The following is a 71513-nucleotide window of genomic DNA, read 5'->3' on the forward strand; positions in this document are numbered from 1 at the left end:
ACCCCCCTTTCCCTTTAAAAAGGCTGTATAAAGGAGGTGGGGGGAGAAGCACCTTTGTCACTTTGCTCTCAGACATAGAGACAATCACACTCACTGGACACACAAACACTTTGGACACAGACATTCCTCAGGGACATACTTATTGTCCTGACAGAAGAGATCCTTCTGGGTACTGGACCCTCCCGTGGTGGGCCTTCTGGACTGAAACAGAGCAGGAGACAGAGTACCACATTGAGCATCATCAGTGCAGCTCAAAGCCAGAAGGACTCTCCAGACTTTTGGAAAATTATTAGTAACTTACCTCTTCAGAAGCTAACTGCTGCCCAGCCATGAGGGTTTTCAACCTGCTCTACCTGCTCCTGCTGCTCGTAGCCGTTGTAGCATCAGTCTCCTCCGCACCAGTCTCCTCCGGCAGACCAGGTAAGCGTCCCAAAACTTTTCCTATCTAGATGTCACGATTGGTTGGGCAGGTGTCCGTTAGAATCGTTCATAGTCACTTAAAACACAGTTTAAACACAGCCCGGCACTTCAACAGAGTTCTAAATCACTTCACAAGTTGAACTAGCTACCTAAGTTACAGGGAACGTTAACGTTGATCTAATGTTAGGTAACAGTAACGTTATTTGTGGTTTTTGCTAGCAAACGCTAAGTTACAAAAACTACCGTAGCTAACTATCACTGGTGAAAAAGACCTAACGTTAGCTTGAACATATTTTTAATTAAAACTGACAAACAAAAACAAAAAACACTAACAATGTATTAGCTTATTGTTTTTTTTGGCTGCGGTTATGATTTAAGCGCGATAATACACCATCAATCATCGTGGCGGGAAGGATGTTAGCGCTAACGCTACAGCCTGGTCTGTAGTTAGGGATCACTCACGTTATATGGCCCGTTCATGAGTTGGCGTACACTGCGTAAATACGATAACTCTAGAAATATACGGTCACCGTTTAAATAATAAGTTTTAGCAACCTATGGCAAAAGAGCTGTAAAGCCAACTTACCTGCCATTAACGTTACATGTAAATATAATAAGTAAGGCGATCGAATTAGCTAACTAAAATAGGCTCAAATCAGTGATATATATATATATATATATATATATATATATATATATATATATATATATATATATATATATATATATATATATATAATGCAGATGCTTGCTACTTAAACCACTACAAATATGTTACACGTTATCTAGGATCATTTACATTTATCTGGGGTGAAAACATGACTATAACGACATTAAGTAACATTTTTTTCCCACTCTTTCCAATTTCGCCAACATTGTCTGAATGCAGCACTAGCACAACGAGTGTCGTGTTTGTGTTTTAAATGATAAACGTCATATTCGTCTTTATAACTCCTTTTAAAACTTGGCTACAAACGAGCAACGTAAGATAAAAGTTTTGCCAAGTGGAAGAGCAGACATCATGCTGCTCTTGCCTCATGTAGGCTCAACGTTAAAAAAAAAAAAAACAGGTGCGCTTTTTTGCGCAAGTTGGTTTGCGGCGGAGACATACAGCCATTGAAACAGAGGCTTTGGGTCGTCATTAGGTAGCTACATGTGATGATGGAGAGGAGAGGATGAAGAGGGAGGGACGGGAGCAGAGCGCCGCCGGGGATCGCACAACGACCCCAGTGAGTCCCTTTGTCCCCGGCTGGAAGGCACTCCGGCGTGCTTTTGTTAATCAAGGTGTTAAAACGCCATGCAAATACCCGAGCTTTATTAACATGACATGGAGTAGCAGTGCCAAGTGTAAAGAAGCCTACCTTCAGGCGTGGGGAGCAGTTTCTTTCAGAGGAAAGGGGGGTGGGGAGAGGGAGGGAGTCATAAAGTCATCTGGCAGTTTATCTCTTCCTGGGCTTGGCTGGCAGTCTGTGAACCGCAGGAGTCAAAGTGGATTTATTAGGGACGTCTAAAAATAATCATGTGTTAGGTCTGTGTGTCCCAGTTTATTAGAATGAGCTCGCCCTGCTTTTGGTAAATGGGCCCTAACAATAAAACCCATGAAAGCGGGGATACATAGACTAGGGTCAACAGAGGATATTTTAGGACATAATTAGTCTTCGGTAGTTTAAAAGTTATACTTACTTAAAAAGTGTCGCTGTAGGAGACGTTTTGTCGTTTCTGGTGATAAAAAGCTCGGGCTGAGTTACACTCCTCCATCTGGGATTAATTAGGTCTGTCAGGTGATATGCAAGGGCCGCCTGTAGACATTAAATCTTGCTTAAAAGGACTTTTACATCTAAAATGACATTTGAAAAGCTGTTACTTAAAATATATTTATTGTATGCTACAAATATTATCTATGTTATAAAACAATCAGCTCATCCAGTAGCTTTATTCTGCATATTAAAATGAAACCTCTTTCTTTCAGATTTCCTCTACCTAAGGAGAAAATACCACAGACATCACTACTGCCCCCACAGAAGATGCATGCCTCTCCACTCCAGAGTACCCTTCCCCTAAGGTAAGACATTTGCACTCATACATGTGTTTCTGTGTAAAAAAAAAAAGGTTATGAGCCGAGCTTTGCGATACATGGAACAAAACAGGTTACAGAGCCAGCAGGTGGTAGTTAAGAAGGTGTGTGTGATTGGTGGCAGAGGTGTGTATTCACGCAGAACAGGAGTGCATGGGGAGAAAGGCTCAGGCATAAATCTCACTAACGATGAAGAGGAAGGCTTTACAGCCACGAGGAGTGTTTGGGTAAAGGGAGTTTCGGCTTTAATTTTTGGACTCCTGTACAAGCACAGTTACTTGTTGTTATCTTATTCTGAACTCCTTTTTAGCAGGATACTACATTATGTTTTTCCATTACAGGTTGAAGAACAAGAATGAGGGTGACCTAAGGAGAGAAATGCGAATATGAAGCAGCTGCAGTGTGTGGCCCAAACACCATGGATGGGTCCCAGTACAAAGACATAGATTGTGAAGTCGAGGAGACATCCTGCCAATGCCCTCCAAATACACAGAAAGAAACTGTCTTTATTCCCAACAAAATATAAACCAAGCATCATTTTGGCACCCTGGTGGACACAGATCTGGGTTTGTCCAGTTGCAAGCGCCTTCCCTCTTCGTCTTCAAAAGCCGATGCTTTTGTATTGAACAAGAACAAGGGAAAAGGAGCTACAACAACACCACCACTACAAGTATATTCGACACTCGACTTAAAAGCTACGGACCAAAGAGCTGGAAACATCTTAGTGACTGCAGCTACGATGGACAGCATCCACAGTATTCCTACAATGTGTTTATTATGCATGTATGCACTTGAAATGTTTATTGACTTACGTTTTAAACTTTTTAATAAAAATATATTGATGTAGTGTTTTGTTTTTACTTCGCAAGTTTGTGTATGTTAATATAACAATCGTCTAAAGAGTCCAAATAAATGTGGCAACTTTGAAGTATGTTGGTCATTGTGAAATCCAAATTTTAAGCCAGACTCCATTTCAATTTGGGATACTTTTGGCAAGGTCAGAAAAAAATTCTTTAAATAAATGTGTAACCCAAAAGCCTAAAATCAAACATGGCTCCTGATACCTGCCGTACTCTAGATGAATCGGGGATCTCAGAAGAAGCCACATGGGAAAGTCATAAATGCAGCGTTCCCTGTGGAGATACGAACGTCAGAGCATAAAAGAAATCACAATGGGGAGCAAACACCAAGGGCTCAAAATGACGACCTCGATATTTCGTTAACGCAGATTCCCGTGATTGTTGAAACTTAACAGAAAAGGTGAGGTGGTAAAAGACATTCACACCGGTTAATGTTGACGCTGCAGTGTCTCTATTGTTTGGGCTCTTCCTTTAGCTCTTACAGTATATCATACAAAATAAACACAGACCTGCAGTCACGTACATGGGTTTCACTGAAGTATTGTGTCAACTGTCACTCCTGAAAAGGCTTAAACAGAAATTAGATGAAGAAAAGCGTGTGTGTATTACATATTTATTGGGATGTGGTCACAAATACACAAGCTCGATGATAGAACAGATTCATTCAAACTACTCCCAAATAAAGCATTTACTCATTCAGACAGATAAAATAGCATGTACGGACGTTTACAGCATTACACAATCTCTTTTTTTAGTTTGACCCTGATAACCTCTGCCTCCTGTATCTCCTACCCTTTCAGCTCCTCCTTAGTGCCGATAATCTCTAAAAAAAAAAAGAAAGAATTCCGCCTCCTCTGTTTCTCTCACAGTAACACAAGCGGCAGTATAAATGGGTCACCGGGGCTCTTAACACTGATAAAAACCCCTCATCTCTGATCTGTGACCCATGACTCCCCACTTCCTCCTCCCACCTAGCTTCTTTTACTGTCCTCCACTTACAGCTCACCTCCTCCTGTGTTATCTGTCCATCTCAGGTGCCTTGTGGAGAAGCCCTCCCATCTTAAGTCTGTGCGCACAGGTGCTAGTGTGCACAGGGATTGCCTTAGTCTTTTTATCCCGTGTTTCTTCTAGCTCCAGTCTTCTCTTTCATACCAACCGATCCCCCTCTCCTTTGTGTTAAGAGAGCCGAGTGAATCATCAGGCTCTGGTTCACAGGGAGGAGGAGGAAGAGGCTGGACTGTGGTCAGTGCTGAGCAGTGAGGTTGATCAGCCTCTTGCTCAGTAAGGTGTTGTGCTGTTTCAGGTACTCTATCAGGTCAGCCTGCTTCTCGACCACCTCCTCCAGACTGGAGCCCTCTCTGTGAAACACATAATAGCACATACAGTAAGCCCCTTTTCACATGTGGAATCCGTAACATCGCTGGCTTCATTTGTTCTGTTTCGTCTGTTTATGGATAAGGCTGTCAATATTCTATATTGTTCCTATTGTCCACCAACCCATAAAAAAGACTAAAACCAAGTATGGCTTGTCCAAAGCCTGATATTGCTTTTTATTCTGTGCCATAGAGCTTCATTAAAAACTCTTTAAACTAAAAGAAATGAGCTGCTAGGGTTGTGTACCGAATTCAAATCTTTTTAGGCACCGACCGAATTGCCACTAAAGTATCGAGTATCGAAAAATGCTTTGTCATTCAATACCTAAGGAGCAAATCTCATCAGCGTCAATGAGCCAATAAGCACGCAGCATGTTTCTACCAAGATCTAATAATGTGTGTGATTGGCTGTCTAATGTTACACGTAGTACAGGCATGCAGGAAAAACTCAGACTGGGCTCACGTAGAAATAAATAAAAAGATTTGTGTCGTAATGTTTTTTTTTGTTTTATAAAATTGGTATCGAAAAAAGTAGCGTTTAGGTATCGAAGTCATAGTACTGGTGTCGGTATCGAATATTTTTTAACGATGTCCAGCCCGATGAACTACACTGTTGCACTGTATGGCCACTTTATTTGGAGTCAATCCCAAACACACCGTACAACTGTGGTAAATATTAAGAAGCGTAACAAATCAGTGGATGAATATAGTCCCCAACAGATACACAGTTTACTGTTAAATTAGTGACGTGTTTTAAGAAATCAGTAAGCTCTTCTTTAAAAACACATATACATCTTCAGTAGGAAAAAATGGGCTTGTGGCCACAGACAGGCTAGAGAAGTAAAAAACAAACAGAGTAAAGCATTGCTGTTGTGGTTTTTTTCAAGGGATTTGTTCAACAAAACCAAAAATATAGAACGTGGCCAGCCATGTACTGCATATATTTTCTGGTACATGAAAGGGAGTGATGGTAGAGGCTGAAGAATGCAGTGAGATGAAAAATAATGATATGAAGGAAGAAAAGTGGTCTCAGTTTTCTGAATAGGCTGCAACAGTAATGGATTTTAAAATGGATTTTATTTATCAGTTGAAGAACACCAGGGACTAAAAAAGAACAAAAATGCTACGTTTGGACTTACTCCTATTTGCTGATGTGCTGTATGAATAAAACATTTTGGCGTGGCTAAAGGCTGGGAATTTAAGGAGGAAGACTGATGGTCTAATGATTGCTGTAATTTCCCAAGGACTTTATGAATAACTGAACATACATTTTGTAGATGGATTCAACATGAAAAGAAAATCCTCATCAACTTAAAATTGGTCCCATTAAAAGTTTTTCAAAGTTTGTGAACTCAGACCAAAACCCACATTTGTTATGTCTTTGTGCTACTGAAAAGATTGCAGTTTGTAGAGGCAACTCGGAAGCTCAAGCATGAGAGCGACACATAAAACTTGCCAGCACTTTTACATAACATGTCATGAAAGTAAAGGATAATAGGCATCGTTTGTGGGACAAAATGTATGTACCTGAAGCCGGTCTCCGTCGGCAGGCTCGTGATACTGTAGGTGTGTGAATACTCTTCTTGGCTCACGTCTGGTGCAGCTCGCTCCCTGTTGAACCGCATCACCTGGACTAAAACCACAACCAAGACATATTCCATTACTTCAAACCAGTGTTTTACCTTGTCAGCTGCACATATAGACACACAGACATTATCGGCCAGTGAGAGCTGTCCTACAAACAATCACTTAGGTGAGAAACTGCACACATTTGTTTTTTGTTTTTTTTTACTATTTTCCATCCCTCTCCCTCTCCTAAACACACAGGCTGTTATATCCTGCACTTAGTCCTTATGGGCTGCCGTTTCCTGCACTCAAACCTCTAATTCTCACACCCTAAACATACACCTTTACACAAGAGGTGGGGTTAGCAGCAAGGTGTGGGTGTGGAGCACCCAGTAGCTGCAAGAGGAGCCAGAGACAAAAATATGGGCGATGTTGATGCTGTTTGAATTAAGATAAGGCCGTGGTGTGTGTTTGGTTGCAGGGCAAGTGTGTGAGGAAGGGCATAGGGAGGAGCTGCCTGAGTATTGATAAGACTTGAGTGTCATTAGCCGGAGGAAATTGTCAGGGAGGCTCTAAAGAGCGCTATCTTTACTTTGCTACAGTGCAGCATCTCAGCATCCACACTCACATACAATCTAAAGAAATACTGCACATTCCTGCATAATGAGGCCCTAAATCTCTCTCTCTGTGTGTGTGTGTGTGTGTGTGTGTGTGTGTGTGTGTGTGTGTGTGTGTGTGTGTGTGTGTGTGTATGTGTAAACACAGCAATAGTAAGCAGGTATATGTGAGAGAGACATTCCAGAAAGACAGAGAAATGAAGAGGTTTATTTCAGAAATGACAAAGCAGTAACACAAACTGCTGTCAAATAAATACCAACAGGGTCAAATGTTGCCCAGTCTTTAAAAACAAGCTTGACAAATGTTTGCATGTACAAACATTACTGAGAATAGCCAGGTTAAGGTAACACTTTGATTAAAGCATTTATATTCACAGTGTTTAATAGAAGCATCACAAAATCATGAACTTTCAATCACGCATTTACAACTGATGATAATAGATTTACTTTGATTATCGAACACTTTTGACTGCGGTGCTGTTCCTCCATTGCTTTGCATGCATTTCACCATTCTTATATACTGTCTATGATTTCACCTTGTGAACTTCGTAGCTTTTGAACAGAATAGAAAACAACCAAAATAGAAACAAGAACCCATAAATGAAGAAGTGGCAAGCATTTCTCTTTGTGGTACTGGTTGATATCACAGAAACAAAGTCATATCTTATTAATCTTGTTTTATTTGGGGGAAAGTTTTTAAAAGTTGCTGCGGGATATTCCTTAAATATCAATGCATTTTTAAGGTTTCTTAAGCATCCTAAACTTTATTTTAGAAAGATTCCTACCCTGAATAAGTGCACACACAGAAAAGGGTGAAGGGTTATTAGAATGATGTCAGTCAAGATATTCAGGCGGTCCCTCAGGTCTGTGGAATTCTGTGTAAAACAGCGGGCTAAAAGCAGATAGAGATACCAGCATGGATTGATGGATGGACAGATTGAGGGAGGGAGCAGTGTAAAGGAAGTGACACATTTCACACGTCCCTGTTAGAGACTCACACACTCACACGGCCGGACAGACAGTGCTCAGACTCAGTCTCTACTCAGATCAGTCGCCCATTAAGAAGTGCACATTTCCAGGTGATAACAGTGGAGCTGCAGAGGTGCTAACAGCTGATGGTACCAAATATAGTGCTCACAACTCTGCACTGTCCGAATCAAAAACAAAGAACTGGAAGGAAATGGATCCCAACAACCACGGCGCCTGACCAGAGTGACACAAGACGAAGGAGAAGAGCCGTGTGAACAACTTTAAGTTGCAACACGGCACATTAAAAAGGAGTTCAAAGAAGTATGCGAGCCTACAGTCTGTTGGAAAAGAAATCCTGCTCATGAATCGGTGTCACGTGCAGGAGCTGTCGATGTGGGAAAAGGTTCAAAGACTTCAAGGAGAGATCGGAGGAGAGGCTCAAGCTTTCTTTTGACTTATCAGCAATCTTCAACAATAAGCAACGCACATATACAAGTGTCCAAGCATCTCAGTATGGATACTGCACTGAGAAACTGACATATAACTAAGTTGTCCACAGTTACAGTTTTGCTAGTTTTAAAGGATGAACACAGCTTGTAAATGTACTGTAATGTTGGACTGGCACTTAAAACTTAAAAAATGTAAACTGCAGAAAATGACAAGGGGCACTGTTGTGACTGATGGTTAACATACAGGTCTGTCTGTTTATAACGTTAAAAGGATTGAGATGAGATAATACCTAAGAATAGAAGTAAAAATGAAAGGTTTTGTTGAGATGAACTCGAGTTTAACTTTTTACAACGTTTTTGTATACTTTAGTGAATATCATTAACATGACATAATGCTTTCATACTTATAGGGATATTGACTTTGCCCACTCTTTGTATGGACTTTCAGTAATGGAACAGGTGTGAACGATTAACAACCAGGTATTTATGAGCAAAAATATGTTTCAAATGTACGATGAACATCGTCATTAGGTACAGAGGGGTTTGTGTGTGATAGGGGTATACTGTCGGAGAGTGTGTGTGCTAACCCTGTGCCCTGCAGTGCTTGCACCAAGTTCTGGCGAGGCAGAGGAGAGAGAGATGTATTCTAAGTTAAGCCTTTGAAGGCCAAGACATGGCTTTGATGTATGCATGGGGGTCTATAGAGGAGAGTGTATTCATGTTAAAATGAGAGAGGCAGAAACATACAGCAAACCTCAAAGACAGACACAGACACACACACACAATGAGCACGCACTTCAAAGAGAAGTTGAACGAGGCCTTCCTGTATGGACTTCATAGCTGCAGGCATTACATCTCTCCTTCTGTGTCTCCTCTAAAAAGAGTTTTTCTTTCCTCCTCATGAACTCTCTGATGTCACCTTGACTGCATCAGTCTGCTGTGCTTGTTTTTGTGCTCTAAAAAGGTTTGCGCTGTGAGGCGTCGCTCTGTTTGCGTCGTGCCTGACTGCACTGATCTGAGCAGGAATGTGGTGGGCGAACACAGATACCCCCCTCACACACTGGATCAGCCTCACTGTAAACACAGGGACAATGTGTGTGTGAGTGTGTGTGTGTCTCTGTGTTTGGGTGGAGTGGGTCGAGGGCTACCCTTTGGCTAGGCTAAATCCTAATGCCTCTTATCTTCTCTCCTTGCCTCTCTGGTATCTCTTGCCTCTATCTGAGCCCTTCAGCTACCAAACACACCTTTAATATGGATTTCCTTTCATTACAGATTCTTCAATATCCTCGGATACAGCAGCTTTAATAGCAGTTTTCCTTTGGTGAGAGGAAGGCCAGTGTATTGGACACCAGGAAACATTCTGGGGGAATATCTAAATATATTATTGTCTATAATTGAAAAGATATAGAGATATATATATATATATATATATATATATATATATATATATATATATATATATATATATATATATATATAACAGATTACAAATAACAGATTTGTATAATTTAAATAACACACTTAAGCAGATTTATCCCAGACTGGAATACTAATACTAGTGTGGGGCTGGCTATAATTGAAAATGCTTTGATAGCAGGAACAATTATTGAACCCAAACTACATCAGGGTTTAACTTGGTGTTACCACAAAACAAAGTATCTACAAACTTTGCCTGAATAAAATACAGTCTAAATTATGACTTACTTTATATGACAGTTTTCAAAAGTAGGTGGTACAGACACATTTAGGTTTGATATCCAGCACTGTACTTGGGCCACGTCCACCCATACCAAAACAATCTTTTTCTTCCCCGTCTTCCCTGGCATCGTTTCAAGAATAGTTGCGTCCAAACGGAACCATTTGTAAATGACTCAACGCGCTACTTCATATTCCAGGCCTATAGGTGGCGCTGTTCCTGCTACAGAAATTCACCAAAAACGGAGAAGAAGAAGGTGGAGCATGCACATAAAGTTTGTGCTCGCGCACAGTAGAAGAAGAAACCAAACACAAGAAGAAGACGACGGAAATGGCTAGTGCAAGGAAACCAGAGTCGTTTGTGTGGACAGTTAGCGAATTGTTGTTGTTATTATGAGACGTCGTCGCGGGATAAGAGGTCGAAGGCTAGAGGTCGAGGGGTGAGGCGATGACATTATCGATACGCAAGTATGCGGCTTCGTTTGGACGCAAGGGCGGCGTTTTCAAATTTTTTCACCCTGGGACCAGGTTTCAAAAAAGTGTGTCTTAAGGATTCGTTTGGACGATCGGCTAAAACGATGTAAAACGCGTGCGTTTATACCAAAAAGCGTTTCCGTGTGGATGGCCCCTTGTTGTCTGTACTTTTATTGTATGTCTGTATTGTATTTCAATGTTGACAATGAAGACTAGAGGCACACACACCGTTGCTTGTAATCGGGATCTTTAAATAACCAATGAACTACGTGGGAACTTAATCTGAAGATTGAACCTATGCCTAGCCCAATGTGATGGACATCAAACAGACATCAATGAGATGTTCACATGGAATTCTTCATAAGAGTTTTCATACCTACAAACCATGCAAAGCTCAGGATTTGTATTTAACATTAAAAAACCTTATTACAGAAGTCCCATTGCATACATTCCAATAGCGACACCTCCAACAGAATAAGTCATTTGCCAATGACCAAAAACCATATATAATCGTTGGAGAGTACCAGCGACAGGCACACATTGTGCTGGACGCAGTTTAAGCCATGTGGTTAAAGTTATGAATTGAAAGAAAACAACTTGGTTAGATGTAGGAAAAGATTGTGGTTTGGAGTAAAATAAGTATGTTTGATTATACCTTATGTGACATAAGTTAAGTACGTGGTGTAAGTTAACTTATATACGTAAATTAAAATAAGTCAACGTTGACTTTTGATTTCGGACAAGGATGTTTACAGCAACTACACAAAATGTTCTATAGGTCACATTTCATAATAAGTAAACTAAATCATTATTAAGTTATTAGAGGGCCAATGCAGAATTCAAACATACAGTGGTGCTCATAAGTTTATGAACCCATGCTAAAGTTGACTAAAAACATCATCTTTTGGAAATTGATCTTAATGCCTTAATTAAAGAAAATGAGGAAAACCTAAGGACACCAATATTCTTTGTGAATGAATAATGTATCGTAAATAAATACATGATCTTCCTTAAAATACAGGGGGCATAAGTAAGTACACCCCTATGTTAAATTCCCATAGAGGCAGGCAGACTTTTATTTTTAAAGGCCAGTTATTTCATGGATCCAGGATACTATGCATCATGGGGTACTTTTCATAAAATCATCTCGGAATGCAAATCAAACCAGCTACTAGGCTAACTGAAATAAAACCATGGCAATCTCTAGGTATGGTGAAGGGTATGTGATGATGTGGGGAACTTTATCAGGATGCATAGTATCCTGGATCCATGAAATAACTGGCCTTTAAAAGTAAAAATGTAACATAGGGGTGTGTACTTATGCCCCCTGTATTTTAAGGAAGAACATTTATTTATTTATGATTTTTTTTTTTTATTCCTCTTTTTAAGTCAACTTTAGCATGGGTTCATAAAGTTATGAGCACATAGAACAGAAAATTAGAACAAAACATGAAATCAAGCAGAGTCAAATCAGGGGATGTTTCGTGAAACTTATAATTTAGCCGATCCTAATGATGATACCGTGTACAACGACAAGCTGACCAGCTTCTCAGCATATGAGCAAGTATGAGAAGAGAGCATGTTGGGATAATTATTAATGTCGCCACCAGTCAGCAGTTTAGTATGAACTACAGCATGTTGTGATACTTTCCAGTGTTTCTATGTTGTTGTTTTTTGTGGCAGTCTAAGTTCAGAATTCAGATATATGAGAGCCAGCTGCAAAACAGCACTTCATTCACAAGGTAAGTTTGGACTTGTTAAATCAGTTAGTCATACATTTGCCATTTTTACACATTAAATCAACATTATGGCAGTCATTTGTCATTTAATCCAATACTTCGGACTGCACAAAGGCAAGGAAATAATAATATAATAAATGCACAAAAAAAACTTAACAGCATTCAGCATATTCTCTCAAATGCTGTGACTTTTTCACAGCAAATGAAGTAATGTTTTACAGTATGGGCAGTATGTTCAGTTGTGTTGTAAGTTTTTGCAGCTTAAGGCCATTTCAAGTGAAAACACACACGGGAGTCAGGTGGAGTTAACCAATTTGTTCCTGACCTCAAGGGCACATAGGCATATAAAAAGACAATAGGTAGATAGATAGATAGGTACGCGCATCATCCAACACAGCAACACACACAACAGTTTGATTGGTGTTTGTATCAGAAGCAAAACATCAGCAGATCAGCAGAGAGAGGGAGGGAGGGAGAGAGAGAGGGAGGACAGAGAGCTGAATGGTTGATTGTCATGCTGTCGAGTCTGAAAAGGGCAGGGCAGGTATTGTGATGCGAATGTACTCAGATAGAGAGTGGGGGTTAGTGTGTGTGTGTGTGTGTGTGTGTGTGTGTGTGTGTGTAATGTAATCTACAGGGTGTGTCTCTCCATACACCACTCCTGATATTATATATATATATATATATATATATATATATATATATATATATGTATACTACCACCCTCCACAGGAAAATGATGCTGCGTTGCTCTCTGCAACCCTGGAATAAAAACCCACTCTGCACAAAAACTATTAAATGTGAACTCATCGGAGGAAAGTCTCATAATATCATAATTCAGTGAAATTAGTGAAGTCTGGGGATGTGATAGGAAAAAGGAAATTCCCAAAGAGACCTGGGAAAATTGTATCTTTTTTCATACCTCCTCCATTAGCCTACGTTAACTGCCAAGTTGCCTTTTAGAAAGTAGAATACTTAGGAAATGGACAAAAAGTGTCATTTGAGAAAGCTGTTAAGACATTTTGTGGCTATTCAGGGTATTTATACTGCTGCTGATTTTACATTTTCTACATTGCTATTTAGATATTGTACATTAGCTTACATTATTGTACATTATTGTACATGTTTTTTACTAGTCTATAATTTTCTTGTTCTTTCTTTCCATAGTGTTGTGTTTATAATGTTCCATTCTGGCCACTTACAAGTCACTTACTTGTACTTTTTTTTAGGTGTATTCATTTGAGTAAAATATACTTTGTTCTATCTTTTTTAAGGCATATATTAAGGCATAAATTTGAATGTTGTTAATCTCTGAAATCGTGTTCTTACTACTGGTATTTCAGTTTATATATTAAATTTAGTGGGAGTTGGGTGTGGCTTTGTAGTTTAAACACAAAAGTTTATTGTTAGCTGTACACTGTATATGTTTTTTTTGGGAGGGCGCGTGCGTGTGTGTGCGTGTGTGTGTGCGTGTGTGTGCGTGTGTGTGTGCGTGCGTGCGTGCGTGTGTGTGTGCGTGCATGCATGCATTGAAAGTGTGATATCCTAGTCAATCGCATATCTGCAATCCCAGAGTGAAATAATCTTACTCAATATTAGAATATCTTAACTGAGATCAGTTTACCTGTGTAATAGAGCAGGCAAGGCAATGCCACCAAGAACTCCAACCCCAGAACACTGAGCAGCATGTAGGTTTGGACAGTCGGTGATAATTGTACAGCCAGAACAACCAGAAGCAGAACATTTCCTGCACACAAACACACAGAAATACAAACACACACGCTCTTCGTTTAGCATTACTGCCATCTTGTGGAGAAAACTGACACGTGCAGTAAATAGATTCATAGTTCCTTGACAACATGTGTGCAGCCGTACCTGTAGAGTATACGATGAGCGGCAGGTGCTTCAGTCGCTGCGTCTGTCTGTAGAATCGCAGGTATCCTCTGCTCCTGGCCTGGCTGTGGTGGTGCTGCACACACCCAGTGAACAACAGCACCAGCAACCATAAACACACCTTCCCAAACACGATGACACTGTCGCCTCGCACGTTACCCAAAATACTCGCACACACCTCCTTTTGGCCTAATTCCAACACACACAGCACTGCCACACACATTGACAGCACCACGTACACGACCTGAAACAAAGAGGAGAGCACTGCAAGTGAGACAGATGTACAGAGCAGGAGACGTTAGCACAGACCAGCACCTACTTTGAATATTATTACACGTAGAAAACAAAAAGGTCACTTGGAGTATCCTGGTTAAGAGGGCAGATTAGATAAATGCCTTTACATGTGCTGCATTAGTCAGATTACTCTCGAAAGGTGATCTGTCATCGGCCAATTATTTTCTCAATTCATCGATACGTTGACATCTTCAAATGTCTCGTTTTGTCCAATAAACAGTCCAAAACCTATTCAGTTTACAATGATATAATCCAAAGAAAAGCAGCAAAACAGAGAAGCAAGCAAGCAAATGTTTACCATTTTTGCTTGGAAATGACTCAGATGATTAATCGATTATCAAAATAGTAGCACATTCATTTTCTGTTTGCCACTGTCGACTAATCAATTCATTGACTAATGCTTTCAGTTTTAAATATTTATAAAGTGGAAAAAATATCACAATAACAATAGTAGCATGATATCAAAACAAAAAAGTTTTTATTGTCAGGTTACTGCTGATAATAGGGACTAATCTCATCACTACAGTGAATGTAAACACAATGCCTGTGTAAATGTGTGCAGATCATACATGCAGCAGAGACAGCAGGCCAGCATGGCAGGGTGTCGGTACAGTCTGAAACTCTCTCCTGATGGCCGAGTGGAGGGCGTCAGCAGAAATCAGAGGTCCGTCCACCAAAGAGTCCTCCTCTGTGCTTCGTGATATGTCTACTGAGGAGCCTGCCGGCTAAAACACACACCATATTATTAAACAGTAGGCCTGTGATTTGACCATTTATATATAATTTCCTACGACTAAACTATATATACTGTATATTCCGTATATGCTATGTGCCGTTGACCACCATTGTATCGCCGTATCTTATTAATGCACACTGATCTAAGGTAACATGCTGTACATAACTTTCTAATGTTCCACCTGATTTATTTGTATTTTTCTTTTTAATTGCATCCCTTTTCCTACCTACTTGTCTGTTTCTAGTGTTGTTTTAATACCAAATTTGAGGAGCGAGGAGTGAAAAAAAAAAAATATTCACATTAAAGAAGCTGGAATCAAAGAATGTTTAACTTTCTTTCATAAAAAATAACTTAAAAGCGATGACTCGACTATCAAAATAGTTGGCGATTAATTTAACAGTTGACAACATAATTGTTGTAGCTCTATTATTAATAAATACACTATGATGTATTATTAAAGGTTAAGAAAAGTAGACCAATATATAAAGAAATTAAAATGAGCTCTACCTTTACCAGCCGCAATATTAAAGTGATGTACCCATTAACGCATTAATAACGATCATATACATTATTCTGAAATGAAAAACAAGTATTTTTACTTCTGATACTTATTTGAATGGTAATACTATCGTATTTTTGCCTAAGTAAAATGTTGAATACATGACTTTTACTTGTAACAGAGTATTTCTACACTGTGGTATTGCCACTTCCACCACTGCTCTTATATTATATTGTGTCTCAGTGCTTATTAAAGACCAAAGCATATTTGTTTGTACTCATGTGACGTTTACTTATCGTCCTACAGTAATGACTCATTCCCCATTAAATAAATATCATAAATTAACAACGAATTGACTAAAAAAAGATACGCACCACCGTTATTCAATTAATGGACTAAAGGGAGCAATAATAACAGCTGTTGAATTTAAATGAAATATCTGTGTTAGTCATGGTGTTGATGCCTGGAAGAAAAACTGAAACTAAAACGTTTGCTGTGAATAATCTAAAATCTGCACCACAACAATCTTATTTTCAACATTCGCACTGAAAACAGGAAAGAGCTGAGAAACCACGAGATAAAAGCTCACCAGTGTAAGCTTTACTGCGTGTTAGAGCTGTTTAGAGTTAACGTCTGGCTAATTTGATCATTTATAAAAGATAACTGTTGCTACACGACAGAAACACAGTCGTATAGCCTGCTGTTTTTAGCTCACAGGCCTGAGTTAGCTAGCTAGCTAGCTAGCTAACTCAGGCTAACTGCCACCAGTATTTACTGCTCTTTACCGAGCAAGCCAACCGTTGACATCGTAACCAGCTACCGTTAAACGGCATGTACATACTGCATAAAGAGAGGGTCCCTTTGAGTCCATTTTGTTTTGATGTTCGACGTTTAAAAAAAAGAAATGACAAATCAACAACAAACAACCAGTATAAAAAGGGGCGGCCAGGCACACTTCCGGTCCCCTTATTTTATGGTTCCGTTCTCTGTTAAACATTGGTTCCTAGCACAAATACAGATCACCATTTTGGGTCCTGCTTAATTAGCTGATCCTTAAGGCCCTTTGTCCAGACCCTCATTACCCCACATGTTACATATTCTTAAATTAATCAGGAGCCAGGTAGTATTCCAGCATAGAAAAACTGTAAATATTGTACAGAAAGTGGGAGGAACATTGGGGGCTCCAACGCTCCATGCCATGGTTAACCTGGCAGTTAGGGTTAGGGTTAGTTTAGCTGAGTTTAAAAAGCGTTTCTAAATATTTAAGGTCTTAAATGAAGCCTTTGATTTAGATCTACAACCTAGCCCTACAATGGCCGTGTTTGGGGTACAAGGGGGTGATTTTGTAATGCCCAATAGTAAGGAAAGTGTTGTTGCTTTTGCAACCTTAATAGCACTACGGAGAATACTTATGGGAATGGAAATCATCTACACCACCAAAAAGCCTCCACATGGCTTTCTGATATTATGATGTTTCTAAAAATAGAAAAAAATCAAATACTTTCATGGAGGATCAACCAGAACATTTTACAAAAATTGGGACCCTTTACTGGCGTACTTTGAAAGACTTACACTTCCCTCTTAATAACTGCTAAGAATTGTAAAGCCAATGATTACACTATTTGCTATCATGAGTAATAGAAGAAAGCTGTTGTTTTTGTTTGTTTTTTATTTTTATTTTTTCTTCTTTTGTTTTTATTTGTTTCTTTGTTTCTTTATCTGTCTTTTCCTCAGCACAAGGGTTTGTTGAGGGTGGGATGGGGTTAAAAGAAGGATTTCTTGTTATAATTGACATTGTAATGTTGCACTGTATAGTGTACCTTCTCTAAAACAATAAAAATACTTGTAAAAAAAAAAAAAAAAACGTTAAACAGGTTACAATAGCATCTAGAACAATTGCAAAACATAACTTTTCAAACTAATGCACAGAACGTCTAATGTCAGGTCTAGTGTTTTATAATTGGTGCAAAGTAACTACTCTACTCAAGTACTGTACTTAACAATTCTGAGGTATGTTTACTTACTATGCTATCAGTGGTGTAGTCTAAAGTATCTTATTGTAGTGGGTATACTGTACTGTATATATATTGGCCAGAATCTGCCTTTTTTTTGGGGGTGGGGGCATGTCATAGTGCAACATAGTGGGGGGTCTGGGTGTCCTCCACAGGGAAGTTTTGAGCATCAACGACTTCATTTCCTGTACTCAGATACACTTTTATGAACCAATTTACCTTTATTGTGTGTAGAAGAAAACCACAGATGACAATTCAAAATATATCAAAACTATAATGGAAAGTATGTTTTTGCGTGTCAATGGGCATTTTTAAGTGGGTATATGGAAATCCTGCAGCTTTCTTAGTGGGTATACTGCGTATACCTGCATATCACGTAGACTACACCACTGTATACTACTTAATATTTATATTCCACTACATTTCAGAGGTAAATGTACTTTTTACTCCACTACATTTATTGCAACAGCTTTATTATAACAGCTATAGTTCCTAGTTACTTTACAGATTAAAATGACATTAAAATGCAGTTTACACAGTAATGCATAGTAATGACAAGGACCACGCTGTTGCAAAATAAGTACTTTTACTTTGGATACTTTAAGTACATTTTGCTGATAAGACTTCTGTTTTTTTTTTTTTACATAATTTTATCACTACTTTTTCATAAGTAAAAGATCTTAAGACTTTTCCACCATTGTTGAGATGTTGATCTAAGCAAGGACCTTTTCTACACAGTCAGAGTGGATTTATTACTTTGCCTGCTTACTTAAAGTGTATTTTCATTAAAGAAAACTCAAGATGAAAAAAAACAGACAGCATCCCATTTAAAATATTTTATTGATAAACATACACTTGCTATAAAAGACAATGAACTGAGCACTCTATTTCTCTGACTGATGAAGACGCTGTCAGGTGTTCAGATAGAGGCAATGACACACAGAGGAGAAAGGCATTGAGCTCAGACTCTAGAGAGGCAACACTTGTGATAGAGGCAGACGAGGAGATTTTAGGACATTGTGAAACTGTCATTATACGGGGGAATAATTAACAGGGAAGCAGCAAATCACTTTGTGTCATTGGTTTATCTCACGGGAGGGGGTGGAAGGGAACAGCAGGTGATTTGGAGATCCATTTAAAATGTTTGTTGCTGGTATGGAACTGTGCTTCAAGTCAAATCACACATGTGAATGCACACACACACACACACACACACACGCACGCACGCACACACACACACACGCACGCGCGCACACACACACACACACATGCATGTGCCGAGACCCAGAGGTCTGTGTGAGTGTGACTTACTCCTACACTACACCCTCGCATTCATTACATAAGGCACTGTTTCAGATGCAGTCAGTCTATGAGAATTAACAATGGCAAAAACATTTTAAAGGGAAAATATTTAAAAATCCAAAAAACAACAAGTATATAATTAATAACATGCATTCTCATTCCTGTAAAATGAATTATAAAGAAAAAAGCTTGCGTAAGTTAGCCAGATTTTCATCAAAAATATCATGATGATGTACAACATACAAGAGGGAAGTTAAAGTTTAGGTGTTGAGACGATAACAACGAACGTCAAGCTCACACTACTCCATCTGAGCAATAACTTATATATGTTCTTCTTTCATGCAAAACTGTAAACACAAAACCCAAAAAGAATGAGAAGGTATGATGATGAGTAAGGCATTATAAAGGTCGAGCTACTCCAGGTTATCCAACCCAAACCATCATCAGTCATCAGTGCAGAAGCAGGGGTTAATGAATCAAGACTTTGAGACTGATGTGTAGTGGTTCAGCTTTTAGCGTAACATGTTAAGCTTGTGACAGAACAGATCCTTATTCTAGTATCTTAACTGTGCTAAGTATGGATGTGCAAAGGTCTAAACACACTGATTTTATTAATTACATCCATGCTACACAAATTTAAAATCTTAAAGTGTATAATAAGCACACACACTGCACTGTATGTGCATGTGATGTTTTGTCACTCAGTCCAGGTCAGTCCAGTTTTCGCTCAAAGTGGCATCCATAAAGCAGTTTGTGCATTTCGGGAAAAAGACAATGATTCCAAGAGTTTTCCAGAATGTGAGAATTCTTCTCCATCCAATCACTGACAAAGACAGAGCAGGTTCCAGTTCAAATGCAGGTCATCATAGTGTGGTGGGCTGACCTCTGCCTGCATACAAAGACATGGAAATGTGTTAAAGTCTGCTCTCATAACTTATAATGAGGTTGTTTAATAACAGTGTTTGTCTGTCAGTGTTTGTCTGATCTTATTCTTGCTGGTGACACTTTGTTAGACCCTTAAAATAAGGACTCATTTTATTAAGGGTCTAGTTTAAGGTTAGGACAGTTTAAACAATTAGTACTGTTTAAAAGGATTTTCAGATTAGAGAAGGGGTTAGGGTTAGGCATTTTATTTAATTAAGGTGGATGAATAATGTCTTTGTCATCATGTATTTTTGTTTTGTTTTGTCAATGTACAGTATATGTCACCATTATGTGTACCTTTTAATTTATAGTGAATGAGTGCTGTATGACTGCAGGCTGTCTCTATGTTAGTCCTATGTCACTTGCCTAGGGACTGCGAATGAAAAGTAGTTATTTTTACTAATTCTGTCATATTTACATGGTGTTTTTATACAACAATGTTCATAAATATGCATGGTCCCTATCAAATAAACCAATAAAATAAAAATAAAATAAATTGTGAGGACAAAGGCCAATATAAACTTCAGAAGAAAAGCCTTTAAGAAAGTCTGTAACACCATATATGCATGTGCTAGTGTGTGTCAGTCTGTGTGTGTGTGGGCATGTGTTCTCACCCCGAGATGCAATATAGCACTCATGACAGCTCAGCAGTCCATTACGAATCCGTACATCAGTCCCTGCAGAGGCGTCACCCAGCTGCCCATCACACACTCCACACTGAGGGATACAGAACACAGAATACAGTCAACTATTTACATCATACACACATTTTACATCTTGCTACCTTGGACATAATTGTGATGGAGTACACTTGTTTTAGTAAAATTTGTATATATTCAAAACCTTTACACAGAAGGCAAATGCTGCTTCTGTTTAAAGTAAAATAAAATATAAAGTTCCATTATTAGTGTGCATGTGTGTACTAGAATAACACTGTACCTTGAAGCACTGTACGTGGAAGAACAGTCCCAGTGTATCGATGATCATGGCAGCTCCTTTTCCCAGTGGTTGAGAACAACCAGAACATAGCCTCTTCCCACTAACACACCTACACACATGCAGACAGCAGGAGGAAAACCGACATTAAAGCACCTTCACTCCATTAAACAGCGCAGCCTTATTTCTTTTAGAAATTATTTTTGTGTATATGTGTGCTCGCATCATTACCTGCTGGGTGAGGGAGGCTGAGGTGATGAAGGGGAGGGCTGCTGTTTGCCTGTTACAGCATCATGGGACTCAGACCTGTGGTAAAAAAGAAAGAAAACCAGAAACATAAATACATGCACATCCAAAACATCTATAACATGTTTGTAACACATAAAGAGCGGTAAAGAGCATTTCAGATGATCATTGTTTATACATAAAAAAGTCTGTTAGGGTGAAACAACTAAATGTATATTTTTCAAGGTTAATATATATTTAACATATACAAATGTTGCTTAACACATGAACATTTTTCACCTTGAACAAGTGGTTTAGAAATTATGAGTGCATTGTTGGCATCTCTACAGTAGAATAATCCAAATGTTTCTATTACAATGCACGATACTGAGTCAGTTCACTGTCTTCTCCACTTGTGCTGCTGTTACATTAGCTTAGTATTTTAACTAAATGCAATTTAAAACTTTGCATTATCTCATAGTTATCACTTGTATCCACAGTGGCCGCTATGTAGAAAAAGTTACATAGTCTTGCTTTAACTCATAGTTTCTTCCAGTTACATAGAAAAGGGCACTTCAGACCCATGCATTTGATCTGAAAGCAGAACATTACTTAGTTCAAAGTGTTTCCACAATGTGAAATAAGAAAAATGACAGAAAGGCAAAAACAACAACTTTACATACATTCAGAACAAACATGCAGCACTATGGGACAACCCTAAAACACAAAGGTGCACAAAAGCATCCGGGCATACCTTTTAACAATATGTGGCTGGTTTAACTGAGGGTTGCGGTCCAGAGAGGCCGTCTTCCACAGTTCCTGTTTCTTTGAATGTTCACCATCACATGCATAATCTACAAAAACCATCATAAAATAATTAATAGTAATAATAAAAAAGAAAATGTTAAAGACATAACCTTTTATTACAGAAACTCTAAGGGACTATATGTTTGACCTGAGATTGAATGAGCTGTGCATACACACACACACGTGGACACCTCCTGCATATCGTGTGTATTTCTGCGTGCATCTCACCCTGGAAAAAATGCAGCTTGGATGCATGTTGATCCTCGTTCCCTTCCCTTCTTTGGCCGTTTTGCTGTAGAGGAACGTTTCCTTTTTCTGTCTCATTGTTTTCTGGAGCTGATGAAGTCGTCCCTGTCTGAACTGAATGCTGATTTAACAAGCCAGTGGGATTTAAGGGTGTTACAGTCTCCTCTAGGATTCTTCTCTCCTGGAAGATGTACACATAGAGAACATGTAAGACACACAAAAGCACTGAATGATTTCATGTGTTGGTCAGTCTGTGTGTAATAGTACCTCTTCATTGTGTTTTCTCTCCTCCTCCTGCACCTCTAGCTGTGCTTTCTCCCACTCATTCTTCAGCTTCTCCTGTTCTTTCTGGTATTGCTCCTGTAGAGAAACATTGTCCATGTTAAGTACTGTATGCACACAATAACCCACGTATAATGCACACATAAACACATATATACACACACATATATACATATATATATATATATACACACACATATCCAGTACATTCTGTGCCTTCTGTTTTCTGTTGAACATTCATGGTGCCATGCACATTCCACCAGTGTACCTGTAGGAGGCGCTCCTGCTCCTGTTGCCAACTTTCCAGGCGTTTACGTTCCTCATTGGGGTCCCAGACCCAGTGATTAACACGTTTAGCCAAGTTCAACATGGGGGTCTCAATCTACCCAGACCCGACGGACAATCATACACACACACACACACACACACACACACATGTATACGGACCAAAAGGACAGAAAGAGAGGAAAGGTGAGAGGACATGTTTGACTACAGCGACTACTGGAGACGAAGGGTCAGGACAGGGCCAAATTTAAGAATGAAGGAGAAACAGAAAAAAACAAAGCTGGAGCTGCTGAGAGATACTCACAGTCACACTGCTCTCCTGAAGTCCCTCTGTGGCAGAGAAAGACACAGACACACACAGATCAAAATAAGAATATACTAAGAATCAGCTCTATAGGCCAAGTATGTGTACACATACAGGGAATTTGACTCTTTGTTTTGGTTGCTCTCAATATACTTACACACAGAACAATTCATAGGAAGATAGAAACAGACATACAGCTAAAAACAATGACAACAAAGCTGATCAAAAATAGGTTAAAATAAACATAAAACTAGTATGTACATACAAGTACAAGTTACAGTTTTACCTGTGACAGTGGGAGAATATTCTTGCAGGCTGTTTGGTGATGTAGCTGGCTGAGTCTTCCCCCCCCCCACTGGACTCCCAGATAACCCAGAAGTACCATTAACCTGAAAGTCAAATATTCAACCAAATGAATAAAGCATTAACTGAAAAGTGGATCTATAATTCTTTTGTTTCTAGTTACTGTATGTGTATTTATAAAAAATGAATGGACCATTCAAGTCCAAAATATAACATAGTTGCTCTGTAGTTTTACTGTCTGTTCTTCAGGCAGTCGCTGGCTTCAGTTCATGTAAATACAATGTTAAAATCAACCTGAAGAGACTTGAAACTTGCTTTACATAGGACATCCATCCCCGTGAACAGCTGAAGAGTGTGTCAGGTCAGGCTCATGTCTCTCCACTGTGAGTTACAACTTCTGCCCTCTTTAAGACTATATAATGTTCCCTGACTTAGATTGAACCACAACATAACATTCTTTTGTACTTCACTTTTGTGTTTTAAACTAAGGAAGGCAAAAAATGCATGTTGCCTCAGTTTTGTGCAAGAGCCATGTACATGTACAGGAATTTCTATTCATTGTTTTTAATGTATTTTTCATGTTTTATGTCTGAACTGTATATCATATTTATTGTTCTTGTACTGCAGTATGGAGTCTCAGACAAATTTCCCCATGGGCACGTTAAAGTATATCGTATTCTCTTCGCCAGCCTTTCTGTTTGTGCTCTCACTTTGTGGTAATAAAGATGAAAGAATGATTTTTTGGGGGGAGAAACTCCTCTGTGTTGGTGCATACAATAACTCTGGAAATCCAGAGTTCTCGCGAGAGCACAATTTGAATTTGCTCAGCGAGTCACTCTGGCAATGAGTAATGATGCTCATTACCCATGCCCTTGGAGCCGAGCTGCACCAATCACATCGGTGTATTGGATATAGGCGGGCCAGAGGCGAGCTAAACAGATAACGACAGCGCTGCGACGTCAAAGTCCGGAATGAGTCAGTAAACATTGGTCGTAGTGTTATCCAATTGCGTGCAGTGCTCTTTTTAAATGCATGCTTGGTGCCGCCCCTCGAGTTGGGCCATTTTCATTACTCATAGCCAGACCCTTAATCTTTCGGATTTGGTTCTGGATTTCCAGGCTAGCACGCAAGTGCTTCCAATACCAGAGTCGAGTCGATACCAAAGCTGCTGAACTGCATCCTTTTAATGGAACAAGTAACTAAATTCTCGACATATTTTTTTAACTCCACCCATGTTTGCTTTCAGTTTATCCCTTGGGTTTCATTTTCCACCAACACAGCTCATGAATAGAAAGAAAAAGAGTGCTGACGACACTCATGTCTCAGGTGTCAAGGCTTTACACAAACACCTGAATGCACCAGGATGGAAAATTTTATGATAACAACTTAAATGTTTAGCAGTATTTAGTTGCAGCTATAACACAACTTGCAGAGACAACTGACAGTTGTTCCTCATAGTGTATTGTAAAGAACTGAAACCCATGGGTAATTTCCAAAAACATCATCTTAAAACCAACTGTCTTTTTGAAAATGGCCAGCAGTAATGTGAAGCATATTAAATGGATAAACACACAAAAAACACAGGTATTCTGTCCTTAAAAATGCCACTGTATTATATGTATATTACCTGTCCATTGCTTTGGATATCCGGGTGATGTGGCTCCACATGTGTGAGCTCTGTCACAATAGTTGTCGTGACGGTACAGTTTCGGCCTCCAATCAGGGAGCTGATGGCAGAGCCTAAAGACGTGGTCGATCTTTCTGTCTTTGGAGATGGTGTCTGCTCTACCATCTCCTGATTGGTCGCAATAGACATGGAGGGAACGTCCTTCTCTGTTTGTATGGAGGGAACATCTTTCTCCATCTGCTCGGAGGGAACGTCTATCTCCATCTGCTCGGAGGGAACATCTTTCTCCATCTGTTTGGAGGAAACATCTTTCTCCGTCGTTACGGAGGGAACGTCTTTCTCCATCTGTTTGAAGGAAATGTCTTTGACCTCCGGTGGCGAGTGTCGAGCAGATGTAGGTGGAGTAGAAACAAATAAATCTTCTGTCACCTCTCCATTTACCCGCACCAACCCGTCCATCTGAGTGGGACACATGCATAGAAGTCAGGATTACATGGATATTCTATTTTTCTTATTTAGCGAGAGTCATTAACTCAGTCAAGGCTTAAAGGTGCACTATGAGTGTTTGTTTGATATTTACAACCCCTGTGTTGTCTCCCGAGACCGGGCTTTTTCACAGTGTATTCAGGGGGCAGGCAGAGATCAACATTAATATCTAAATCACAAAACATCTTGTTCAGTAAGATGATGCTTCTTTTTTTTTTTTTTTTAAAGAGGTTGCTCGTTGCTAGCTTGACATATTATTAAACACACATTTAAACTGCATACAGAGAATAACAGGTGAAACAGTGAAGTATCAGGTGATGTTGACTGGTGTGACTTACTGATATGGAGCCCTTACCTTGACAGGTTTGTGTCCAGACATTATGTTCCTGGGCTGGCAGTAGGGCTTGGCTGCCAGCAGGGGGACGGGTCTGGGGGATACAGATGAAGGGGAGGGGAGTGTGTGTACAGGCTGTGTGGTATGAGGCTGCAACTGTGCAATATGAGGTGGCGTGTGTTTGGCTTGAGGCTTTGCATCTCCTGTAATCGGTTGTTTTTGTTGTTTGGTTGGAGACTCTGTCGGTTTGCATTGAGGTTCATTCAGTTCGAGTGACTGAGGTGGCACATGGTCTGAGTTTGTGAGCGGGCTGAGGGTGTTGCCAGGTGTTGGGGAGCTGGAGGAGACAGAAACTGATGTCTCTTGTTGAGCAGTTGTATTTGTCTCCGTCTCTTCAGGCTCTGTGTGCCACTGGTCTTTTATAACAGGTGGTTCTGGTTTGTGCAGAGGTTCTGATGTTTCATTTACAGGTGATGTCGTTTTGTGCTCCGTATCCACCTTATCAAGGTCCTGTTTGGGATTTGCAGTGGATCTGGGCAGTTTTAGGCTGTCCAGTGTTGCATCACTGATGGTGAAGCGAAGAGCGTAACGCTGTAAAACCATGGCGGCCTCCTCCGGAGTCGATGCATTCCTGTAGGCGTCACACAAATCCGCCTCTCTGCGCTCCCTAGAAAAGAGAAGTACGTAGAGAGACACTAAGCATTTGGTGTCTAGGTAGTGCTTCTTATATTGTCGGGGTTTTTTTTTGACAGAGACCAAGGTTTAAATTTGGCCTACTTTAAATAAGTTTGTCTCATAATAAGGGCCATGTGCAACAAAAATAAGGGCCTCAATATCATCCTTACTTCTCCTCCACAATCTCTCTGTAGGTCTTAATGCTTTTCCTCTTGTTGCAGTCACTTCCCTCCTCCTTCATCCTTTTCTCCATCCTCTTCCTCTCTTCCTCTTTCTTGATCAGTTCCTGGGACGTGCTGCGACGCCGATTCTTCCAGCGAGCCAATTCCTGTCATGGTTTCACAGTGTTCAAATAATGGCAGTGTTAATTCAGGACATTGCTGTTACTTGAATAAGATACAGATATTTACATTTTTATTTAAATGGGCCCAACATGCTAAATTTAAATGTCATTAGTCACTTACGTTTTGCCAGTGGTCGTCATCTTCCTGAAAGTTGTTGTACTGCTCGTGCATGCGCTCATATCGTGATTGGCTCAGTGGCGGTAAGTGTCCAACCTCTTCCTCATTAAGCATGTCACCCATGCTCACACTCCTAGAGAGGAAGAAAACAGTATAATCTTGTATAAATTACTGAATCACTTGACCTAACATATTCACTTAGTCCAATTTGGCTCTGGAAAACATTCAATATTTTCTATATAATTTATTTATTCATTGTTTACGTCGGTCACTTACAATTGCCCGGTAATGTAAAAAATGAAAACACATTCAATAATCGAAAAAGGAACAGAGAGGGGAAAGAAACTGCCTCCTTTTCAAAATGAACAGACGATGTAAACAAAGATGGTCTACAAGATATGGACACAAAGCAAGACATACTTAGACACAACCAATACCAGTCCAATAAACACAAATATTACAATGTAATTCTTATTGTTCTTTTCTGTATATTGTGGATTTATATTAGTTGCATATGTGCTGCACCACACCTCCACACAGTAACTGAAATATGTTACTGTTTCCATAAACTAAACACAAAGCAATTAAACAAGCAACTGAGCAAACATAACAGAACTTGGCAAGACAAACAGAACTTAAAAAAAAAGATGACAATAAAAAGCTGGATGTTAGCGTTCGTATATTAGTATATTTTTGGACTGTACTCTTGAAATTGAACGTGCACAGTGTGTATACAGTATATTGTTATCATTCATAAGCTCATCCAGATTCACGCCGAAAGACTTACTCAGTATCCTCAGACATAAAAGCAACTCGCCGGCTCATCCTAAAACAATAGTGAATAAGAGCAAACAGCAGATGAGGGAATGGACAACAGCATTATTGCTAATGTCACACTTTAGACTGGATGAATGGCAGAGCTACATCTGAGAAGGAAGTGATGAAGACACAAAAAGAGTTCAATGGGCATCTCACATGATGGGAGGTAGATCATCGTCATCCAGCCAGAAGGGTTTCTTTGGTGGTTGCTCGTTCACGTCTCTCTTTCTCTCCTCTACCTTTTTCTCAACTCTTTCTTCCACACACTGCTTTTCCAGCTCTGTCTCCACTTTACGAGTCTGAGCATCAGCAGGACTGGGTGGAGGGGTGAGTGATGGAGAGGAGAGGGGCTCAGACATATCAGTGACAGAGATTGTCATGTCTCCTTCCTTTCCATCCTTCTCCTGCCTCTCCCTCAGCCCTGCACACTGAGGGAGGGTTGGTGCTTTGGAGAGCGGGGCCTGAGGTTCTGCTGCCACGGTAACCATGCTGCTAAAATCCAGTGACAAGGCCAAGATTACAAGGAAATAGCTCAACGGGTAAATCAAGACCGCATCACAGATAACAGAAGACAGCGGTTTTCATTGGAACCACTTTTTCCTCAAGATATAGTCCCTATGAAAACTACTGACAGCAAGTTGTGTAGATCATAGGGTAGTGCAAGGGGCATTTTTTGTACATGTCTCTTGTAAGTCCCCCTTCTGCAAGTGAGGACAACACTAAATTGCTAAAGTATCCTTACTAACCAATTATCAAAATTATTTTCTAACAAACTTTAAAAGACGGACATTTTAAAACCTGGGAAATGACACCAAAACTATCGGTCTGGCTAGATAATACTACAGGTAAGCCAAACCAATATGTGTTTTTGGCAACACTTTATTTTATATCTGTGATTTCTTAATAATTCTCTTGGACATTGCTTGGAAAGAAAATATGTATTTTGGTACTAGTTATAGGAACATTAGGTACAATGTTCAGTTGGTAGGGTAACCTTGAATGTTTTATTTATTGGATTTGGAATTGGTCTGATTAGTATATTACATAGTTCTTTCCCAATAACCTAGAATTTCAAATACTACAGAGTGGAGCAGCCGTTGTTTCTGTTTCTATGTGATTCAGCATTGATTTACACTTTAAATAAAAACGACAGCCGACTGTTCTATACTCAACCAGAACCAAGCAAAGTCAAGGTTAAACCTCATCAGCAAAAAGAGAAAAAAGGCCAGAAAAGTCCAAAGCAAGCACAAACTTCGCCAAGCCATATCAGAACCAGAACTCCAATAATCCGACCACAACAGCAAATCAAAGTCGACCAGTCCTTTCATATTCAAATAATACAAATGAAACCACATCAGACATCCAGCTGCAGGCAATCAAACATGCTGGCATGGAACCAAAACAACACAGTCAAGTCAGGATCAACTATAAATCATCCACAGAGATGTGTTAGTGTTAGTACTGCAGGCCATTTAACTTGCAAACACAAACAAACTTTCATCTTTGCCAGTAAAACATGCTTTGTTAGTTGCAGTAGTGGCAGACACCTCAATGCCTTCATCATTCAAACACAGTAAATACCTTTCACTAGCTATCTTCTCTCTGAGTTTAGGCTTTCTGTGTAGTGCCTTCATTGCAGACACTGGGGAAATGTTATATTTAACCGATCCAGGTACTGGCAGGAACTGGTTGATGGCCTGGTTTGTTCTGACTGCACTCGGTTTTTGGAATGATCCGGTCCTTCGAGCCATCATATCATCCTTCTCCAGGTCAGGCACAGGCTCATTTTCATCATACTCATCCTCCTGCTCATCATATTCACGTTCGCTGTAAGACGTTGCTCGGATTACAGTCTTGTCAGGGTGCGGTTGAGGTGTTTCCATGGGAACTCTGGGTTGCTGTTGCTCCAATCTATGAGAGAAACTCCTACAGTTGAAATAACTAAACATCAAGCTGGAGAACCTCTTTGAGGACGCAAACCACACCAAGCTTGTTAGTGCCTTCTCACACTGTTAGACACACAAATCTCAGCCCACCTGACGTTCAGTTTCTTGCTCCTGTCTGCCTGCATTTTCCTTTTGTTCCGCGGAGCAGCATCAGTTGTGACCTCCTCTTGTGTGTAGCGCTTGGTGCTGGGCAGAGGCAGGAAACTGTTGTAAGCCACTGTAGAGGTGCTTTGTTTATGGAAAACTCCTGTCCTCCTCGCCATCATGTCATCTTTCTGGAGATCTGGGATCCTCTCCGCTTCCTCCTCATCCTCCTCCTCTGCTCTCTGTTCATACTGAGCCAGACAGGCATCCAGCTCTGCAGGAGTTAGAGGGGTTTCAGGGGTGCAGGGTGGTAGGTCAGCGGACGGAGCGGTGGATTGATTGAGGTCAGGTCCATTTACCTGGCTGTGAGAGCATCATATAAAGCTCAAACTGCAGCAACTGCGATGGATACTATAGTCTTACAATCCAGGTGTGAACATGCAGTAAAGCAAGCCACAGGTACTTAAGAGTACAGAATACAGATTGTAAAGAAGGAAACATTTCAAACTGAAAAAACATTCAAAAGTTTCCCAGCGACAAATAAATGAGGGTTAGAAAAAACATGCAAAACCAATGCAAATCTACAAACAAAAAAAAAGACCTGTGATGTCATTTTAAGCTCTTTGACCATCAGAGTCATGTGATAACATCCATCTAAGTGTTTTGATTTTATGGAAAATTTCTGAAACATATATCAAAAGTGAACAGATAATATCTCAGGAGAAAAAAAGGTTACACAAACATTACAGAAATGCTTGAATTATATATATTATATATAGGCCAATACTCTTTGATTTATCTAGCTCTACTTCTCATAGCAGCATATACATGCATATGTGTGCGCAAGTAAGTGTTTGCCTTTGTTCCCTATTACAACTACATTCATATCAGCCAGTGCAGACAGGTGCATCCAAACTACCTAATTTACCAATTCAAACATTTTCCAAAAGGACATTGACAAGCAATTCCATTAAACCATTTAAATAATATTCCAAAAGTAGGCTATTGAAAGAGAAAGGGACCTATTTGATTCTCAATAATGTCCACACTAATGCAAGAGACTTTGGATTCAAGCCAGTGTAGCTGTAGCACTGAAGTTGTCTTGTATTTGGCCTCGTCCATACCTGCGTTCCCGCTCTGAAAGCTGGGAGCCCAGGCCAATGGTAGGCATGGCTACAGTTGTCTTGGAAAGGAGTCGTCTTAGCAACTCTGTCTCCTCCCCTTCACTTGAAGTGAATGTGTCTACTGGCTGCTCGATCTCAGTCACGCCCCCAAAGGTCACAACTTTGCTGTGACCTCGTTCAGCCTTTGCTGATCTGCTGAAAGGACTTCCATAATTTTTCTCCAGACAAGCCTGACACACAGGGGACGGGCTAGCCTCACTGTAGATACAATCTCACAAATGAAGACAGGCACACACACACACACACACACACACACACAGCCAGCAAAAAAAGCAGGGGGAAATAAGGAGGGTGGAAAAGAAATCATGAGCAACCAGAGACAGAGGATCAGACTGTGAAGACAAAGGAAGGACAAGGTGGAAATGATGAATCAAACAGGAAGTGTGAATGGATCGAAGAGGACAAAGCATGGGACTGTGCACTTAAATCCTTTTAACGCATACGTACATTCACAACATACACACCAAGCTTTTTATCTACTCTAGGTAGTCACATTTTCCTGGTAACTGCTGCTTCTCTGGGAACACAAAAATCTCTTTATCCTATCTAATGACATCAGCGCAGAGAGAAAAACAAAGCCAAAGCAGTGCTCACAGCCAACAGTCGCCTTTTGGTCACACACATAGAGCCTCACACACATCGGCCAATTCCCTGCTCTTTTTCAATGCCTGTCAAAGAAGACTGAAGAGGCCTGAAGTGCACAATAGTGAGGAGAATAAACAAGCAGATGAGAACATGGGGAGCAACAGAGAAAAGAAGAGAGGGGAAACTAAATCTAAGGGATATAGCTGCTTACAAAAGGATACAAGAGACTAAAGACAGACCAGAGCTGAAACTGTAGTAGACGATCTTATGAGTTTTTTATATTTCTGATTGTTTCTAACAATAAAATATGAGAGGGGGGGATCCTTAAATCTATCCAAGTAAACTTTAGTTAGTTAGTAGTAGTTTCCCAGAGCCCAAGGAGACATCTTGAAATCTTAATAGTCAAAAACCAAGACATTCTATTAATTATGGGATAAAACAGAAAAAAAAGTGTCAAACTTTCAAACAGTCAAACATTTGAGAAGTTAGAACCAATAATCGGTATTTTTGCTCTAGATAAATAAATATTCACCCAAAATGAAATGATTAATATTGTTAAACCCTTTTGATAACATATATAATCCTGGTGTCTTCTGAAAGGTAACTCTTTGGAGCTTGTTGTAAAAAGTTAGAATTAGTTTAAATGGTACTGTAACAAATTAACAGCTGCAAAACGTAAAATAAAGTAAAAATGTAAGATGTTTTCTTCCAATTTTTAATATTATTTTACTGTTCTGTCTTATATGCACTCATTACACAATAAGCAACTGTTGGTGCAATTATATTAGGATTTTAAAATAGCTGACACAGAAAGAGTCATGACACGTGCTTTCAGATAACGCATGTTTTGTAGTAGTAGGTGAGGATACAACTTGGATGTCTTTCAAATTGAGGTAGTGAATCCCCATGTATTCAAGCCACGGTGTGGGTTTAAAAAATATATAGCGGGTTGTAAATTCATATGAAAGTCTCTGCAGATTAAAGATTCTCTCCTGCCTGCAATGATCTGCTTCGAACTGAAACTAGAAGCACACACACACACACACACACACACACACACACACACACACACACACACACACACACACACATTCTCTCAGTCATTATCAAAGCACACACTTGACATGCAGCAGCTTTTAAGTGCTTTGTACTGCATGTGTGCAGAAACAGAGTGTGTTGGGCACCTGGGTTCAGTCATCTTGAGTCTCTCCCACTTCTGCATATCGGCCTGGCTCATGGAGGCAGACACAAAGCTTATTGGTCCGTCCCTATGAGGGAGGGGTTTACTCTGAGCCCGTCTACGAGCCAGGTCATCCTTCTGCTTATTAGGCGTCGCCTTAACCTTTCCCTCTTCTCCCTCTTCCTCCCCATCCTCCTCTTCCTCGAAGCGAGAGGCGGAGCTTAGGAAGGGGTTGTCTCTGCGTGTAATGATGTCAGGAACCGCTTCCTTCTCACTGTCCAATCACAGAGCCAGCACAATGGCATCACACGACACACGTCACATTAAAGTGGAGCACGCACATGTCATACCACAAATGACCACAACACCCCAAAAAAAAGAAAAAGTAGGGAAATAGGACAGAATATTTAGCAGTGACTTAGAGAGAAAACAGAAGAAAAATGGCAACACACACAAACAAACACTGGCTAACCTGAGCTCCTTCTCCTGCAGTGTTTGCTGCGAGGCTCGTCTAATCCCTTCCCAGCGCTCTCTGTCTTTGTTGCTACATACAGGTGGAGGGACAAACTGATGCACCTTGGGAGCAACGGGGCCGCGATAAGCTCGTCTGGATGCCAGGTCGTCTCTACGAACATCCGGGACTTTCTGCACCTCTGCTTCCTCTTCCACATCAGAGGAGGAATCCCACACAGATTTGTGAGAGCTCAAAAAGTCGTTATCGCAGCGGAGGATAATGTTCGGCAACGGTGACCTCACTTCCTGGTCCTCCATTGTGGGAGGCCTTGGGTTGGAGACGGGATGGGGTGGCAAGGTCATTTCGGAGATAATCAAAAATCCATTGTTGCATGTTGTGAGCAGACGTAGTCACATGCAAAGTTTGGATTTGACATGCTTCCACAAATATTGAAATATGGCAAGGTTGTTAATTAGTCATAGTTCACAGGCAAACATATCACTGTGTGCGTCAAAAAATAAATAAATACCACAGCGATTAGGTAGCAATTCATGGCCATTAAAACTTATGTTACAATATTACTAACTGCCATTATTTAACTCAATCTCTCCCATGACGTGAACCACAGAAACGTAGCAAGCAGTTAGTCAGATATGTATGCCAACACACAAAACTCATCATTAATAAGCCAGTTTGCTGCAACCAGATACCTACAAAACCCCAAAAGTCAAACCTCATCACCAGTGTGAATGGATCACCAGGAAAAAAAAAACACAAACAAAATGACCATCATAACGATCCGTTAGTGAACACGACCAAAACTGTCAAACCATAGCAGCAGCAGCTGTCATGCATCTCCTCTCTGACCTGCTGTAGCGAACAACAGCAGGCAGAACTTTAATCCCTGCCTTCTCCAACATCAGCAGCCTCTTCTGATCCAACACTTCCTGGCTCACATTCTCCTCTTCCGGTTTTAGTTTTCCCCCGTTGTTCTCAGGTGCCCAAGTGACAGTTTTAGGAGTTTTGTGGTGCGGTCCAGTTCTTTTGGACTGCTCTGGAGTGGCTTGAGAGTGACTGGGGAATGGTGTGTAACAGCAGGGAAAGATTAGGAATGAGGAAGTTTGTGTGTCTTGTGTGATTTACCTTTCCTTCTGCTCAGTTTTTGTATTTTCCCATTGCACCACTTAGTAACATGTGTTGTGAAATCTATATCTATATATCATCTATATATGACTTATTTATTGCACTGATATGTTGGTCATTACCTCCGCTGCTCTCCCTCCTCTGTATGTGGTTTTCGCCGTGGTGTCGGCATGTAGGAGCTGGCGTTGGTTCGGTTGGGAAGAAACTGGTTAAAGGGAATCAAGTTTCTTGATTCACTGCTACTGCTGCCTGTCCGTCTGGCCAACATGTCATCCTTCCGCACATCTGGCCTCCTGCTGGGGGCATCGGCCTCCGAGTCGCTGCCTCGCCCTGGGCAACAACCAGTGATGGAGCATAAAAGAGAAAACAGTGAAGAAGGTTAGAAAGTATGTCACAAAACATTTTTAATTGGTTCTTGCATAATAGCCTCTGCAAACGCTATATGATTTTCAAGACATATTAGCTTCACGTTAAACCAAAAGTTCCATATCAGCAAGGGCAAAAAACATTGTCATGATATGGAACATGACATTTCTAGTCAGAAAGAGTTTCTAGACACTTTTAAGCATTTTTGACATTTACTGTAACACCACATCACAGTCAAATTCTGTATATGTTAATGGGGCTGCCCTTTTACCACCATATTAAATTTGAAAAGACTGAAAGGGTAGTCGTGTGCAGTAGATTTTTAACAGGGGGACGTTCACCCGCGACTTGCGAACCACCCAGTGAACTACTCTTTTTATCCTCCTCCCAGCTATATTTAGTAGAGAATATATTATATATATAATAATATAGTTTAGAGAATATTATAGATCTAAGACAAAACTGACAGAAGGGCCAGACTTAACGAAAAGTAATTACAAATCTGACTGCTACTTCAGCACCACAGACAGTGCCATTTGGATTTATGGATTGATACACTGTACTGTACACTGATATTCCAGAGCCATGGTCGGGGCCATAGATTCTAACTTGCACAAACCCGAGTCAGATAACGGATCAATGAGTCAGGCAGACTAGACTAACATATTCAACTCAACAACCCAACAACCCCTCTGCCCCTGCACTCACACTGCTACTAGGGGATGGGGGGAGGGGGGGTGTCAGGTTGACAAGGGGCATGCATTTTGATCATTATGCTAACAAGGGGGATGGCATCCTCCCTCATTCACCTCAATTGCCAACTGGTTGTATGTATCTTAAGCCTTTCCCATCCCACAATGCTGTTTTATTGGAAGAGTAATTGTGGTTTGGCCTCTGCCTATATCTCCCTATGGGCTCACAAATATTTTTAATATTTAATATTAATAATTATGGGCTTTTTTTTAATTCTACCAGTAATAATAACATGGTAATTGCTGAGTTAATGTTAATGTGGTAACTATGCTAAAAATAAGTTGCTCAGACAGATTTTAAACAAACTCCAAGGTTAGTCAAACTTATTTGGAAGAGAATGAGGGCTTATTTGCCAACTGTTTGACAAGGTTATTGTGCATAAATCTATGAAATATTCTGCAAATACATTTAGACAGAATAGGACAATTTATATCCCCTGTCCATCTTACTTGTTGGGTTATAAATATTACTTAGTAAGACAGCATACTTTTCCTCTAGGGAATGCAGGGAATGAGTCTATTCCCAGCTCTGGAATAGTGTTTTTCTTGTCACCCTGCTGCACACATATTATACCGTTAACATAAAAGACAAAAACAGGATGCCTGTGATACTCCCCTTAAACACACACACACACACACACACACACACACACACACACACACACACACACACACACACACACACACACACACACACACACACACACACAGACTGACATACGACAGTCAGGATGTGACCTCATGTCCAAATCTCTAGTGATTGCTACTCAGACCAACAGCTGCTTTATCTGGGGCACACACACACATAAACACACACACACACACACACACACACACACACACACACACACACACACACACACACACACACACACACACTGTGTCTGAGACATTCAGCTGTTATCCACAGCCCGCCTGACTAGCCATAACATACCAAGGTTAAAACCCTAACATGCCAACATGTTAGAGAACAGCAGTCAGATATTTATGGATGAGTGGGTTTTGGATTGCTGCTTTAAAGGAATAGTTCAACATTTTGGGAAATACGCTTATTTGCATCTACATCCACTCTCATGTTTGTATGCAAAGTATGGGGCTAGCTTATTTTAGCATAACGGCTGGAAGCAGGGGAAAACAGCTGGCCTGGCTCGCAGTTCAGAAATTTGTATCAGAACCAACCATCACTGTGTCCTCGATTCACCACATCAGGAGAAGGGCTGTGCTGTGAGCGGGAGCCAAAGGAGTCCAGACTGTCAAAAACAAAAGTAACAGATAAAAACACATATAATCCTTTACTGCAGAGATCCCACAATACTGCTGTAAAGAAGGCTCCTCATCACACCGGCTTTGCTTTTTTACACTGAACCAAAGAAAGCCGGCATAATGCTGCCCCCTATGGCTGCCCCACTGATTTTAGATAGCATCATGTGCAACACAACAGCGTCGGTGTCTAGGGTATATGTTCTAGAAAGCGTGAGCCTTTCCAGTCGCCTCTCTGTCAGCTCCGCAACATTTATGCTGAATTGTCTATTTTACAAATATTAGTTGTGCTTAATGTTGTTGATGTTGGACGGTGATGGCATGTGGCTATAAGTCCCTTATCCCTTATCAGGATCGGGAAATCAACTTGTCAGTTTCCTGCCGACTCTGCTAGCCTGGGCTAGCTAGCCAGCTAGCTCAAGTTTTTAAATGTAAACACAAAGGAAAAGGTGGAGAAGATAAGCTCAAGCTAGCAAAACCATCTCTGCGGCCATCTCATGACTATGAGTCACTCATCAGGACAGGGAATTCAACTCACCAGTCTCCTGCTGACTCTGCTAGCCTGACCGTTAAAAGTTTTCAAATGTAAACATCAGAGCAACCACAGAGGAAGGGTTGGGTATGGCTAGCAGCTAGGGCCTGTGGCTGAGGTCCCGATTGCATGGATGGACAGTACCATCTCTGTGTTCATCTCCATCTCTACATCAGAGGGGCTATCGAGGCAAGTGTGGAGGAACTGAACGGTGACCGTGAATTCTCTGCTTGGAATCCTGCTTGATTGATTGAATAATTGATGTCTTATACAGAACGGGGAGGCGGAATAAAGGCGCAACATTACTGGCTTGAATAGGTTGTGTAAAAGGGGCTTGTAAAATTACATGTGTGTTTTGTATCAATGGGATTAGTTTTAAAATGTGTTGAAAATGTCAACAGCTGTATTTAACTTCTTATCAGCAATCTGACATACCCCTGGTGTGTGCATCCACATATGTTTGTGTGTGTGTGTGTGTGTGTGTGTGTGTGTGTGTGTGTGTGTGTGTGTGTGTGTGTGTGTGTGTGTGTGTGAATGTGTGTGTGTGTGTGTGTTGACAGTCTCGCACCTGTCTAGGGAGTTGTCGCGAGTGTGTCGTGGTGGAGAGAGTGAATCACTCCTCTCAGAGTCCCAGCAGTCGTAGCCGCTGTCTCTAACGCCGCGCTTCTGTGAACTGTCGCCTCCTTCGTCACTCTCCTACAAACACACACACAAACACACATCAGCCATCAGGAAAATATTTGAAAACACGTATAAGGTAGTAAAGATGCATGAAGATGCTCACTTAAGAGACAACACATGGGTTGAGAAATTGATTGAAAAGGAGACTAGGAGCAAAAGAAAAAACTAAACACAAAGCTAGGTGTTCTTGTTATTTGAATACACTTCCAATTATCCTATAGATAAAATGTGCAGAACCATTCTTCTTTCTCAACTCATATCCTGTGTCTCTTCCTGAAATAGGAGTAGCTGTGGTGTAACAAAAACAAAAATGTGTTTGTCTCCTGTCTCGTGTGTTTCTCCTGCACCCCAACAAAGACAGGAAACTAACAAATCCATCCCCCGCATCTCCTCCACAATGCTATCTATCTTTCTGTCTGTCTCCCCCCCCTCGCTGCTCTGTCCTCTCCAGTGTGTTCACTCACCAACTTCATTTGAGCTAGAAGCCCTTCAAACTCCTTGAGGTTGAGAGTAGGGCCGCTGTAGGATGCACAGCCGCTGGCAGCCTTCCCAAGCCAGAACACTGTGTTCAGCACCTGAGAGACATAGACACAAGAGTTGTATGCATATTCATAAATGCTAAACACGCTGACATAAAAGATAAAACAAGAACATTTAAAAAAAAAAAAAAGGCATTCATTACTTACATTTTTTAGTTTGCGGTTGCAGTCAGAGTCCCTGATAAGAGAGAGAGAGTGTTATGTATTACTGCCATGTGATCCTACATTAAAATGGACATAAACAGGAATAAAAAGCCACACACGCCTATTTACTTTAGGTTAGCTCGTATGGAAGTGTCTTGCAAGTCCCCAGGGTCAAACAGCTGGGAGCCCTTCAGGCCCAACTCCTCACAGCCCCGCAGGAAGACGGACAGGTTGTCCTAGAGACAGACAGCAGGGGACCACACTTTATCACTTTGACGAACAGGCTGCTTTACAGGGCTGAATGTCACACTGGAGAGTGTCCTCTTACCAGCCCGGCGATGGGGGTGGGCAGTCTGTTGATCTTCTTGACCAGCCCTGGTTTGATTGCACTCAGCAGCCTGAGTGGAGGAGGGGAGAAGCAGAGATTTATTGAGTCTTAGAGGAGTTTATGTATGTTGTTGCGACTTCAGACATCAAAAACTGAGTGGGAGTGATGTCAGATGCTTACTCGCATAACAGGATGCCATTCTCCAATCCACTGCGGAAGTCCTTGTCTCCAAAGCTCTTCCCAGTTACAGCCTGGGGGACAGGAAGAGACAGATGTAAAGGAGGTGGAATGGAACTATGGCTGCAACTAAGAATTATTTTTATTAATCAGTAATCTGGTTAAAGCAGACTATGTAATATCCTCAAAAATGACAGCAATACCCTCTATTTTTGGCCATGCTGCAGATATCAATACAAAAAGAACAAAAATGAATTATCATCAACAATCGATTCATTATTTAAGTCATTTATCAAGCAAAAATGCCAAACATTCTATGGTTGTAGTCCTCTGTTTTATAACATTGTATATTTCAAAATTGTGGGGTTTTGAAGATGTAATTTTGGGCTCCTGGTACTTGTGACGGGGTCTATTCTACCTGCATTTTCATAGTTTCATGATGTAGTAAAGTAATTGAAAAATAATCAACAGATTAATCGATAACGAAAATAGTCATTAGTTGCAGCCCTAATATGATCGCTGTCATTAACAGATAAAGTACAAAAGTGCTGCAGTCTGTTGAATTGTGCATCCCTGTGTCCCTGACAGAGGAACCTGCTGCTGCCCGGTTTACCCTTCCCCCAACATTTTTTGCTTCAGTAGAACCCAAATTAGAGTGACACCAAGTCAATAGACACACTGCTCTGTGTCCTCATTCCACTTTCCCTGATTTAAATGCACGCAGTCAGAGCCTGAGAGAACGATAACCTCAATCCTCTACCCTGTCTCCATCTTTTCAGTCTATCCTGTATAGGCAGGAGAGGAGGAGGAAGCCCACACAACCCACACACATGCACTGTTTTCTGGAAGTGTTGTGTAACCAGCAGCCAAAGATCAATGGAAAAGAAGAGGTTTGACTGTTTAGACTTCTAATCCAGATTAGCCCAGATTATAGTTAGCACCGAAACTGTTAACTGCAGGCACACACTCTCTCTGTCTCTACTGCTCATATACTGTATAATGTATGCTCCTATACAGCCATCCACAAAAACACTCTGAGAAAATGTGTCAGTTTTTGTGTGCAATTGACCACAAATAATGATCCTAGGTCAATTTGACAGCAACATATTTGAGTCCTTTTGCTTCCTTTAGTCTTGGTCTGCACTTTATTCATGGTGCTATTTATGATTTATTTCCTGCACGTGTACCTCATGTATGAGAGGAACACACACACACACACACACACACACACACACACACACACACACAGAGTGCATCCGCAGCTATGAAAACAGCATATTGTTTTATCGTTATATAAGTGATGACCAGATGTTTCCCATTGGCATCGCTTTCTTTTTCTTGTATTTTATCCTTCTGTTGTCACACGCACACGCGCACGCACGCATACACCATGTTTATCAAGGTTTGACTCCAGGTCTTTGAAACATTTACAGCATGGTCATGCATCATTTACTGACCAAGGAGAGTACTGTAGTGAGGGAGAGCAGAACAATTGTGTTTGTGTTTTGTGTAGGTAATGTGTGTGTGTGTGTGTGTGTGTGTGTGTGTGACAGTGGGCAGCGGGTGGAGGTTGTTAACAATTGGTTATGTGTAAAATGCTAAAACTGAAATACAGCAATTTGACACAGTGACTGATGGGAGCGTGCATGTTTTGGATGAAAAAGTCATGAACATTTAAGCAGATTAAAAAGGATTGTTATGAGTGTGTGTTAAAGAGAGAGAAAATGTATATGTGTTAAGTGAGCATTTGTGTCTGCTACAAAAACCAAGCCAAAGGCCTTGGGGGTATTTCAACACCAACATCGGTAATTCGACCCTCCCTCGCTCGTTCCCTCTCAGTCCCCATGGTGGATTGCTTTGCTCAGTCTGGGTGAATGGCAGCAGCAGCTACCATTCAAACCCTGAGGTGAGATTGTGTGTGGGGGGCAGAGGGGAAGAAAAACTAGGCCAAAGTACCCTTTACTTTTATTTTACCAACTGTAAAAAGATGGAAAGAATGCGCGACTGGAAAAATAGAAAGCAGGAGAGGAGAAAAATATGCAGTACATCAAGTTAGTGGTGTAATTTCTATTAAACATCATCATGTGCTGTAATGCATTAAAGCAACAAAAGCCAGGATTTTGCAGGCCCACACTAAAAGTGATAATAATACGGGGCCCAAGTTGTGACTATAGCCTGAGACTGTAGCCAGAAATGAGTCTGACATATCTCCTTTCTGGTTTTGTAATACACAAGAAAAATATATAAAATATAAAACATCAGAAAACAGGAAATAGAGTTGCAATTTGGAGAAACAAATTAAAAACCTTTAACCGTGAAGCAGATGGTCAAAATGGTAAGAGGACTCTGGTAAAATACCTTCAGAACAGTGCACCAGTGTGATGCACAGTCCACTGAGGGAGGCTGGTGTTTTCATCTGTGATGTTGCAGAAGCATTGCCTTGTTATAATGTTATCAAGTGCTGTAGGCACTCTGCACACTAATGGACTAATGTGGCATACAGAGAAGAAGAGAAGACAAAAAAAAGAGATACAAAAATGAAAGAGAAAGACGGAGAGATAAAGTCATAATCCAGATTGAGGATGAGTTTAATCTGGATCAGAGTAATGAGGAACAAAAGCACGTCCACTCTGTAACGCCAGCACACTTATTGATCTACATATCTTCATCACAGTAAAATAAATGGCAGTAAAAGTACAGTAAAATGGAATTCACAGATATACATTGATATACCCTTATATTTCACTCTGCACTGTACATAGAAATGTAGCCTACTTAACATACTTAAAGCTTGTATTGCTGTTATTTGTTATTAAAGCTGTATTGTTTTGCAATGCAGATACAAAATACATTTAAGTGCAAAACTTCTGTGAATTATGTCACTCAGTACTAGTCAGTATGCATGTAAATTTCAGAGTACTTTGCATCCTGAATGTAGTACAGTTTACTGCACTGCTTTTTTCACAACATAAACTAATGCTACTTGAAACATCTGCACAGCGCTAATCAGAGCCAATCAATCATATATCATGATACTACATACACTATTATAACTAACCTTTGTCGGTGGCAAACTGTAACTATTCACAAAAACTTGAAAGACCACTGAGGCATGAAGGACATCTCTGTCAACAGCAAGCCTGTGTCATCATTATTTCTCATTCTTTCATACAGCATTTGATGCATGGAAAATCCCATAAATCCCTGCTCTCACACTCTTTCTCGTTCAGACACAGCTGGCTGTCTGTGACCATTGAAGTTAATCTGCCTAGGACAGACAGCTGCGACATCTGGCACGCACACACACACACACACCCACACGCACACATTCTTTCTTTTTTTCCGTGTGACAGACCCTTCTTGCTATGTACCGTATATGTCAGTGACAGCAGAGGTTAACTTTGTTTAACAGAAAGTTCTTGTCTGTGCCAGTCTAATTTCCTGCTTGGGTCATGTGGTGATATATAGCTTACTGCTCTACTGCCCCCCCAGAAACAGTGACACCTGAGAGCCTGCCCATGTTATGTTTCCATAGTGACCAGTGTCACCCAACCAGGGAGTGTCTGAGGAGAAATAGCTGATCGGCATGTGTGTGTGTGTGTGGTGTGTGTGTGTGTGTGTGTGTGTGTGTGTGTGTGTGTGTGTGTTAATACACTTTGCATACTTTTACAGACATGGCAAACACACATGCATGAATGCTGAATGGAGCGTAGGGTAGCATGGTTAACCCTGAATCATCCCCACCTGTGAGAGCACATACACTAGAAATAGAGTAAGCCCGACCGCTCTGAAAATAACTTGAGAATTAGGAGGCAGGAAGGCGACAAAGCAAGAGGAACGCTGAGCAGACACTGCGAGAGAGATTAAGACTTAGGCCAGCATTAACCTAGACTACATTGTTTCACTACTGATGTAGCTAGCATTAATACTTTCTAAGTGCAGAGCAGAATGTGTCCATTGCATTTGGGTATATACAACTACCAATAGTTTTCTCGTTTTGTAAACATTTTGAAGCCATTTTTGTACTCTTCGCCTGAGAGCAAGATGAATTTAAATTAAAGGATGTGTTGAGGTCAACTCTACTGATTGACTTTGAAATTAGTTTGAGTTATCCATAAGTGCATAAGTAGAGACTCAAGTATATATATAAAAGAATACCCTTTGCTGTTTAACAATTTAACACCAAGCTATTTGTCCATTAATGGGTTAAGACAAAATATTGTATTTTGAAAACATCTTTACATTTAAAAATGTGGATGTCATGTTTTATATTTTGTATTTACCGCTAGCTATATTTTTATTTTATATCTTGTAAATATTTGCATCAATGAAATGAGATTCTGCATACTGTAAAACAAAATCTTTTAAAAAAAGATGGTTGGAATGTTATTTATCTGAAGTTTGTAGTGATGTTGACTAGATAGATAGATTGCATGTCAATGAACCAGAAAAAACCTAAGACAACATGACCACCATGATGAAGGCAAGCTGGCCAAATAAATTGTGAAATAAAGCATTTGTTGAAGAAGAGTTGTGCACTGTGTTTAATTTTGATTAACAAGTATCAAAAACTGTTATTACATGTCTGGTCAGATTATAATGTCTTGTTCCCTTATTCTATGATCACATATTTTCAGATCTAAATCATACCTTTGCTAATTTTAAACTTCTTGTACGGATGCACAACAATCACTGATCCACAGAGAGTTTTGCCATATTTTGTTAAAGCTACCAAACGATAACCAGTTCTAACCATCAGTGAGTGAAAAAGTATGCTCAGTACAACTAAACAGGCCCCTGCTTTAAAATGTAACGATTAAAGGAAGGTCTTCTATGTCTTTGAGATGTCTGAGAATTATTAAAAGCCTAGCTGATAACTTAATCCTTTGAAACTGGAATAAATATATATATCTTGTAAAAAATGTTGTGATTGAGAAGGGCACAAGGATGAGATGTGAGAGTAAGAGCCATCCAACATCAACGTCATGCATGGCATAACTGTGCAAGTTTGGTGGGAAATTAGACTGTGCATATTAATATCTCTAAAGCCATTCAAATAGGCCATTACTCTCCACAGACAGATTTTCATTATGCGGATCATTTAAATTTTCCTGTACTGTATTTGGGACACTAACAGATCTGAGAGAAGAATGATCTACTTCTGTGGCCTCTGAAATTCTAAAGTAATCATAGAGGAAAGATGCAGCCCCAGGCAAACCATTTCACTTTGACTGACTGACAGACAGACAGACAGACAGACAGACAGACAACAACAAACATCTCTAGTTGCCAGCTGTCACCAGTGGATGCATATGTCTACTGGTTGTGACCATATGGTTGGGACCAGTTCAGCCAAAAAGTGTTTTATTCCTTGTTATATTCAAATATTTTTTATCTGAGTATCTTGTTTCATGAACCCTAACTTGGAAACCATTAGCATTTTTTAAACTGTTTGGATGTTTAATCTCAAACTGGATTTCAGTTTTATCACTAGGCCTATGGACTGATTCAACATCCAATTAAAAATGGCTACTTTAGTGAGTTGTTGGCTGCTGAACATTCACAACATAGCTGAGGTGTGAAGTTTAAGCCAAAACTTTTACATAAATGTTCTTTTTGTTGTAATTCCAATACTTTACTTCCAAAATATGAGATTCTAGTTGGCAAGTAGCTATGCTTAAGCGGGGACAGCAGAAAATAGGTCATAACTCAGCTCCACGGGCAAAATTGTGATTCACCACTCAGGCTTATAGAGAGAGGCGTTTTTTATCCGAGCAGATGATGGTGGAAACGATGCAGCAAACCACACAATCTCATCCGATGCGATCAACGGTTGGTACTGTAGGCTATAGCATTTCGTGCTTGAATTCTGGCCCGATTTCATTACCATGGCAACCGGAATCCCCTCGCGCCTGAAGAAGGGGGCGTTTCACCTGACCTTCCAGCAAGTAGGCTAAAAAACATGATCGATACTAAACAACTGAGGGATTTACTTTTATGTGTGTGGTTTATTTTATAGCTTGGTCGGTGTTAAAGTCCCCACAGTGCTGGTGTGTGTGTGTGTGTGTGTGTGTGTGTGTGTGTGTGTGTGTGTGTCAAATAACATTAGGGGACACACGTGTAAAAACTTGAGACACAACGTTTGTTCACGCAGAGCCGTTGTCCCACACGGTAACCCGACACTGCACCGTCCCCACAACAGGTGACGGTGCACCGGTGCAGTAGGCTATGTATTTATATCCCCCAGTATGGCCCGTTTCGGTCCCCGTTGTGCTGGAGCAGCAGGCCCCTGAGCCTCCCTGAGCGGTCACTTCACTTACCTCTATCCATTTCTGTGCCTCCAGACAGGCTGGTTCGGGATGGTTCGGCCCCGAATGTTCCGGCTCGTCCTGCGGCGAAGCATTCGGGACATCTGCGGGGCTAGCCATCTCCGGGCAGGCCGTTTACCTATGACCAGATAGTGATATGTGGAAAGATGTGTTGGTGGTGCTCCCCTCCTCTCTCTGTCAGTCCGTTATCCTCCTCTTCGCTTTCTATCCTCTAACGTTACACCCCGCAACTTCACGCACCAGTCAGTGCTTTTCGTAGCTCTCTCGTGCTTCCCACGAATCCTGCTCAAACAGTGGCACGGAGATGGAGAAAAAGAGCTTCTCCCGACCCCGACACTGCAACACGAGCCAGGCGCTAAAAATAATGATTCTTGTATGCAGCCGAACTGCGCGAGGGTGCTGCTGAGCATTTTAGACACGTGAACGCGCATGCAGGAATCTATGCGGGGGAGGTCGAGAGAGAGAGAGAGAGAGAGAGAGAGAGAGAGAGAGAGAGAGAGAGAGATATGGGGTATTGCAGAAGATGTCCCGTTTTTTCTGAGTTTTCCTGCGTCAGCTGGATGTGGCTGTTTGAGATTTGCTTCATGCTTACCTGAGCAATAGAAAGGCTTTAAAAATTGAGAGAAATTAAGCAAGAACATGTCAAAAAGTAGAGCTTTAGGTTTAGTAGTCTGAGTCGTGAAAGATAGTTTGAGATATATTCTTATTTATCACAGGGACCAAAAATATCTTACATAATGTTTCCACAATGCACCAATATGTCTGAATTATTTGATTTTTCAACATTGTATTTGTGCAGTTCATTGTTCAATTAATTGTCCACAGGGCTGGATTACCAAACAGGAAAACTAGGCATCTAACCTGGGGCACTCAGACTGTCAAGGGACTTTGTTAATTCAATTAATTGTAAATTAGTTTAAATATGCACCATATATTGCATTTTCAAGGGGACCTGAATCAAAATGTAGTTTCTATCCTTTATTTCAATTGATTTTGTGCCTACTGTAAATGGTGCACATTCCTAAATTGGTGTTTAATCAAATTACCACAAACACATAGTAAACCTAGGCCAAATATAATGATGCCGCCATGTACACAGCAGTGTGTGCTCTTTACCAGACTACAATTTACTTAAAGGGAACACAACATTTAAATTTTTTTTAACCTTAAACTACTCAAATCTAAAATACAGTCTAAACAATATGTACAGTGCACATTCTTCATTGTATAATGTTAACCCCCACCCCGAAAATGACCTCACCGTCCTCAATAACATCTAAAGCTCTGCCTTTAAGTGGGTAGAGGCAAGAAGTATGCCCCAATTAAAAAAAGAGACTCTAAAAAGGTTTCTCTGAGATTCATTGAGTAAAATCTACACAAAAATCAATACCCCATAAACTCTTACAAACTGAATTTCACACACTGACCAAAGCATGGCTTGGCAGTCGTCAATAATGTTGTAAGTATATCAGTGCTTTTGATAATAGTTGCATACACAGTTGTGGTGATATATTCTGCCCTTTAGTTTTACATGAAAATGTGACATTTTTAAACAGTAGGTCAAACTTTTTTTTCTGAGCACGACACTTTATATCATCACCTGAATGGAGAACTAGGGCAAAGTAGTGCTATATATATATATATATATATATATATATATATATATATATATATATATATATATATATATATACACACACACACACACACACATACATACACACCTTTGTTTGTTTGAATAAGAGTACTTTTTCACAATGGCTTGGTCTTTATCACAACAGAGTCCTGTATTGTAGGTCAATATACTGTTTATCACACTGTGCCTGCTATTTTGTAACCTAGAGAAAGGTCTTGTGTCAGTATCCACAGTGATGAGATGACTGACCAGACAATCTATCGACAACTCTTCAGTCATCCTCCTCCTGTTTCATCCCTTTATAGCTGAACTCTAGCCAAGAATAGTCAGGATGAGCCTCAAGCTGTGAGGGCCGTAGGACATTAACCACTTCACCTCATGCGACAGAAGTATGAATGTGTGTAGGCTAAAATGTAGACTGGTGACTGGGGGAAGTCAAGTAAGGGCCATAGATTACTGGGTTAAAGCAAGAGCTAGAAACACACAAGGAGACACAAACAGTTAAGTCTAATGGTTGCTTTATTGAATTCCCAAAGCTGCATCACCAACAGAACTACAGCAACATAGTATTTGGAAAGTGCAGAAAGGTAAACGATTTGTGCACAGCATAGACATACAGTACTATCCCCCTGCACGACAACAACCCAACATAGAGTAGCACTTTATTATTTCCTGTGTTAAACCTGCAAACCAATAGTGTATTTAACTATTTGAGTATTTGTGATTGTTAACTAAAAAAGCTATTTTCAAATAAAGTGAAAACATTCAATTGTATTTATTTCTGAAAACATAGGTAAACTACTGCAATCCACCACTGCCATTTTGCACTATAAACTCAAACTTCTCAAAGAAACCCGTCTTTCAGAGAAATGTCACCCAAGACCACCACTCAAAAGGTTGCAGGCATTCTACGAACAATGGTTAAATTATTCCTACGGATACATTTGGGCTGTTCTGAGGAATGTCAGATCCTTATAATCTAAACCACACAGCCTCTAAAGGCATTCAGAGAAACCGGCAAAACGTTTCTCCATGCAAGTTGTTTGCCTTTTCCTTCTCACTTTTCTTTAGTCTACTTATTGGCACAAAAGGTATTTAAGCATCAGTTTCTAAGTTTGACACAGATGCACCAATGATTACAAAACAAGTTGCAAAAAAAGACAAATACACATGTGCACACAAGCAGTGGTGAGATCTGATGTTTTACAATTCCCATTGCTAAATGATATCACGTAAAAAAGGCTTGGACAAGCTTGTAACAGTAAGTGTCAGCAGATCAAAAGGATTTGATGGCGTGTTTGTGTTTATGTGTATGTGTGCTTAAGAATGCTTTGTTCATGAGATGAAAGTACAGTATGTGGCAACAACATGTGCGTTATAGTGCATCGTGTCTGCAGATGTGTGTGTGTTTGCAGGTTGTTCTGGGTGCCTGCTGATTGTGTTTGCCATGTGAATGCTTCAGGACATTTTGGTTAACAATTTGGTTGCGTGTCCTAACGAACATCTAACTGTGACAAAGAGCCACCGCAGAGAAACGGACCTCGCCTTGCTCTCTTTCCATGAATCCACGGCACACTTTGGATGCATCCTGGGCATGTATGAAAAGGAGGAAAGAAGTTTAGTCTTAAGTAAAATGTGTATGTTATTTGTTAAAATGTACTTTTACTCAAGTTTCATTTAGTTACTTTTGCTCCAATGCGCATAAACTAGAAATACTGCACTTCATCTAAGGTTACTAACCACAGAGAAAAGACTGTCCTAAAGATGGGGGATTTTTATTTTGTACATTTTACAGCATGTATTCTTATACTCCCCAGTAGGGCTGGGAAATATCACTAAAATATTAGTACTGTAATATGAAGGTTAACATAATGAAATCTGGCTGTTGTCATATAGCTTATAATTGAAAGGTCATGTGTATATACAGAAGCACCAAAACAGTCCACAAAACAGAGTATTGTTACATTTCATTGATATTCAATTATATATCAATAGGTAACATTTGGTCAAAATTATAAATAATTGATTACAATTGTGTTTTTGCCAATATTGCCCACCCATATAGTAGAATTGTGAATGCAGGTCTACTTTTACTTAAAGATTAGTTTTTCCTTTACATGAGATCCAATAAATCATGACACCATTTCATCACTAATGCATGTAGTGCCCTCTTGTGGTAGTGTGACGTGACAATCTAAAAGACTTGGCACAGACATGGCCCTCAAATGGGACTAAAAGCATATTGTTTTTCCAGTTGTATCAGTCAAAATCATTATGCTTTTACAAGACTTCTTATTTGTTTGTTATTTATCTAATATTTAACAAACAGACCTAACTTATATGGCTTGATGAGTGGCAGTTGCCTAAATTCCATCTATACTTACATTGAGATTTTTGTAGACATTGAGGTTTAATTAGGATGTAACCATATTTCAAAAGTTTACCAGCCTTCTTTACAGTTACTGTTTATGATCTAGATTTGAGAGTGTGCATTAGCCAGGCTTATTGATTGAATCAAGACACTTGGGATTAGCCACTCCCTATTCCAGTTTAATACCATGACTCATCACAGACCACATGCATAAAGGAACTTTGCTCACAATTATATTTCAACATATCCAGAATGGACACATATTGATAATGACTATTGTTTTACCTACCATTATGAAGGACTCATCTTTAGTAGCTCCGTGTTTCATTGGACCATCCATTCTTCCATCTTAAAAACAAATAAGATAGTTAGGAATCCACAACATGAAAACACATCCAGGTACATTATATACATATTTCAATGGACATAATAAGTTGACATGCTTACCAAATTCATAAAGTTCTCCATTCGCATTGACAAAGGCAATAAAGTGGAAGTTGACTTTGTCAGCTTCCAGCTGTAAGAGTTGAGAGTAAATATTGTGATTCAAAAAGGCTTCAGAAAAGACAAGCACTGCAAAGCGACTTTTGCCATCAACACATCATTTAGTTTACATACAAAGTCTCTCATCTCTCGAATACCCCCTTCAGACCAACAGTGATGTGGGTCAAACTGGTCTATCCTTCATGACCCTCCTCTGTCGACCAGGGTCGGACGCTGCCTGGCTTTGGTGAACTGGCATTGCTGCCAGGAACAGAAATCAGTTCAATGATACTTATGCTTAAAAGCCATTTAAAAGACTGACGGCCAAAACAAAGAGAGGAGAGAGAGCTCACACATCAGGCTATCAGGAAACTGAAATTTAAAGTGCTCATATTATGCTGTTTGGCTTTTTCCTTTTTATATATATATATATATATATATGATATATATATATATATATATATATATATATATATATATATATATATATATATATATATATATATATATATATATATATATATATATAAAGTCTAAAGTCCACCCCAAAGGGACTTACCATCTTCCAAAGAAAACACTGTTCACAAACAGCTCTATTGTAGTCCAGCCTTTACTTCTGTGAACGAACGAGCGTCACTTTGTAACACGTGTTATAATGCTCGCCTAGCTGCTAGCATGGCACGCCCTCATACTCTGCAACTGACTGGGTAGTAGTCCTTACCTAGCTACTGTGCATGTGCGACTCCCAACAAAGATGGAACAGAAGTGAGATGCCTCACTTTGTAGCTAAAATAGAGAGCTCAACACACAGGGTGAAATGAGGAGCTGCAGCAATGTGCAGTACAACAAAAATATGGTGTTTTCTGAAAATTAAACCACATAAACCTATTCAGGTACAACCTCTAAATACAAGTATGAACCTGACAATGAGCATAACATGAGCACTTTAACTTTTATTTGGTATTTAATCAATGTAAGTCAGTGTAATTCTCAGGTTTACACTGCACTCCATATAAATGAATCCAACGCGGGTCACATGTTGAAATATGCGCATCTACTTTCTGAAAGGGGTATAAGATGTAAGCCATAAGTAGTTGATATTGTGGTGAAGTATCTTACCCTGCACTGGCCCTGCACTGCAACCTCATTGTGAGCCTCACAGATTGCCTGGAGAAGAAATATTCAGAACATGTCAGTTTAATACTGCTAAAACGGTCTACACGCTTTCTGAAATATAAAAACTGCAAATTAGTTGTGGCTAACTATGTGTTACTTAGAAGAAAGAAAAAAAACCCACTGATTTGAGTTTTTAAAAGACATATTCCTAATAGTATATCCTGTAATAATATACAAGAATGTTTAGCAGCTATCAAAGAGCCCTTTTGAGTGACAAAGATTTAGCAGTGTCTGGCGCCCCCAAGTGGGTAAAACAAAACATGTACAGTAGGTTGTGCATTGCTGGCAGACATTTCAGAAATTAGGCATTTGCTTTGCGTTTATTTAGTTTTTTTTTTTTTTTTTACATGTAGTAATGCAGTTGAGCATTTTTAGTTGATTAGTCATTACATTTAAGTGCTTATTCTACATTTTATCAAGAGCTTATATTTTGATATAAGACAGTAACCATATTCTGCTGCCGATCATTATCTCATAGACAATGAAACCTCACGGATACCATTCTTGTAAATTCAATTAACAGTAGAATATAAAGCAGCTTCAACAGTATGTATGTTTATCTTACCTGGTTCTTCTCCAGATGTTTGGCACGGTCATCAGCAGACATGTTTGCAGTCTCATCTAGAAACTTCTTCAGGGCAGAGTCACTCTCTAAACAGACCCCCCCAAAAAAAGCTCTACAAGTTAAATCAGAAACCAAATGCCATTCATTCACATTAAAATATTTCAAATCACAACCCAACTCACCAAATAACTGTCATTTAAAAAAAAAAAAAAATGCCAATGCTGTAAGCCTAATGGGTTTACATTTCTGGTTTACACATGTTCATAATACACCTAAATGTAAACTTAATTCTGGAGAGAAAACGATTACATGTTGTGCCCACGTCACTGTCCCTGGATTTTACATCACAAATTCAAGATTTTCTATTTGTAGCTTTAACAAAGAGTGGTGCAAGTTTGGCATGTTCCCTACACAGAAAAGAAACTAAAAGTAAATTCAAGTAATATGGTATGTAATTTGAATAATGAAAACAAGATATCTCTGCACTTTGAAAAGAAACGGCTGAGTCATTGATACTGACCGTCAGCATTATGCTCCTTTTATAAATACATATTCTGTAGTATCAATATTGTACTTACTATGCTACCAGTGCTTATTTGATCTGCACTCACCAAAAGTCAGTTTGCCTTTGTTGTTGGCCACAGCATGCAGCAGGGCGATGGTGCCACAGGAATTGACTGCTGTCTGCTTCAAGAAATAAACCTCAGAGCCTCCTGCAACCTTGTCTGCCTGCTGCTGTCTAAAAGACTCATGCTGCAATACACACAGACAGAGCATGGTCACGGTCATCAGATAGAGCCTAGTCATGGTCATCTGCCCACGTGAACACGTGTGGGTTAAGATCAAAATTGGAAACAGCAATCAACAGAACAATAGAAACGTTGGCAATATATTATTTGTGTAATTTATAAAGCAAAAAGTCAAGTTACAATGGAAGGATTTTCTCCTTTCTATTTATATTATTGCACATTTTGAACTGCTGATCAGACGAAACAAGGCATTTGTAGACATTTTGAACTCTGGGAAACTGTGATGCCATTTTTCACAATTATCTAACATTTTGTAGACCAACTGATATTTGATTAACTGAATAAACAGTCAATAGTTAAATTCTTAGTTTTATGTATATTTCGGCTGTTGACCACTGGGATGTGGTCTGGCTCTCATTAACAATACAAGCACATCTGAGAATGATTTCTGTAATTTGTATGTGATTTGTCTAGGTTTGACAGGATAACTCAAATTGAGGAAAAAAGGTAAACATCTGCTGATTAATTTCCTCGCCATCATTCCTGTCTCCCCCTATTGTACCCATCACATAACATCATAACAGCTCTTTCTCTCTCTCTCTCCACCCATGCCCTCCCTGCACCTCAGTCTCACCCCACCCAAGACAGCCTTGTATCACTTGATCACCCCGCCCATGCCTTACAGGAAGTAGTCTCCACCGCCACGCCATTATTACCTGTTGTGTCAGTGGAAAGAGCAGCATTAAGGCACAGCATGGTTTCGGGACGGCGGACAGTTGCTCACTCTCCAGCCCCAGCACATCAACGAAGCGCCAGCTTTCACCCACGCCTAGCTTGCTCATCATCTGGAACACACAGCCAGGAAAATAAACAAAACACGATGACTTAAATGCATGTGAAATAGCTGTGGTTTCAGAGGCGACATATATAAATGATCTCTATGAGGGTGTTCAAAGATGCTGCGTTGTGTTGGTCCAGTCAGACCACACCCTTTAGCCTAGACACTGGGGACAGCGCTGGGGATGATGCTGACGCTCATTAAAACCAAATAAACGCTTCTCCTGTTTGTTGTCGCATCTCCTTTTGATATAATTAACTAGCTAACGTCAACGTTACGACTTTTACATTTATACAGCTCACAATAGCATAATCTTTGTATTAATGGCGTGGTTGCGAAGTGGTGGTGTTTTAACGGCCGTCTCAGTAATTGTTTAACTGCCCTCAAAACTATTGTAGCTAGCTAGCTACTGTAAAACTTACCTGACAGTTGAATCAAACGGTTACCAATACGTCGACATTGCTCAGCGTTAAACTTGGCTAACCGTTTGTTACTCACCTTGTTCAGCATCTGAAACGACATAAACAGAGACCACATGTGAGCTTGTTGTCGGTGAAAATTGTACGGTGTTGACAAATTAACAAACCACAGTTATTCCCCCCACCTCGGGGTTGATCTCCATTGGGGTCCACTCCATGTTTGCACTGTTTCGGGGTGACTCCGCAAATTGCGCCTACTTGCTGTGTCGGTTTCTGCAGCTGTCAGTTGAAGTTACAGCGCGTACGCGTACTTTATGCTGCCGGTCATACCACTTATCGACAGACAGGGGGGTGAGCTCAGATCAAATAACCGGTGGTATACATAATGTAACCGGCCTCCTAATAAATATCAGTGATTTTTCACCTTATATATTTTTTGCTACACATTTAGCCATGTAGTGATATCATAGAAAGAAATATCTCCATATTACAAAACTATTTAAAACAAATCACACCGCTAAATGTGAGATTACTCAACTCTAATCACGTTCTTTCTAGAAAGAAAAGTGTGACGTTTTGATCCATAGCTGGGAGTCTATGCTCCCTATCAACAATGGTTCTGACCTTACAATCTATGGTTCTGTCTAATGTCTAATTTCTGTTGATGATTTTGTTCTTTTGTTGCTAATTTGCCTACAGGTCTTCTGTTTATTCCATACCAATTGGTGTGGTTGCTGCTGCTGGTAATGTAAAGCACTAGTACCAGAGCTTGCTGAGAAAGATTTAATTTACCTGCCAGGTAAAGTTTATACGGAAGAGGATTAGGGCCACATGTTAATAAAATTATTTGAGTTCTGAGTTTAGTCAGAATTCTGAGAATACAGTCAGAATTCTGAGATTTTTCTCAGCATGCTGACTTTTTTTCTTAGAATTCTGATTTTAATCTCAGAATTCTGACTTTAATTTAAAATTCTTCCGTAGAAATAGGCCTACAACAGCAAATGGAAAAGCTTTCAGTTAATTATTGTGAGGCTAGTTCTTGAGACTCTAATGTGGCTGTATGTAATGTACCATTGAACACTTTGAAAAGAAAGTGAATCATGTGTAAAAAAAAAAAGAAAAAGAAAGAATGCCCACACCCTAACTGAAATAACTGTTGAAATACATTGCCAAAAAATGGTATTAGTGTTCTTCTATAACTTGTGGATGACATCCAATATAAAGAACATTATGTGTAAGTTTTGTTCTCTTATAAGGCACATGTACCTCCAACATGGAAGGAAAAAGGTGCATTCTGTGAAATATGTCTGGACTGATTGTGTATAATGATAGAAGACATGCTGTGGAGTTAGGTCTGGGCTATACGTATATGGAATGACATTACAATGTTTTTCTAAGCAAACGTTCTTATATTTTGGCTTTTAAAGATAAGACAATTGTAAATTCTGGTGGTCGTTTTTTTGTCTTTTTAGAACCAAAACCAATTGTTTCAGAATAAAGATATGGAGCTAAATAGCATAAAGGCTAACTTCACCTTTGTTTTAGCACTATACTGTGTTCACTGATACAAAGAGGATGTCAGTGTTTCCTAACAGTTTGGGAGAACAGACCTCAGTGGCCAAATGTGACCAAAGTATTATCCCAGTATAGAGCAATATACTGTAATGTACTGTTTATTGAGTATTAAGAGCAATTTTAAATTCTATGCATATTCACTCGGTAATCCTTAGGATTGCACACTTTGCATTAATTACAGTTACCCTTTACTGCCTACAGTTACAGACTGGCTGAATTCTGCCACAGGGATATTACTTTAATGTGTCCTGTTTTGTACACCTTTTTGTTCATAGTGGTGTTTTGTAAGTATAATTAGCACCTGTCTGTGTCAGCACCTGATTGTTTGTGTTGGTACATTTCCATGTCAGTAAGAGTGTGTAAATGAATGCTCTGTGTGCTCACCTGTCACCTGCTGTGGTCACCTGCTTTGTTATAGGTCGTGGCTGTGTGGCTTACCACTTCCTCCTGGTGGCACTGTAACCTGCATATCTGCATTTCCTTTCAATAGTAGCCTATGATGATTGTTCTGTGAACAGTGATGATGGTGACTGAATTGGCTTTCATTACACTCTTTGCATTTTGTTTTGTTATAATTTGTTTTTTTACTCTGAGCTCTCATTGCATGTCTGACATTAACAGAAAATAGCTGAAGCATTTGCGACCATAACTCAAAGGGCTTTCCAAATACAGCACATTTCTTTGACATGTATGTGGAAATAATGTAATCATGTATCCCTCATCGTCCCCCATACCAGTGTTGCTCTGTAGCTGCATATTTTATTCATGCTGGGTTTGACTTTGAAAATATGTTTTAATCAGAGGCGAAGAAAGACGATCCCAAAAGATATTGATTATACATCCCTGCAGGGTGAGGTCAGTGGCTGTGTGTGTGTGCGTGCGTGCATGCGTGTGTGAGAGAGAAATAGATTGCCTGTGGGTTAATGGGTTCATAGGTCAGCGCAATATGGGTAGCTGTTGATTTCTCGTGTCCATCTGTCTGTATGGGTGTTAAATAAAGTATTTGTGGGTGGTTAAAAATCGGACAAGTAAGAGTGAGGCAGCAGTGTGTAGATACAAAAATTCACTAGAAGAAGACAAGAGCCGCGAGAACTCCTATCTTTCTTTTATTTTGGTTTTCTCTGATTACACTGAATGTGGATGAAGCCGTCAGAGAACAGAGGACACTCATTGGGATGCTCAGCAGATCAAAGGATATTCAGTTGCACCCTGAGACAAAACTTCTATTAGAGAATCTATTTGACTGGGATGAGACTTGATTGTAGTCATCATTCTTTCCTGCCACAGAACATTTTTAAACAGCTGGAACAACAAGTGATTGTGGCCCTCACAAGATAAGAAAAACCAAACATTCACTTGTGGACAACGGAACAAAATGTACTTCACTGGAGTTTCACTTCTCTTCACTTCTCCTCTCCTAGATGTTACCTTTGACCTCTGTTTCCTGTGCACACCAGCATGACTATTCCGGTTAACTTTGTGGAGTTGAATGGTGTACCTCCTTTAGCAGCAGGTTGGGGATGCAGCATGGTGGTGTACTTGTGTCTCTTTGTCTCACTCGTAATTCTCTTAGCTCTGTTGCTCTGGTTCTTACTTCAACAATCACAATACTACAGATACAGAAGGTGACAATGCACTATGACCGACAACTGCTATCTCAAAGCAGCCAGTTTGTGTGTGGGTGGGTGTGAGTGTGCTTAGATGCCTGGGAACGTGTGTGTTTTGTGGACTCACACTGGGATTGTGTGCTTTTCTTTTTGCATCGTTTCTGTATTTGCAGTGCATTTGGGTATTTGGTTGTGTTGTGTATATATGAAGCATATTTGCTAAATGCTGCGCATGTGTTGTCAAATTAATGAAGATGTTTTCTTAATTTGCTTGTGTGTTGTCTATTTGCAAGTGTTTCATAAAGTTGCAGTGTGTTTGCCTCTGTCGGCCACCGTAGGAATCTGTATTGTAGCATAAAGATCTTTGTAAATGATAGCAAACAAAAAGCTAATGAGGGGCAACAGTGCCTTAAAGAACTGCAGCTAACGGGAAAGTAGCCGGTTTGATCAATCAGCATTATTTGCCACCCCCCTCATTACCGCCACTAAGATGCTCTTTAGCAAGGCACTTAACCCCCAGCTGCTGGTCAGTAACAAAGCAGTTCAGACTCTGTGTGTGTAAGTGTGTGTTCCCGAAAAAGAAAGCATTGCTTTCAGGGAAACTCCCTTGAATGAATATAAATGGTTTTAAATGTACCTTGTGTGAAGATTTCTTTATGCTCATAATGGTATTTTATTTGTATTAAACATCCTCCTTAAAAAGTCTGTTTTGTGAAGTTAATTTAAAATTTGAATAAGTCATTATTTAATAGTATAACCACAGTTGGGTCAGATTACTTTGAAATGTAATCCATTACTGACTACAAATTACATGGCAATTTTTGTAATCAGTAACGTAATCAGTTGGATTACCCAAAACATGTAATGTAATCTGATTACTTTAGGATTACTCTTAGATCACTTCAATAAATATGCACCTTAAGTAAAAGACACCGCCACAGAATTGATCAGTGAATTCTCATTTTATTTTTCTCTTTATTATTTCATTACATCTGTATTAAAGGTGCTCTAAGAGATGTTGGGTGACTTCACTTCTTGTTGAGACTAGTTCGCTCCTCCCTCCTTCTCATCCCGTCCCCTCTCCCTCCCTTCCGTTCTTCCGCACGCTAACCCCCCAACCCCCACCTCCAAATCCTTCTTGTCGGTTATTGGCTGGAACGCTCAAACTCTGTTTGTGTATGTTTCGTGGTGCAGGTTGGCGCAGTTTGTTTTTGTTGCCGTTTGTAGATCCTGGGCTGTCTACAGAGACCACGTTCTTTTACAGTGTGTTCACGGGACAGGCAGCTAGCAGATAGTGAGGAGATGTTTGCTGTATGTGACAAAACATGTTGTAGCCTAAAAAACGCGTGACATCGCTTACAGCACCTTTAACGTTACCTAAGCTAACTAACAAGTTGAGTGATGTTGCACTTTTGGTTTGCACAACTTGCACACAACATACACATTATTATTTTCCACTGTCTTTAAATCGAAGTTGTGGAGATATTGCCAACTAGTAAACGCATTTTTCCCAACTGAAACGGGTCTGTCTTTTGACGTTGACGGCTCCTCCATCTTGAGTTTTGATTTTAACCTTTTTCTTGTCAAGAAACTACACAGGCAATTAGATGATAGTGACATATAGTAGAAAAACGAATTAACTGCTTGTCAAATTAAAACAGGCTATCATAAAAAAAGCTGCATTGTTTGCATGATAAAATGTAATCAGGTAATCCTCAACAATGTAACTGTAATCTGATTACACATTTTTTTTTTATTGTAATCTGGGTTGATTATAGTTACTTGATTTTTGTAATCTGATAACGTAATCAGTTGGATTACCCAAAACATGTAATGTAATCTGATTACTTTAGGATTACTCTTAGATCACTTCAATAAATATGCACCTTAAGTAAAAGACACCGCCACAGAATTGATCAGTGAATTCTCATTTTATTTTTCTCTTTATTATTTCATTACATCTGTATTAAAGGTGCTCTAAGAGATGTTGGGTGACTTCACTTCTTGTTGAGACTAGCTCGCTCCTCCCTCCTTCTCATCCCGTCCCCTCTCCCTCCCTTCCGTTCTTCCGCACGCTAACCCCCCCCAACCCCCCACCTCCAAATCCTTCTTGTCGGTTATTGGTTGGAACGCTCAAACTCTGTTTGTGTATGTTTCGTGGTGCAGGTTGGCGCAGTTTGTTTTTTGTTGCCGTTTGTAGATCCTGGGCTGTCTACAGAGACCACGTTCTTTTACAGTGTGTTCAGGGGACAGGCAGCTAGCAGATAGTGAGGAGATGTTTGCTGTATGTGACAAAACATGTTGTAGCCTAAAAAACGCGTGACATCGCTACAGCACCTTTAACGTTACCTAAGCTAACTAACAAGTTGAGTGATGTTGCACTTTTGGTTTGCACAACTTGCACACAACATACACATTATTATTTTCCACTGTCTTTAAATCGAAGTTGTGGAGATATTGCCAACTAGTAAACGCATTTTTCCCAACTGAAACGGGTCTGTCTTTTGACGTTGACGGCTCCTCCATCTTGAGTTTTGATTTTAACCTTTTTCTTGTCAAGAAACTACACAGGCAATTAGATGATAGTGACATATAGTAGAAAAACGAATTAACTGCTTGTCAAATTAAAACAGGCTATCATAAAAAAAGCTGCATTGTTTGCATGATAAAATGTAATCAGGTAATCCTCAACAATGTAACTGTAATCTGATTACACATTTTTTTTTTATTGTAATCTGGGTTGATTATAGTTACTTGATTTTTGTAATCTGATAACGTAATCCAGATTAGATGTAATCCGTTACTACCCAACCCTGAGTACAACCCATGTTATCTCTCTCTCTCTGTTAAGCCTCTTTGTTAGAATTGATCTGCAGCTCTCAGTTAAATTTACTCAGTGATTCAGTGACATGCCATGCAGATTTCACACATGCCAACAGAGGCAACAGAACGAACAGCATTCAAAGTAGAAACAATACTAACTAAATCCATACGTTTCTAAGATAAGGTTCTTTTTACCTCTGTGGCAATGAATCAGTTTTGGTGTCAGTCTCCACCTGATGTCAAAACCTGGTGTCTCCTAGTTTCCAGTTTCTGTCTACTGAATTAGAATCTCAATATATTGACTTAATAGCTAAAAATATTGACTAAGAATCTCAAAGTAATGAGAAACTATAAATGACGTGCATTATTATCTCTATAAATTATTGGTATTATTTTGAATTTAAAGCTATATGCCAGATTTGATTTCTTCTTCTTTCTTTTTGTTTTTTGTGGGGTGCCTCCTGGTGTCAGTTACAGATAATTACTTTATGTGAAGTTCAGCTGAACCTTCAGATTTCTGAAGACACTGGCCCTCTTTCATGATAACACTAGTCAAGCTAGTGTTTAAAGAACTTGGTTACTCTTAAAATGAAGGTAAAAAATGATATACTTAATGCTTAACTAATGTATGACTCATGATGATTTAATGCATGAATTAATGCAGGATGTATAACGAATTCCTGTCTATGAGAATAACATGTCGTGCTTTCAGAGAGACTCACGAAATGCATGGGTCTGAAATGAACTTTTACGTTACTGAAATCCAGCTAATTTGGTCGCATATCAATATGAAGAAACTGTGAATTAACATTCCCTTAATTTGTTAATGGTGAGCAATGGGAATTCACGATACAGCAAATTAATTCACGCATTAAATCATCATGGGTCAAGCATTAGGTAAGCATTAGTTAAATATATGATTTGTACCCTTATTAGAAAAAGTAACCAAGAACATAAATTACTTTAATGTCTGATGAATTCTGTTGGGTGCACAGTGTCCAGTAACTGTGATTATTCCTCGACATAAATAAAATTGGCAAATGATACAGACAAGCACATATTTGAGCAATTGATCAGTTTATATCGTTACAGCGTATATACTGCATGATTGATCATGCTTTATTAAATTCTCAGTACAATCTGTCACACATTAAAGCTGTATCACTTGGATATTTTTACTATGAGACAAAAAAGGAGTAGCTTAACATTTGGAGAATCTTTGTATGGTCTTTAACTTGTGGGCTTGAGCGCAGTGTAAACAGACTTACCTGCTGACTGTCAGCTCAGTCAGTACGTTTACATGTACACCAATATTCCACTATTATTCAGAATATGACATTATTCAGAATTCGATACAGGTCATGTAAACAGCATATTCCGGTTGGATATTCCGAATAAGGCCTTTTTACGAATATAGCATTTTCCGATTATGACGTGGGATTTTCCGGTATTATTCGGGTTTTAGAGGCATTCTTTGGACATGTATACAGCGCATCCTGAATATGTGTCTCAATCGGGGTTTTTACCTCAGTTTACGCCCTCTTGCCTGTTTACGGCGTATCGTCAGCTCTGTGCGTTGCTACGGTTGCTTTACACAAACCAACCAGCCAACAGTTTGCAAGGCTGCAGACCCGATAAGAAGGAGAAAAAACTGCAACTTTTAAACATTATCAAAGACTTGGATATCAACAGGTTTTTGGATATTCACACCCATGGCTACGTCGGATCCAGCGACGGTAGCTCTGCAAAATAGTCTCGGCCGGGAAGGAACTCGTTTTGGTGGGACATTTGCACCCCGGAAAAGAAAACGCAGAATTTTGAGAATGGCAACACACCTAATTATAGGCCTACATCCATGCAACACAGAGAGTGGAAAGAGAGGCTGACATGTCAGGCTTTATCCTGGAAATATACTCTGTTGATCTAGATAGTGACGCAGTTCCCCTTTGTTCTAAGGGGTGTTTTAGCATATCTCCACTCAAAGTTTTGGTTTTATTGCCTTCAGCTTTGTCTCACCACTCTCTCAGCCCAAACACTCTGATATAGAGGGTTTTCACGGCACGTCATCAGACCCGAAGTCGCCATGTTGGAGGTACTCCGCATCACAACAAAGCACAGGCACTGAAGTAGATTCCGAACGGCGTCAAGGAAAATGGTTAATTATTGCTGTGTTTTAGGTTGTACCAATAGGTCAGACCGAGAAAAACATTTGGAATATTATCGACTTCCAAAAGTTATTAAAAACCAGGGAGAGGAATGCCAGAAGTTATCAGAGGAAAGGAGGCGCTTGTGGTTGGCAAAGCTCAACCAGGATCTACGAGGGAAAACTCTGTCTTGTTCGGTCTTTGAAATGAAAAAAAAAACTATTGAGAGTCACTTGGCTATACCTTGAGTAGCGATGCGATTAAGGGCCGACGCAATGCGATTAATTTTTTTTAATCGCATTAATCGCATGCCGGCATGTGATTAATTTATTTTACACTTCACTCGGCTTTGCGTTGTGCCTAATGGCTACTATTTTGACCCTTTGGCGCTGCCGTCCTTCTTCATAAGTTATTTATTTTGACCTGGTAGACACAGAAAATAACACACATGATGACAGGAGAGACCCTTTGCATGTTAGGGGAGGGGATACACAAACTATCAGGTGAAAAACGGCCTGATATTTTGTGTATCCCCTCTGTAACTTTTGCTTTAAAACAGCATACATCTCCATATTGTCTCAGGCTGTTTATTGTGTCCTGGTAAAGTCAGAAAATAACACACATGATGACAGGACAGACCCTTTGCATGTTAGGGGAGGGGATACACATTATATCAGGTGAGAAACGGCCTGATATAATGTGTATCCCCTCTGTAAGTTATATGGCAGACAGGTGAACAAAGTGGTAATTGAAAAGCCATATTAAACTAAATTAAAAACAGAAATCACGTTAGAGGGCAGGAAGGGATGGGTTAGCAAAGACGATGAAAAAATATTGTTCATTAACCTGCATGACTAACGTAGATAGGCCTATAGCTAAGGAGCATGTCAATATGGAACTTTGGAAAACACTGTCGATTAATCCAAAATAATAAACGACGCATTAAACAATTCACACGTCGCCTTAATGTAACAGACAAATACACGTATTTATGTAGATAAATGAGACCATTACTATGGAAAACCCTTTCGAGTCTTCCACTATGTAACTTTTAGCTGTAGTTCCAATGAGACAACCTGTAGGGGGGCCGAAGCTCCGCTCTAAGTGCACGCGCGCTCCCGCGGCCAGGGGATACAAATCTTGGCGGGGATAAGTACCGGCACGACACCGGCATGGCGAAAGACAGCAGCAACACACTTCTGAATGGCGCTTTTCTTTTAAAAAACTCCCGGACGGCTCGTAGACAAGTCGAAAGCCATATGCACATTGTGTAAAGCCGAATTAAAATATCACCGAAGCACGTCAAGATTGAGCTACCACCTACGAGCTAAGCATATTAACGTGACGCAGTTTGATGCTAGCGGGCTCAGGCAAAGCACTATTTTGGAGAGTGCTACTTGCCGACCTGTGGATGAAACCAAATCCGAAAAAAATTACTACAGCTCTTGCAAAATGGGTGGCAACTACAGACCTGTCAGCATCGTAGAGGACTCGGGTCTTAAAGAAGTGCTACGGTTGACATGTTCTGACCCGTCTTATACATTGCCATCGAGGGGGACAGTAGTTTATTAACTATAGAACTTCAGCGATTAATCGCGATTAAAAAATGTTAATCGTTTGACAGCCTATCTATCTAATCTTATCTTATCTTTTTACTGACTCCGTGTTTGGATTTGGAACCGCAGCAACTTCAGAACATCTAAAAACAACATTTCCCAGAGTGCTTTTGGAGAACCGCTGTACCAGAGTCCGTGTGCACTGGGGTGTGTCCCACACACGCGCAGCCACACACTCACGCGCACAACGTAGAGTTTTTCCGAGTGGGTTTCTGCAGTCAGCCCTTCTTCTCTTCCTCTCTTCTCTCTCTGCCCGCTCACCGAGCTCCATCTGACGGCTGCTACTCAGCGGTAAGTTTCACCCCAAGTTGTTTTTTGAATTTATCGCTTTACCTTCAGATATTCCAGTTCAGCAGCAGCCGCCAGGTGAGCGGGGACAGCCATGGTCTACCTGTTGACAAAAGACAGACATGTCAGGAAGTGTGACAACTACAGAGAGGGGATCGGACACCGCATAACAACCAGAAAGAAAAAGTGAATTGCAGAAGTTTAAACTGGATACACCTGGTTCTCAGAGAGAGGGAGAAAGAGAGCGAGAGTTTGGTATTTGCAATGGTTCGTTGCTAAACAGCGTTTTATTCTCTCCAACAGATCTTCTTTTTCCGCACACATTCTCACATCCAAGACTGACAAAATGGTGAGTCATTTTACCTTCATTTTTTTTTTTTTAAGCTGTCAATTTAAAAAAAACACGGCACATCTTAGGCGACGGATGATTAAAATAATAACTTTGCAGATATCCGTTATTCATGCAAATAGCCTATAGGCTATGACTCATAAAGTTGATACCCTCTTAACTCCAAGACAACGCCTACTTTTATCCAGCTTATATAATGCTAAGACTTTTTTTATCTAAATGTAGGTTAGAGTTTACAACTGTAGATAACCTGTCAGTTTGCACTAAACATAAAAGCCCATTATCTTCTGTAAATGTAGATGTGGCAGTACATCTGTTTAAAGATAAAGAAAACTATGAGCTCGGCAACCCTACAGTATGTACGCTTCAATGTGTAACTTGTTGCTTTAATTAAGGGCATTTTTGAAGTTATTTAATGGACAGTTTAACCGAGCAAACTTTGTTAATGCCTGTGGAGGTTTCATTTGGGGAAGTTTGTTGTATGACTCATGGGCTCCATTCCATTCGGGTGGGTCTGTAGGTCTCTCCAACTCTCTATGTTTAAAACACCCATTTCCACGTCTAGCCTTGGAGTTTAAAGCCACCCTCCCTCTCTTAAAGGGGAATGAATCAATTCTCTTTTTCTTTGGTGGAGTTTAATGTTACCATAAAATGTGATTATATTCATGATAATCAGCTGTGATGATGCAACACTGCAGACAGTTTAGTCTTGGGCAATAAACCGAACCTCTTTTTTCTATGAAAGGCTCGCAAAAGTCAGTTTTAATGTGTCTTTCTTAGACATCTGTGGAAATCATCGATTTTAGTATAAGGATAAGACTGAAAATATTCTGCACCTTTCTGTTTGTCAGCAAATGCGGTAAAAAGACCAAAAGCAACAATAAATTGATCCTACAAGTATCAACAAGTATCTGTGTACCCACAGCCTGATAGACAGCATTTCTTTGTGCCATGGACCTTGTTGAACTATTCAAAACAAATAAGTGAGCCACACCTTTGCACTGTGTGACATGCTCACAGGCACTGTACTATACACCATCCTTGAGCTGCAAAAAGTGCCCAACAAATGCAATATTTACTCCTGTTTTAATCTTTAGCTAAAAACTAGAGCACCCAGCTGCTTTAAAGGTCCAGTGTGTAATGTGTTTAGTTGTTCATTTTCAAAATCTGTGTTGCTCGTTCACAAACCTTTTTCATTAATATTTACCACCACCATCAATTCCAAGTATTCCTTTTGGCTTGAAATTTTACATTTACAGTCGCATGAACTGAGGTAGACGCTCCATATTCATGCGCCATCTTGAAATACGTTAGCCGGTAAGGGACATACAGGACATACTGCTCCGCCTTTCGCGTTTTCGCTGTCACATGATAAAGTCATAGATGCTGCTAATGCTGCTAATGGGTATCGTAGCTTCCCGGCCCCGGCAAGTTTGAAGAAGGAAACATGGAGGACCTCACATATTCAAAATCAAAATTTCAGGAACAGGAGTCCTCTTCTTCGCCCAGAAAAAAGAATATTAAATATTAAAGATATTGAAGAGCAAGAGACTGGCTTTTTGAAGTGTGAAGGCTACCGTAGCTGTAATATGTACTTTGAACTGCGTGGTGCGAGAGAGTTGATTGCGATATATGATCTCAATGCTAGATGGGAGAAATTCCTACACACTGGACTTTAAAAAAAAAAAAAACAGTTGTTAAAAACAGTTGTATTTCCCAGAGCTTCTCTACATGATCCTTCTGATTCTAAAGAGTTACATTTTGGGAGAAAACTGTCAAATGTTCATATTCAAACATTTAAAGATCACCTACATGACATTTAAAGACTTAAAAATACTCTCCTGTGAATAACTATTTGTGTTTTGATATTGTTTTTCCACAAAAACTACATAAACCACATTGTTAACTTTTTAAGATACATCTCCTCCTCCCTGGTTGAAATATTCTGAATCTCTGAGTCTGCAAAACTTTAACTGCAAGATGTCTCCTACTTCACTGAAGGTCCGTCATCAGTGTTTGTATTTTTCTTGGCCTGAAAATTGTCACTTGAAAAAAGACACTTGAGTCTAAAAATATTAGTATCCACTTTTTATGTAACTTTAACGTTTAAGAATGTAAACTACGCTTTAAATTCCTAAATAAAGGGTGCAGGGGGCATCACCTTTTGGGTCCTCAAGAGTAGCTGCAGCTTTGCTTGGAGTGCCACAAACATGGAAGGGAAGTCTGAAACTGTTGAGAGACAAACTTGTTAGTTAAGACAAATATAGAATAATGCCAGCCGTATTCTTCAATCTCTAAATATAGACAATAGTAATGCAGTTAGCAGTAAAATGCATTAGATGACAATATAGGACTTCTCTTAATAAAAGCATTGCTGAATGTATTGTGGATTGTTTGGTGTCACTGTATTTGCTTTAAAAAAGAGATACCAGTTGTGTCAGCCTCTGTTTACACAGTATAGAGGGTCAACATAACTCCATCAGATGGCGCCAGCCTCCGGTCATGTCTGAGCTTGCTCCATAGGACTAATTTATTACTCTCTAGGAGCAAAATCTGTCTAACATTCAAGTGGAAATGGTCTGCGTTGTGTTGCTGTTCTAAATATTTCCTTGTTCAGCTGTTCGTCCATGCAGCCATCTGCACGTTGATTAGATTTTAGTTTAGCTTGTGGTGCAGAGTGTGTTTATGAGGATGGATAGCTCGTGGACATTTTGGCATTCCTGCCTGTAGAAAAAGACAGAATCCTGGTTGTTAACAGAGACTTGTTTTTTGGATGTCGCACTTTTTTTCTTTTTTTTCCTCTAGATTTTCAGGGTCAGAATTCCAGAGACATTCCTGTGGTTTTCCTCTCCAAACATCTCTCCTCTTGAAATAAGAATGAACCACTTGGCTATATTATTGTTAATGTGTCACAGTTTTAGCGAGTGTCTGGAATGAGTATAGCATTGTTACAAAAAGAGGCCTTTTTACTAAAATCAATCTTCATGTTTTTCAGCCATATCACATTCTTACTGTCCTCAGTATAGATCAGTCTGCCTGTCTGAAACACTTTTTCCGCATTCAAAGAAATTATTAGCCTTATAATCCATCATATTTGAAACGCCGAACAAATCTGAGATGCGGCAATTCCAAGGCTAAAATATTGTGGTGGGACATGCCGTTCCAGTAGTTTTGATATGAGAGCTTGTGTGCACATCCGCATGTATTTTCATGAAGTCTGTAAGTCAAAAAGTTCATTAAGTGTATCGAAAAGGGAGAAGTCTTCGATGAGTGTATGCAGTGTATAACAAATCTGAGATACAATGTTTGATATGTGCAGTATGTATACATGAATGTAAAGATTGATTAAGTGTGTTCTGTACTTATTATTTGGGAGATAGGGGAAAAGTATTTAATGGCATTATGCATATGAGGAATCTGAGACAGATTGATTAAGAATGGTCTGCAATGTCATAGCATTTACTTGATATCTGATAAGAAGCCATAGACAGAATAAATATGTTCTTCTTATGATACTGTACATACGTTTCTCTAAGTAACCACTCAATTTTTATATATATATATATATATATATATATATATATATATATATATATATATATATATATATATATATATATATATAAAATAAATAATCTCTTTCTAGTTAAGTAATATGATTTTATTTTCTTTAGTTAGCGAGAGTAAAATGTTGTTGCTGGTATGTTTGGAAGGTTTAAGCTTGCCAACAAGGCAAATGTCAATGGGAACAGTCTGGTCAATAACAATGGCTAAAGTTTGGGATCTGTGCCAAAAACACACTTCAATAAGGTGTGCATATAGTTGTTAGGTTCTTGCATGGCGTTATGCTGGAAGTTGTCAGTGTATTATGGGTTCTGTCATGTTGTATTATCTTTGTGTTGCATTTGATAGAAACATATGAATGTATTTAGAAATACAGTAGAGTTCCTGAATTCAAGAGTATGGGCTGCCCTACGAAAAGGATTTTTTTTTTAGAAAAGAAAATGCATATAACATTGGAAAACCTACATCAGAATTAATCCTCCTCTGTCTATTTCTTCCATGTTGCAGGCCAGCAGAGGAACTGTAAAAGCCAGTTTGAACTTCAATGCCACATCAGATGCTGAGGCTCTGTACAAAGCCATGAAAGGGCTGGGTAAGATGCTTGTGTGTATGCACATCTGCTGTCAGCACAGTGTAATGTGATACTTTAAAGGTGGGTCAGTCAGTAGTACAACTCCAACAGACCAATGAGAGAGTGTTTAATGGGGATTTCCTCTCTGAACAGTAAGTGTAGTAATCCCTGTTGTTGGCGCCCAGACAACAGTGAGTCATAAACACACGAGCAGAGAGGAAACGTGAGTCACTTTGAGAAAAAAACCATTTGCTGACTTCGACTGGAGGCTGTAATTATTCAGGTGAAAAATTGTAATCAAGAGTCCACCTCGACAGAGCATGCTCATTGTTATGTAATCTGTTTGTCTTACTGCTTGACTGAGTAACCATGGTGCTTGTTGCCGTAGGGACCGATGAGGCTGCCATCTTGCAGCTGTTGGTAGCTCGCAGCAACGTCCAGAGGCAGCAGATCAAGGCTGCCTACAAAACTCTGTTTGGAAAGGTTGGACTGACATAACAGCTCACACATTACATTAAATTACAAGAGCGCAAACTTTAAAAAAGTTAGCTTTAAAAGAACTACTGTGTGTTTTTAAAGGCAAAATGTTTATACCTGTTCTGAATTGGAACTAGACTGGCAGCTTCCAGTCTAACTGGCTCCAGCTTCATATTTATAGTACAGACATGAGGGTGGTATCAATCGTCTCATCTATCTCTCAACAAGAAAGCAAATAAGCACATTTCTCAAAAGGTTGAACTATTCGTTCAAAGGTTGTTTTAGTCGTGCAACAGAAAACTCAGATTGGACAGATAGTCTAGCTAGCTGTCTGGATTTACCCTGCAGAGATCTGAGGAGCAGTTAACCTTAATCCTCAGAAATCGGCTGGAGTTTAGAATGCCAACACAAAGAAAGTAAAAGGTAACGGACATCCGGCCGAAAAAAGGGACATCTGGCGGAATTGGCGGTACCTGAACAATCCCGGAAATGAAACGTTGTCGATATAGACTAGCTGTTGCTTAGTTAACCATTGGAGTTTAACAGGTTAAGTGGGTTTCAGAGGCTGTCAGACAATCTGACATTCTCTGTGTTTGAAGCATACTGAGGCCTTTAAAACCAATGACCATATACTGTACATGTGACACGACAGGATTACACATTAACCGTAACAAAACAATCGAGCTACACTCAACAACCATAAAATCCTTCACTGCATAGCGTCACACTGCAGCCACACACAGGATTTAATTGAAATAGGCTACATGATGTATCTTCACAGGATCTGGTAGATGACCTGAAGAGCGAGCTGACTGGGAAATTTGAGACCCTGATAGTGAGTCTGATGACCCCACCCCTCGCTTACGATGTGGCATTGCTCCGCAACGCCATCAAGGTAAGTGCTGCTGATGCTGGATAAAAGGCCAACAACAGACTTATGCGCTGTAGATGGAGAGTTTCTGAGTAGAGACGTACAGATTTAGCAGTCAGAGCAGCTGGAAACTCAAATATCATTTCATCATACGTTTTCCCCTCTTTGACCAATAGGGGGCAGGAACCAACGAGAAGGTGCTAGTGGAGGTCCTCGCCTCCAGAACACCTCTGCAGGTGAAGGACATCGTCACTGCCTATAGACAGGGTAACACACACACACACACACACACACACACACACACACACACACACACAGAAACTAGTTGGGATTAAATGCAAATAGACCGTATTTTTTTATATATATATATACACACACACACACACACACACACACACACACACACACACACTTGTGTGTATAAATAGTGAAACTATATTTTTTACAGCCTAAAGCTGTATTGCTAGAGTTGTAGATGTTTAGAGGCATGTGTCATTTTTCATGTATTTTTGCATTCTGGCAGCTGTATACTTTGTTAAACTGACAAAATGATAAGTCAGATTTAAAGCTGAGTTTGTGTTGATGGACAGTTGTTTCCCAAACGTGTGGCAAAACCACAGGAAACCTTTTTTAAAGATCAGGGCTAAAATAAAACATTATTTTTTGTACCTCCAGAGTATGATGCCGTCCTGGAGGAGGATATAGCCGGTGACACTTCAGGTCACTTCAAGAGACTTCTGGTTATTCTGCTGCAGGTAATTCTCCTCTCCATTTCCTCTTTTCCTTGTCTCCATTCCTCTATCCTTGTTTCCTCTGCAGTCCTCTTCTCTGTCCTTGGCTCCTGGTTTTTCATTGTCTCCTCCAGGGACGATTCTAGGATCAGACCTTTAGGGCGGCTCAGCCCCTAATGAGAATGTGACATGGATACAGTGCCATGCAAAACCACCCCCGATTGGGCAAAACTAAGTTTCTGTTAACCCTTTCCTTGACGGGGTTACAGGTGCATAGCATTGGTGACAGCGACACAACAGGATATTAAACCTGTTTCAAGCCCTTTTAAACCTGTAATTGTTTTTCCTCTGTCACTAACAGACAAGTTCGCAAAGTCTAACTTGAAGCACTAAAATTGATATTAAAAAATTAATTCTTTTTTTTAATTATTATTATTATTATTATGACTTTTAGGGGGGCTGAGATGAAATTTAGGCTTGAGCCCCCCTAAAAAGGGTCTAAAATCGCCAATGGTCTCCTCTCTATTCTTTTTTCCTCTCCACTCCTCTATTCTTGTGTCCTTTTCTCTCTTCTTCTCTCCCATATTTTTGTGTGTTCTTCTTTCTTCTTGTCTCCTCTCTAACAGAAACATTTTGTCTCTCCTCAGGCGAACAGGCAGAAGGGGATCCAGCAGGAAAACATAGAGGTTGACGCTCAGGTGAGTCAGTTGTTTTGTTGCTGGTCAGTAATTGTTTCTGCTCTTCCCCGTCAATGGTGTCTCTGTTTTTCTGTCTTGAGGGTGTGACTGTCACATGAGTTTGTGGATAGGATCTAAATGCTGGTCTTTGAGGCATGTGTGTATTATGGAGGTAGGGGTGGCAGACATAAGCACATAAAAATTATGTTTTGACGCATTTTAGTGGAGGGAGAGAGTAAAAATCCCCTTAAAATGTCTTGGTTGAATATAAAAGTAATAGATATATATAGATAAACTATTTTCTTCAAAAGCTTGCTGCCTCTCTGCTGAATGTTTTCTGATCTAGGACAGCCTCTGTGTGAAAATAATCCATCCCTAGTACTGAGAGACTTCAGCCACTTTCCGACCGGAAGGACTTTTGCAGTTCCTAGAACTTAAAATTCCTAAAACACTTTTTTTTTTTTCTTTTTTTTTTTTCGTGTTCTGACTGGACCAATTTGGGCATTTTTAAGTCCCTCTGGCTGCAGTTCCTGTAACTCTTTCAGCTCCTACTTCAGGGCAGGGTCTTTTCTCTTTTCCTTTTTCAGCATATGAACCTAGGTCAACGAGGGTC

At 39.9% G+C, this 71513-nt stretch overlaps 5 protein-coding genes across 8 annotated transcripts in view; 2 read left to right on the forward strand and 3 right to left on the reverse strand.

Moving 5' to 3' along the window:
• The first annotated feature begins 329 nt into the window (after positions 1–329).
• Positions 330–2481, forward strand: apela (apelin receptor early endogenous ligand). Its single transcript, XM_078269833.1, has 2 exons — positions 330–420; positions 2390–2481. Exons 1-2 carry the CDS (start codon positions 330–332, stop codon positions 2479–2481), a joined length of 183 nt encoding a protein of 60 aa, XP_078125959.1.
• Positions 2482–3951: 1470 nt separating this feature from the next.
• Positions 3952–16625, reverse strand: tmem192 (transmembrane protein 192). The gene is made up of 6 exons (XM_078263012.1): positions 16500–16625; positions 14993–15148; positions 14112–14373; positions 13861–13983; positions 6255–6360; positions 3952–4712 (listed from the first exon to the last, which is right to left on the reverse strand). Exons 1-6 carry the CDS (start codon positions 16527–16529, stop codon positions 4598–4600), a joined length of 792 nt encoding a protein of 263 aa, XP_078119138.1. The 5' UTR covers positions 16530–16625; the 3' UTR covers positions 3952–4597.
• Positions 16626–18497: 1872 nt separating this feature from the next.
• LOC144525947 (LIM and calponin homology domains-containing protein 1-like) lies at positions 18498–45776 on the reverse strand. 2 transcript variants are annotated; one of them, XM_078263025.1, is made up of 23 exons: positions 45362–45776; positions 39045–39115; positions 38865–38934; positions 38666–38772; positions 38540–38570; positions 38318–38428; positions 37741–37868; positions 36560–36630; positions 34385–34592; positions 26871–27000; positions 26577–26734; positions 25753–26398; positions 24912–25370; positions 23268–23370; positions 22982–23007; positions 22661–22774; positions 22378–22470; positions 22093–22291; positions 21812–21911; positions 21064–21138; positions 20836–20944; positions 20511–20613; positions 18498–19861 (listed from the first exon to the last, which is right to left on the reverse strand). In XM_078263025.1, the coding sequence occupies exons 1-23, from the start codon at positions 45467–45469 to the stop codon at positions 19836–19838; spliced, it is 3246 nt and encodes a 1081-aa protein (XP_078119151.1). In that variant the 5' UTR covers positions 45470–45776; the 3' UTR covers positions 18498–19835. The 2 variants fall into 2 exon arrangements, with proteins under 2 accessions (XP_078119151.1, XP_078119159.1); XM_078263033.1 differs by lacking the exon at positions 22661–22774.
• Positions 45777–47507: 1731 nt separating this feature from the next.
• Positions 47508–53906, reverse strand: uchl1 (ubiquitin carboxyl-terminal esterase L1 (ubiquitin thiolesterase)). 2 transcript variants are annotated; one of them, XM_078263048.1, is made up of 9 exons: positions 53793–53906; positions 53687–53698; positions 53067–53195; positions 52213–52354; positions 51602–51687; positions 50980–51027; positions 49825–49894; positions 49667–49725; positions 47508–48594 (listed from the first exon to the last, which is right to left on the reverse strand). In XM_078263048.1, the coding sequence occupies exons 1-9, from the start codon at positions 53823–53825 to the stop codon at positions 48511–48513; spliced, it is 663 nt and encodes a 220-aa protein (XP_078119174.1). In that variant the 5' UTR covers positions 53826–53906; the 3' UTR covers positions 47508–48510. The 2 variants fall into 2 exon arrangements, with proteins under 2 accessions (XP_078119174.1, XP_078119183.1); XM_078263057.1 differs by lacking the exon at positions 53687–53698.
• Positions 53907–63524: 9618 nt separating this feature from the next.
• The window catches only part of anxa5b (annexin A5b), a 10563-nt gene continuing 2574 nt past the window's right edge, over positions 63525–71513 (forward strand). The window contains exons 1-8 of one of the 2 annotated variants that reach the window (XM_078263079.1): positions 63525–63663; positions 63964–64009; positions 68081–68165; positions 68533–68627; positions 69403–69516; positions 69669–69759; positions 70168–70247; positions 70871–70921. In XM_078263079.1, the coding sequence (XP_078119205.1) occupies positions 64007–64009; positions 68081–68165; positions 68533–68627; positions 69403–69516; positions 69669–69759; positions 70168–70247; positions 70871–70921 (519 nt within the window). In that variant the 5' untranslated portion in view covers positions 63525–63663; positions 63964–64006. Of the gene's footprint in view, positions 63664–63963; positions 64010–68071; positions 68166–68532; positions 68628–69402; positions 69517–69668; positions 69760–70167; positions 70248–70870; positions 70922–71513 lie in introns of those variants that run through there. The other variant, XM_078263070.1, reaches the window with a different exon arrangement.

The sequence above is a fragment of the Sander vitreus genome, chromosome 2 (genome assembly GCF_031162955.1).
Source record: "Sander vitreus isolate 19-12246 chromosome 2, sanVit1, whole genome shotgun sequence".
Lineage (NCBI taxonomy): Eukaryota > Metazoa > Chordata > Actinopteri > Perciformes > Percidae > Sander > Sander vitreus.

Coding starts and splice junctions, on each gene's coding strand:
- LOC144525947 (XM_078263025.1), bottom strand. CDS start 45,469: ATGGCTAGCCCCGCAGATGTCCCGAATGCTTCGCCGCAGGACGAGCCG. Junction 22,292..22,377: donor AGAGAAAACACAATGAAGAG/GTACTATTACAC, acceptor TACATCTTCCAG/GAGAGAAGAATCCTAGAGGA. Junction 19,862..20,510: donor GTGCTATATTGCATCTCGGG/GTGAGAACACAT, acceptor CTTTGTATGCAG/GCAGAGGTCAGCCCACCACA.
- apela (XM_078269833.1), top strand. CDS start 330: ATGAGGGTTTTCAACCTGCTCTACCTGCTCCTGCTGCTCGTAGCCGTT. Junction 421..2,389: donor AGTCTCCTCCGGCAGACCAG/GTAAGCGTCCCA, acceptor TCTTTCTTTCAG/ATTTCCTCTACCTAAGGAGA.
- tmem192 (XM_078263012.1), bottom strand. CDS start 16,529: ATGGACTCAAAGGGACCCTCTCTTTATGCA. Junction 15,149..16,499: donor AGGGACCCTCTCTTTATGCA/GTATGTACATGC, acceptor TGTGTGTTTTAG/CCGGCAGGCTCCTCAGTAGA. Junction 14,374..14,992: donor GCCTGCTGTCTCTGCTGCAT/GTATGATCTGCA, acceptor TCTTTGTTTCAG/GTCGTGTACGTGGTGCTGTC.
- uchl1 (XM_078263048.1), bottom strand. CDS start 53,825: ATGGAGTGGACCCCAATGGAGATCAACCCCGAG. Junction 51,028..51,601: donor AACATCTGGAGAAGAACCAG/GTAAGATAAACA, acceptor TTTCTTCTCCAG/GCAATCTGTGAGGCTCACAA. Junction 48,595..49,666: donor AAGATGAGTCCTTCATAATG/GTAGGTAAAACA, acceptor ATACATGCCCAG/GATGCATCCAAAGTGTGCCG.